Source organism: Oryctolagus cuniculus, chromosome 4 (assembly GCF_964237555.1).
Source record: "Oryctolagus cuniculus chromosome 4, mOryCun1.1, whole genome shotgun sequence".
Lineage (NCBI taxonomy): Eukaryota > Metazoa > Chordata > Mammalia > Lagomorpha > Leporidae > Oryctolagus > Oryctolagus cuniculus.
This window is the reverse complement of record NC_091435.1, coordinates 98,215,812-98,287,900: the sequence shown is the minus strand read 5'-3', so window position 1 is coordinate 98,287,900 and position 72,089 is coordinate 98,215,812. Positions and strand designations below refer to the sequence as shown.

General features: G+C 38.3%; 1 long non-coding RNA gene across 2 annotated transcripts; it reads right to left on the bottom strand.

The window, feature by feature from the left end:
• Positions 1-43,307: 43,307 nt before the first annotated feature.
• LOC127493963 (uncharacterized) lies at positions 43,308-55,609 on the bottom strand. Of its 2 annotated transcripts, XR_007924622.2 has the most exons (6): positions 55,518-55,609; positions 52,735-52,888; positions 50,485-50,721; positions 47,835-47,971; positions 44,253-44,349; positions 43,308-43,638 (listed from the first exon to the last, which is right to left on the bottom strand). It is a non-coding gene; the product is annotated as an uncharacterized lncRNA (long non-coding RNA). The 2 variants fall into 2 exon arrangements; XR_011388042.1 differs by lacking the exon at positions 50,485-50,721.
• Positions 55,610-72,089: the final 16,480 nt, after the last annotated feature.

Here is a 72,089-nt window from a genome sequence, read left to right as displayed (position 1 = left end):
ATGTTACATAGCTAGTAAGAGTTAGAACCCAGACTAGAACCCAGGCAGAAAACTCCAAAACTCATCCACTTAACACAGTGATGAGTCACATCTAGAACAGAGTCCTTGCAGGCCGAAACATTTAGATAGGACCGCACATTTTCTTTTATAATTCTATTTAATGCTATCCACTCATTTATTAGTCAGACTTTTATTGAGGGCCAACCACTGTGGTAACCAAAGAGGTATGGAGATTAGCCTTAGAGCCTAGAGCACCTGTTCTTGTGGCGGTTATGCATTTTGGAGAGGGCGGTAGTGGGGAGGAATCCAGGGGGAACTTATTAAATACCAACTCTGAAAAATGAACAATTTTTTGTGCATTTACAACATTTTTGGACCAGAAGGGCTGTGAACTATAGATTTAGAAGTTGGAGGAGAGGCTGTCATGTCACAAGATAGGACAAAGTGTGTACAGACTTTCAATAACAGTCCTTGAGTAGAGAAAAGGGAAACTTTGGTAACTTCTTGGAGAAATCAGGAAAATAAATCATCATGCTGAAGCTCACCTGTATTGAAACTCACCTACCACCTAAGAGCTCTACAGTTTCATGGCTCAATCTAAAGACAAACATCAATATTTTTTCTCCTTTGATTTTTGTTAGATGATGCATTATTTCTATGATTTCATATTTATCTCTGCCATCCAAAGAACATTGTATATTGCTCTCATCAGTGAATGTTTTATTGTAGTTATTATTTAACTGTGACTGTATATATGTGTGTGTGTATGTGTGAGTGTGTGCTTGTAGATGTGTATGAGATGGAGGGAGTGGGATACAGGGAGGGACTGAGAGAGAGTGGGAGAAACTGAGACTTAGTAAATGTAAACATAAAAATTCAGAGTTCTGACTTTTGATTACCACATAGTTTTAGATCATCTGGGCCTCTTAGATCAGTTAATTAAAGTTTCTGAGCTGTAGTTTCTTCGACTAGACAAGAATGCCTATTTCTTTATGTTATTAGAATAAGATAATGTAAAAATGTCAGTGTTTTATCAAGCACATTTTAAATGCTCAATGAATATTAATTCACTTATGATTCTCTTCCTCCCATATTTTTAAAATGTTATTTGAAAAAGGAATAACATGAGTAAACTTAGTCCACAGGAAAGAAAAGGAAAAATAAAATCATATTCATATAAAACTCCTTGGAGAAATATTTCCTGAAAATTAACTTGTATTTGTGTTTGGATATATGCCTTTTCTGTTAGTATTACTTCAGATGAGGCTACCAGAAATCCTATAATTAAAGTAGGATAATAGTTTGATACCTAAATGTTTTTAATAGGGTAATTTTACTTTGTGCTTTTATTTTCAACACAGCCTTTTTGAAAAACACAGCTCTTTTAATTTTGAGATAATATTTGTAATTTACATTAAGTCAAAGGCTGAGTGCTCCACTAAATAAAGAATTCAATCAATAAAAATTTTTAAAAATTTATAATTCAGTAGGAAAGAAGGCAAGGGATATAAAAAATAAACAAGTTAAAAGATGTCAATTTCACTCATATTCAGTAAATTTTAAAACAGTCACTAATCATTAAAAACATAGTAGTATATAATTCTTTTTTTTTTTTTTTGACAGGCAGAGTGGACAGTGAGAGAGAGAGAGACAGAGAGAAAGGTCTTCCTTTTTGCCGTTGGTTCACCCCCTAATGGTCGCCACTGCCGGCACGCTGCGGCCAGCACACCGTGCTGATCCGAAGCCCGGAGCCAGGTGCTTCTCCTGGTCTCCCATGCGGGTGCAGGGCCCAAGGACTTGGGCCATCCTCCACTGCACTCCCGGGCCACAGCAGAGAGCTGGACTGGAAGAGGAGCAACCGGGACAGAATCCGGCACCCCGACAGGGACTAGAACCTGGTATGCCGGCGCCGCAGGCAGAGCATTAACCTATTGAGCTGTGGCGCTGGCGTATATCATTCTTAATTTATTTGACAAAGATTTAAAACAAAGTCTGACCAAACACTATATTTTCAGGAATACTGATACACACAGATATTTTTCATTTCTCTTTTTTTGTTTTGTTTTGTTTTGTTTTTGAAAAGTAGAGTTCTTGGGGACAGCACTATGGCATAGAAGGTTAAGTCACTGCCTGCAGTGCCAGCATCCCATATGGGCACTGGTTTGAGTCCTGATTGCTCCATTTTCCAATCTAGCTCCCTGGTAATGCTCCTGGGAAGGCAGTAGAAGGTGGCCCAAGTCCTTGGATCCCGGCTACCCACATGGGAGACTTGGAAGAAGCTCCTGGCTCCTGGCCTAGGCCTGGCCTAGCCCATCAAGGCCATTTCGGGAGTGAACTAGCAGATTGAAGATTCTCTCTCTCTCTCTTATCCTCTTCCCCTCTCTATATCTCTGCCTTTCAAATAAATAAAATAAGTCTTTTTTTAAAAAGTGAGAATTCTATAGTGAAATCCTCCTCCTAAGTAGACTTTTAGTTCTCCAGATACGTATAGGATGGAGAAAATGAACCACTGTCCTAGGTGCTGAAGGTGCTGTCTGGACGTAAAACAGTTAACAACCCAAGAGAAAACTAGATACCCACAAATGATAATTTTAACTGTGCACGTGCATACAGACAATAATTGTCCAAAGAATCGTCCATGTCTCTGACAATGGAACTTAAAACTGTATGCCAAAACAGTTCCTAAAATTTCACCTTTAAAAATTAAAGCTAATAAATATGAAACATGTATTAATTGTCAGTAAAATATAAAATACTACAATAATACAAAGGACTACCATTTAATTTCTAGGATGATCCCTCGGAGATCCCCAGAGATTAAACATCCCTTGCTCTTTTAAAAAATTAATAATAAAAATGTTTAATGTGTTTTATAAACACTGGCTTCCAAAGTTACAAAAAATTCAGCTTTTTCCAGATGGCTGATATTTACTGAAAGATGTGAGGAGTGGAAATATGTTATTTGCTTTTATTTACTCAATGTGTCCAAGTCTCTCTATTGGCCAGCAAATCTCTTGCTTCAAGAATCTTGATTATTCGTCACTGGATATTTTAAATGGCAGAAAGCAGGAAGTACCCTTCATTTATAAGGACAGCAGAATGAGGGAGACCCTAGTGCTCAGAGAGAATAATAATGGGTATTCCTCAATATTTTTTTCCATGGCCAAGGCCTAATAGAGATGAATGGATTTATCCTTTGGGAAATGAGGCTGCAGTATGAGAATCGCCAACAGGGTTAGGTATCTTGGGTGGGCCTTGATCACAGAGGCCAGGAATGTCCCATAAGGGCAAATGGAAGATTGAAATGTGTGTCTGATTTTTCCACAGGCTGTAATGGAAAAGGACAAATGACTGCAGTACCATTTGGGAATCAGTGTGTTCCTCGTTCTGTGCAGACATCTAGGGTGTATTGCAAGCGGCGGGCTTCTCTTGCACATCTTGTCTCTTGCTATGTGCTTGCTGAGCCCCTTCCCTCTGTTGCTCCTTTTCTTCCAGCTGCTTCTGTGAACTCTTCCCTGTTGAGTTTCATCCCCCACGACTGCTCAAATGTGATTCCCCTGAGCCTCTCTTCCTCTCCAGCTGCATCTGTTCACCTCCCCTGCTGATCGATCCACTTCTTTAGCCCAGGGACAGCAAGAGGAAATGATTTCAACAGCTAAACAGCTTTTATGCAGAGAGAATATTTAAATATTCTCAGTTTGCATGATTCTCCTTCACCTCATGCTATGATCAGAGGTTAACAGACAGTTTGGGACTTTTCTATGTTGGTAGAAATGGGAAGACTCAAAAACGAAGTCCAAGATCTTGCAAACTCCTTTCCCTCCTTCCAAAAAAGGTAAATTCACATAAGAGAATAGAGATGTTTCTCTTCCTCAGTCTCATTCTTTTTGGTTAGTGGTCCCACTTTCTAACTCCTCCTCAGACTCTAGATAAGACTCCAGGCAAATTAAAAATTGTGATTAATTTTTATCATTTGTAGTGAATGGAATTGAAAAATGGGATTATATTCTAAATGCTTATATCACTTAAAATAATCTTTGATTTTTAAAATACAAAAATTATGTTTTGTATTTTCATAGTGCTATTTGGTAAATATTTTGATTTTTTGAAATAACTCTATCTGCAAAATCTTAAGTTTTGAGATACTGCAAAATAACTTCCAAGCAGAGCTGTTGTGATTATTAAACACAGTGACAACCTAGCACAGTGAGGACCCATAATGCTCAAGAAAGCTAGTCCTTATATATATATACACACACATACATACATACATACATCAGGATATGTAACCTCCCAGCACCTAACACATATTTTTCATTAAATGAATTTACATAGCATCTTACTGCGTTACTATGCCAGTTTATTTATCTGTTTCCTCATTCTTGGAAATTCAAACATTTCCATTTTCCTTTCTATGCCTCTCTCCTCTCCCTTCCTTGCTTTCTTCCTTCCTCTCTTTTCTCCTTTTAAACTTTCCTTTCTGCTTTCATTGCTTCCTTCTGTCCTTCTTCCATCCTTTCTTCCCTTATTTTTTCTTTTATCATTATTCTGAGAGCGATTGAGAACATATTGTGTACATTCTTCTTTATCTTTTTGGAGTTTTCTGTTGTTATATAACCTCCCTGAATAAAATCTCTACAACAAAGGTCTGAGCAATGCCTGTCTAGATTGCTTTTTTCCAAAATTGGATCATACTTTCACAGTAATGTACATTCTTGCAGAAGCCAGGTTCCCTACAGTCCTGCCCACATTTATTTTCTTAGTTATGTTTCTTTTTCCATGTTCAGTAACTTTTCAATGGTGTCTTTTCATGGTCTATTATTCTGTTAGCAAGGCTTATCATTTTTCATTTGATCATTTCATATTTAATTTTTTTACATTTAAACAATCTTCTCATATTACTTATCCAGTGAAATCTGGGTAATTACATATTCCTTTCCAGGTATTACATATTTTGAGTAGTAACTCAACCAGGATACACTAACTGAGTGACCATTTTTTAAATTATAAATTTATGTTTATTGATTTGAAAGGCAGAGAGAAAGCGACAGACAGAAAAAGAACTTCTGTCTTCTGGTTTACTCCCTCAGTGCCCACAACATTCCAGGCCTGGGCTAGTCTGAAGCCAGGGTTGCAGAACTCAATCGGAGTCTCCTATGTGGGTAGCAGGGACCAAAACACTTGAATAATCACCTTTTACCTCCCAGGGTATGCATTAACAGGAAGCTGGAATTGGAAGCAGAGCAAGAACTCAAATTCAGGCACTCTGATATGGGATATAGGTATCCTAAGTGGTGTCTTAACCCCTGCATCAAACACCTGCCTCCTGAGTGACTATTTTGTATGAGGTGTTATTCTAGGGATAATAAGGATGTAGGGATACAGTAACAAATGATGTGGCCCCTGGTTTACAGAGATCTGAGAAGTTTATCTAGTAAAAAGTGATGTGCATAGAAACAAAGTGCATTATAATGGAACAGGTATTGTGATGGAAAACCCTATTGATTCAGTGGAACCCCATTGGAAGTGGAATGATTAATTAAACTAGGGATTAAAGAAAGCTTTTGTCATGAAGGATTATAGAGGAAACTTTTACTAGTTACATTTATCATTTGTTTTCTTTTTGATTCTTTTGGATCTGTGTCTCTTTTGATTGTTACCAGAACGATGCCATTGCTTTCATTTGCCTGTAATTACTATGGGCTTCTATGATTCAGCGTTATATAAAAACCTATGTGGGCATGACACTGCAGCAAGGCACATATTACTATGATGAACTTTGTGAGACCTGAAGTGAAAATACAGTATCATTAATGCTAAGGGACATAGTCTTCTGTGCTTTATTTGCTAGTTTGGATGCCCAATTAGTGATTATGCACAATTCCAACTTTGAAATTTATCTTATATCTACCCATAAAGATCCCCTTATCTGTATGCCTGAATGTCCATGATCCCCATGGGAGAGCCCAACAGGGAATCTAGTGGATTCTAATGTCCCCATCTCTTGTTTCTGAGAGTTCACCAAACTGCACAAACCATGATCTTTTTGGCATCAAAATCTTAGCCTTTTTCAGAACGACAGTAATGCAAGCAACGGTCTTGAATTATGGAGAACAGAGTTTATCTAGTTCTGTTGTCTGCTAGATTTAACAATTCATTTTTTGAGGGTAGACCTATCATAGGTACTCAAGAGCTACTCAGTACTTCATTGGTTGGTTTTTTAGCAAGAGCCCATGTGAAAATGTTCATTATTTTTCTCCTTTGAAGAACCTAACTTTCTTTCCCATCTTTTCGCAAGTGTGAATTTGTTAGTCTATGAGCTGCTTGAGGGCAGGGATTCTGCTCTATTTCTTTGTATCTCATATATTTAGCACATGGTAGGCCCTCAACAAGTGCTTATGGTATGAACGAACCATGCTCCTCCTTGTCTTTGAGTTTGCCCTAGAAGTTGCTCTTAATGTTCAATGATACCAAGCATCTTCACACCAACTCTTGACCCCATTTTGTGTGAGAGAATTGCTTTGACTCCAGGTATTTGTATATCCACTAGAGGGCACTGTTTTGTCAGAGGCTGTTTTAGCCTTTTCTTTAATAACAAGATAGATACCTTAAGAATATGGTCCATTCCCAGCTTCAAGTTTTTAATATTTCTGTTAATGAATGACTCTAAGCTTTCCATCACAGTTATACTTGCAAATATATAATAGTGATGGTAAAAAACAATTGTAGTAAGGTCAGATGCAAGCTAATACTTACTAATTGATATGGCAAATATATAATTAATATTAAAAGGGCATACACTAGAAAAGAACAGTCATATATAAAGGGAATTCCTTTATGTTTACTTATTTTTCTCAGATTTTCTTCTAAATAAAAGTAAAAGGGCAAGTAAAGTTTTGATTAATTCTCAGTTTCAATTTTGCACTTTCACAATAAAAGCATTCTAATTTGACTGAGGAAATTCTAACCTAAACACATTGCGTCCAAATTCCAAAGGTAATCTCAGTGGAAATTTGTTTCGAATGAGAATGGCAGTACCAACTCTGTTGCTATTTTCTTAAAGCTACAAAAGCTGCATTTTATGAAAAGTTTCTTCTCTTCTCCACCACCCCATATCACTTCTAATTCCATAGACGTGTCTTTAGGCAGATTCAAATGAGTGCCTGGGATTTAATGCTGAACAGTTTGCGTTTGCAAATATTTTCAACTTAAATGTGAATCCACACAGGGGACATGTGAGAAGACAAAGCTGCATGCACTGTCAGCAAGCTCCCAAACACATCATTAACCCAGTGGTGACTTGGGAGACCCCACTGAAGTTGTTTTAGGAAGCTGCAAAGAGGGAGAAACCCACAGGGAAGGTATCTCTTCCCAAGTTGAATACCTTACCTCTGAGCTCTGTCATAAAATTGAGGGTGATGATAGGAACCAATAAACTCTGTTAACAGTTGAGGAAAAGAAAAAAAGTAAACAAGAACTCACAGAGTCTTCTCACAAGAATCTTTATGATAATCTGTTTAGTAAACTCTCTTTCCCATTAAGCTTAAAGACTTAAAAAAAAGTGGCCATTTTTTGTGCCAGGCTGCAAAGTCATTTGTGAAGTGTTTAATTATACTTACTCTGATTTAAAATGTAGGCTTAAATATCTGTTGATTTTGTGACAAGCTGTGGATGTTAATTGTCTTGATTGGTTTTATTTTGTATTCCCAAGACAACAGGGTCTGAGTGAACAACTGTGGTTGGGGAAAGTAGCAAAAGAGAAAGAAACATGTATTGCTTAAGTTAGACAGGTGTTACAAGACCAGCTATTCTTGTATAAGAGGCATTAAACCTGGGACAGAGAAATTTGAAAGATCGAGAAAAGAAACCGAGGCCCTCCCTCCCCACCACCAAATTTTATATCCATCAAAAATGGATGATAGATTTTTTCAAGAACTATATTTGAAGTCTTGAGCCTATCTAGCTTCCTGCACAATAATCCCAATATTTGTATATCTATAAATTACACTGTTTCTCTTAAATATTATACTTCTTTCTCCAGAGAGCTTTAAAACTTTTAGCAAGAAGAGATACCATTTCTTTTCACCTATTTGATGTAGCAGATTATTTATGGAGCCAACATGTTGACACACTATAAACTGTTAAAAATGAGGCCTAATAAGGTTAATTGTCATCTGAACCTTCCTCTGTAGGCTGCAATCTGTGGGCTTTGATTGTTTCTCTAGGGGAAACTCGGCCCAGATGGCGAAGTCCTCAAGGCCCTGACCCACAAGAGGCCTGCAGAGATGGAGAACAAGGTGCTTCTCCACAGACTAATTAATTTACTAGTATAGCACCTGTTCCAGAATAGATAGGGCTGGAAGGGGAAGCAGTCCCTGGGCACAGTGGCAAGCTCGCGGGTAAATGGATTTCAGCTGATTATATTAAGCTGATGCTTTGATCATCTAAAGGCGTTAAAATGGAAATATGTTTTTTTCTGCCTGTTGGCTTCCATGAGTGTGATTTGTATTATTATTATCATAAATGTTGGGTAATAGAAAAAGCTGTTTTAGATTTCAGTACGTCTCATTTTAAAAAGCACACAGTGTATTCGCCTATTTCTTTTCCCAGTTTAGAAATGCATGTTGTCATAAAGCTGCACTTTTTAAACAATTCTGCTTTCTTGTTTCCATTTTATTCCAGCCAAATTACTAGCTGGAAATCAAACACCAGCACAGATTCCTTTTAGCTGGAACATTTTATTATGTACTCACACCTTTAATTCAATGTGTGTAATTAGGCTTTAATCAGCTGAACAGTATTTGTGAAAAAAAATCAGACACTTCTTTAAATGAAATTCTGGTAAAGTCATGTTATTAAGCTTTGGTGACTAGTTACTGGCACGAATAAATCCTTGTGTAAACAAGGCTTGGTAGTAAATGGATTTACAATGTGAGTCTTTCTGCACTCAATTTCACTTTATTGCCTCTTTGATTCCCAAAAGGATTAGAGGTAATTTTTTCAGTCCTTTAGATGCCATAAAACTGTTTCCCTTTCCAAATTAACGCTATGATCTTCCATGTAATGTGTTTGGCAAACGTGAGGAATTTAAAAGACCGCTGGTCTTATGTGGCATAGTAAGAGAGATAAGAATACACTGCCTTAGATGTCACGGCCTTACATCATGGTCAGCTTTCACCAAGGTTTGGAAAAGTTTGTGTTTTGCAAATAGAAAAATATACTTGATCATACGGAAGACAGCCTCAAGAATGCTAATGATTATAGCTTTTTGGTATATGGAATGATTTGAATTATTTCTGTTGCCATTACATGCTAAATTCTGACATTGCAACAGCAAAGTGCTATTAACATTGAGATAGGTAAAATCAGGCCCTTCGTTGTTTAGAAGTCTATCACACGGGATATGAAAACAGGCAAATAGAACAAATTCAGCATGTAATCCTGAAAATAAACCTCTGGTTGTTTCCTTACAATCCTTGGAACTATCTGTCCTGTGAAAGAAGTGGAAATTTTCATGGCTATTTTTCCTAGGTTTTCTCCTCCAAAACTTCAAAAGCATCTCTACAATTTCTGTTCTAGTGGGTTTATTTATTTGATACACGTTCTTTTTTAAAAGTAAAAAATGCAAAAATGTATATTATGAAAACAATTCACTGTTTCCACCTCTAACCCTGATTCCTCTCTCCCCTTCCATACCTTGATCAGTTCCTCCTGTGTTCCTCCAGAGGTATTTATATGGTACTTGACAGGAATGAAAGGACATTTGAGATGTTTCCAGGAATATTTTCACATGCAATAGTGCCATTCATACCTCTGGGTCAATAGTACAAATACACCTACAGTATGTATTCCTAGAACTAAAATGACTGGGTCATAGGACACATGCAATTTGAATTTGGATAAATATAGCTAAGCTGTGCTCCAAATATGATTTATGAACATATCTGTTTCCCCACAACTAGGTTTGTTTTTTCCTTCCAAACTGAAAGTTAAATATTGGATCTTATTATTTTAATTTGCATTTCTTTAATTATGACTGAGGTTGAGTATCTTTTCAAATGATTAAAAACCACTTCATTTTCTTTTGATGTGAACAGCCTGTTCATGTCCTTTGCCAGTCTCTCTGTTGGGCCATCAGTGTTATTCTTATGGGGTTGAAGAGCTCTTTATGGAATAAGAAAATCAGCCCTCTGTCTGCCAACATGCAGCATTTGTCATTTCGGTGGCATTTCCCTTCATATCTGTCTCTCATTTACCATGCCCTCTTTTCCTCTTCTTTAATCACTGGCAGTCTGAATTTAGGGTTGCTTAATAACTCCTGGAAACTGGAAATGATAATGTCGTGGGAAAGGGGTTAATTTAGGTGGTTTTGTAACTTTGACTTTTGATGAAGTAGGAGGAGAAGGACTGAAAGGGCAAAATTAAAAAGAGGGTGAGGGGACTTTAGTGATTTGAAAGAGGGGCTTTTACACTGACAAGACCTTGGAAAAAAATAGTGTTTATACAAAAAAAAATGGCAATTTACTTTACCCATAATTTTCTGCTTTTCTTTTGCCATTATTACAGGTATTTGTGTTAGAGTAAGAATTCTCTTTCCAGACGCTTTTGCCATAAAGTCATATTTCTGTACTTTGGACATCACAGTTTGTGATCATGAAATGGAAGTGATTGTAAGGGCACGTATTCAGCACAATGACCTTGATCCTGGATGAAATGGAGAGGAGAGAGAATGAGATAAAGTGAGAGAGAGCGAGAGAGAGAGAGAGCAGAATGACTAACAGTTCTTGTTTAAGCACAAGTGACTTTTTATATTCAGCTCTATAATGATGACAGGGTAAACACAGAGACCAGTTTTAGGTGTAAATGGCTTTATGTCAAAGTAAAACATATTTGTGATGTCCTGAAGTTACCATCATCACTTTTATCTTCAGATTAATGGTTAAAAGCATGAGCTCTGAAATCAAACAGCTTGAGTTCAAATCATAGGTTTTTCAATTCTGCACTGCATGACCTTGGTTAAGTTCTCATCTGTAAAATGGGAAACATGAAAAATTACTTCATAAACTTGTTTTAAGGATAAAATGAGATAATGCATATGTCTGACATAGAGTTAACTCTGTCAATGTCAGTTATAATTAGCTTGACTAATTACCTCAGAGTGCTTGTAAAATATTGTCTGAACTGTGCTGTACTTGACCTGATTGAAAGGGAGTGAATGGGCATCTGTGAAACTCTTGCACATGCACTGAAACATGTTGTACCTCTCATGAACCCACATTTGAATAGAAATTTGAGGGTATCTCTTTCCTCTCTGAAATTCTGATCCAAAGCTGGCAAAAATGTAAAAACCTGGATGTTATCAGATTGAAGTTAGCAGTATCAAGGGTCCTCTTGCACACTTCATTTCTTCTTAGTGTGGACATTAGCTAGCTTCCTGCCCCTCAGTCTACTACATTCACATGTTTGCCCACACTGTTCCTTCTGTTTGAAATATTGCTCCTGCCTTTACCATTCAGGTAGAAATTAGCCTTGTATAGATGTGACTCTGTATGTGTGTGTATATATACTTCCCTTCATAAAAATATATAAAATCTCCTTCTATCTGTCAAGGAAATTGGTAGCTGAATTTTATTCTAAGTCACATCTGCTAATGAGCAAGAATAATGCAAAGGAACACTGCTAAATTGAGTATGGCCATCCAGTATTATAAGAGAGACAAGTGTGTTTATTTATTAGTTTTAAGTGAATGACTTTCAATCACTCCAGTCAACATTTCTGATATGAATATTTTCAGGTTAAATGATTGCCATTGTGTTGGTTAGTTTTGCAAATCAGAACCTATTTGCAGAACACCATCAGGCCAATATATCTTATCATAATATTTGCCAGTTCCACAGGTTTTACAAATTAGTTATTGTGACTATAGTTTTCTATTAACATGAATTTACTGATTAACTAATTTATTTACTTTAGGAGACTTCATTTAGCACAGTGCTAGTGTTCCATTACTAAGAGCCAGTGCATGGATTCTTGGTATTAAAAGAACCATCACTCATAGTATATTTTCCTTTTCTGGATCTCCATGCCTAGAAAGTGCCTGATGGAAATGATTATAAGATAATCATTTAGGAAATTAATTAGTAGCATTTAAGGGCAATATCTTGAATAAAAGCCTACTCAACTGATGAGGGCTTCTTCGTGAGTGACCAGGACCTCATCAGAGGAAGGTCATGGATTGGCAATTTCTATTAACTCCATTTTCCTGCCAGACAAACAAATGAAAAAAATAATCAAACATTGTTTCAATGTACCAAATAGGGAAAAGTTTTAAAAAGAGTAGTCAGTGCTGGAGATTGGAGTGATTTGGGCACCCTCATGAGTGGCTGGTGAAGCTATCTGTTTAACTTTGCTGGAAAGCAATTTGGCAATACATATTGAAAACCTCAACAAGAGCCTCCTGGTAAAATGGTTAATAGAGCATGCATATCTAGCCTCCCCTCTTCAGGTTTCTGTTAAATCACCGATGAAATACAAAATTTGGGAAATGTCAGTATCTGGGCTACGCTGTTTACTTCTTCTATTACCACTGGTGATGATAGCCTGAACCAGAATCCCTGATTAATAATGAAAGTTGGGAAATGGGTGAGGGAAGGAAAAGGAAAAATTAACAAGTACTGTTTCTTATCTAATTCACAAGCTGTTAGATTCTGTTCAGTACAGAGAAAATCATGTGCAAATGTGTGAGTTTTTTGAAGGTAATCCCTTGCAAATTAGAAATGGGATAAATTTTTGCAGACTATTTAAGAAAAGAATATAAGACATGATAAAAATGGTTCACAATATAAAAACATAAAGAGATACAGAATATAATAAAGCAGATGTTGTGTCAAACTTGAATTTGCGGATGTATGTCACATGCACAGTAATATTAACTAAATTTTATAATTTAACTTTTAATTTCAAATGGTCGTTATAAAAGGGGTGGAGATACATACAGCCTGGCAACCAGGCTGGTGAAAGGAATCATTCTGGATGTGCATAGGTGTGGCTGTCACACCTGGTCGACAACTTTGATTGTAAGTAACCCTGGTCACCCAGAATGAACTAGTGGGTTCATACCTTTTGTCTGGAAAGGTTTACAATTAAGGAGTCTCAGTTAATTGTGGTGGAAACTATTACCCCTTTGTGTATGTGCATGTTTCCATCCCAGGAAAATTTTAAGTTAGTTATAGAAAGTGTAAGAGAATAAAAACTGTATTATATAAATTTTTTTGCATTAACAAAGTATCTGTTTATAATTTAGTATTTTATTACTTGAGTGTTGAAATTAACTATGTTTGCTAATGTATCCAAAATAAGTTAATATTGATCTGTTATAGACTTATAACTTAAATTGAAATGTACTAAGTTGTTAATGTGAAATATTATGTGACAGGTTTAATTTTTAAGTTGAACTCTAAGTTTAAACATGACATTTGCAACCAAGATCATTGTATTTACAAATATAAGCATTCAGTTTTCTATTTGTGCATTTGAGAAGTTTAAACTTGTTCATTAAGATCATTGAAGTACTTTAAAAAGAAGCCAAATACATTTAATGTATAAACGATGTTTTAAATGTTTGACAGTGTTAAATTACCTATAATTGGGATTATTACCAAAAAGCCCTTATAAATGTTCCTAAAATCTGCCAAACTTATAGATAAAATTATAAATCTTTTAGGATCAACTTAAAAGGATAAATACATTGTTGGTTTCTAAATTTTGTGCCTTATTTTATTGAATATAAATTTTAAAATAAAAATAATAGACATATCTGTGTTTAAGAGCTACCCTCAAGGATATCAGTAGGTATAACTGATAAAAATAGGATGATAGTATTAGGAAATGTAAAATTCCAAGCATGAAGCATCAGGTGGGACAAAGGAATTCGGTTTCTATTAATAAGATAATTGATGATGAGGAAAAAATAATCATGAACCATTATATGAAAATAACAGTAATAAATATACAAAATACAAAGAAAACAGAAATAGGGAAATAGAAGACTTTATACACTAAAGCAAAAGATGGCTTGAAGCCTTACATTCCCATTTCCTTACCCTGAGTTTTTCTCCTAGGAACTTACTCTAATGATACATAGATGCTCCTTGCATTACAAAAGAGTAAATCCCAATAAACCCATTGTAAGTGGAAAAATATCATAAATGGAAATGTACTTACTTATTACACCTAACCTCTTGAACATCAACAACAACTTAGCAACACAGTACAGTTGCTTGAGTTGTTTACCTTGGGGACTGCAGGCTGACTGCAGGGTTCACTGTCATGGCCCTGCATTGTGAGAGTTCCTTAAGGCCTGTCGCTAGTCTGAGGGGGAAAAAGTCACAATTCTAAGTCTGATTTATACTGAACATGTATCATTTCTGCACCATTGTGAAGTTTGAAAATCATTGAGTCAAAGCATCCTAAGTCAGGGACCATCTGTATCATGAAATATAGGTACTTTGTATGCGAGAATATTCATTGTTAATCATAACAATGAAAAATTATTTAAATGCCAAACATTTGGAAATGATCAAATTAGAGTTCTTAACTGAGATGATTGAATACTTGCAATTACAGTAATATTCCTTCTTCCTGGGGTGTGAGTTCCAAGACCCCTAGTGAATGCCTAAAACTACAGATGGTTCTGAAGCCTATATATACTTATGATCCTATATATAAATACCCATGCTAAAGTTTAATTTATAAATTAGGCAAAGTGAGAATAAACAAAAATAATTCAATAAAAAACAATTATGCTAATATCCTGTAATAAAATTTATGTGAATATAGTCTGTCTCAAAATATCCTGTTGTACTGTACTCACTGTTCTTTCAATCATGTGAGACGATGCTTAAAGCACTTTACATCTTCTCTTTGTCATATCCAAACTGTCAGCATTACTACTCTAGCATTTTGGGGCCAGCAAGTAAAATAAGAGTTTTACAAGTCTTGTATAACAAGATTGTGATACAATGAGTTGATCAGATAACCAAGACAGCTATCCAGTGACTATTGGGCTGGTAGCACACATGGCATGGATACACTGGAGGAAGGCGTGAATCACATCCTGCAAGGGATGGAGCAGGCCAGTGGGAGATTTCATCATGCTGCTCAAGGTGGCACCCAATTTAATACATATGGATCCAGCTCTCTGCATTAGAAAATGTCCTCACCACATTCATTCTCTGCTCAGTGTGTGGTTCCAGGGAGAGGCACTGGCATCACTATCCCAGTTTGCTCCCACCCCATTTTCCTAAGTCCCTCCATCCTCATACCCAGCCACTCCCTCATACTTTTTTTGATCATCCTGCCCATTGTGTTTATGGATTCTTTTGATACTTAACCTAAATTCTAACAGTTTTTCTGAGATGTTTCATTAGTGTGTCTTATTTCCTCAAGGTGCCAACAAACCTTTCGGGACTGGGTAGAATGATGCTTAGTTCTTTCTACCTCTTATCAAGCTTGGCACCATGCATTAAACACACTAGGCACCAAAGACATATTTAGAGAAAATGGCTGGCTAGCTAGCATTCAGTTCTGACACTGATCAGCAATGTTGGAAAAGCAGAGCTTTGTATTCAGGCAGGGCTGGGGTTCAAATCCCACCTCTGCTGATTTCTGTTTAATTTTGTGACTTCATGTAATCCATTTGGGTCTTTAACAACAATTTACTATCGAAGTTATAAGCTTTTACTTTGTTGTATCAGCTCTTTTACTGTTTGAGCTTAGGAAAATTTTTCTGCCTCTTTAAACCTCAGTCTCCTCATTTGTGAAGTCAAGACAGTACCAACGAGCTCATGGGGTCACTAGGAGGTTGGAATAAAATGAAAATAAGAAAGCCCTTAACACAGTGTGGAGCACATGATAAAATTGTGCTCAAAAGATAGCAGTGGTTTTGATATTTAGGAGGACAATGTCAAGACATTGTCCCTGAAGCTACTGCATGGTCTTTCTATGAAAGTCAAGTAAGCTCTTGCATTGAGCAGTGTTTAGTACAATGCTGACTCAGCAAGCGCTGTTGATGACTATCTTAGTCTCATATGCAATGATTTGGTAATGTCTCCCTTGCAGGGTTGTTGATTGGCTTCATTGTGGGATTAGTATAATACAAATGATTAATAGATCATGATTTTTTATCCCTCCGTATTTCTCCTCCCTCAGCCTCTCTACTCTAATGCTAATTCTTCTTGTCTGCTTCATGTCATGGTATTGAACATCTGAAGCACTATTGGTATAGTCTAGTCCTGTCTGAGTGCAGAAATAGTTCATGGTGAAACACTGGTTCCCGTGGACTTCTCTTTGTGTTGTCTCTCAGTGGCATTTACTTCAAAGCATTATGACTGATGTGAAGATTATACTCATGTTGTAGCAGAACCAGAAGTAATAACAATTTGGTAGCTTGCAGAATGAAGTCCAGAGAGGTTCTGTGATTTACCCAAGGCTATGCAGCATGATATCTGTGTATCCTGTGTGTTGTACAGGTCGATGTTGCCTCTCCACTCATGGGTTTGATGATAACCTGTCAAAACCCCCAGAACCCATGTGAGATCTGCACAGTGTCTGACAGAGAGCTGCAAAACCCATCTTAACTCTTGCTGTATCTTTCAGAAAGCACATTTAAGTAAAAGTTCTTTGCTTTTATTTTTTTCTAAAACTCATGTAATTCATTAAAATGGCTATTTAATACAAAGAAAGTAATTAAACAAGAGAGGGAAAGGGAAGCATTTCTTTACTTTTTTTCCCAGTTGCTTTTTGTGCAGGTGGGCTGCTGCAGGAGTCCCCTCTTCCGAAGCCCATCTGGGATGTTAGTTTAGCTCTATTGATGTTTAAGACTCCGTCTTTCATCATAACCACATGCCAAGACAATAAGTAATTGAACCACATGTTTTGCCTTTTTAAAAAGGTGTAATCTCCTTCTGAAGTGTAGAGATGTTTAGCAGGATTTTTCTAATTCATCTGTCATCACACCATGCGGGCTGGGCTCCAAGCCCCGACTGCAATGTCTCTTTATCACCGTCTTTTGATGAACACCTGTTTCTAGCATACAAATATATCTGCTGAGATGCAACATTAAAATAATTTCAACAGTATAGGAATAATTAGGAACCTTGTTTGAAAGGTCCACCTGTTCCAAATATCAAAACATTATAGTTGGTTGCACATACATCCTTTTATCACTATATATTCTTTATACTAGGTATGTATATATTTGATAATAATTCCCCTCTGATTCTCCATTATCTACAAAAAAGAAATATTTTTATTTTCAAGTATTTAACTGTAATTTAAAACAACTAGAATTCTATTTGCATTGAGAGACAAAGAATTTTTTAAAAAAAGGAATTTGCTCCAAAACTTCTTAAGAAACTTTTTAAATGCCCTATTATTTACAGTAGATTATCCCTTTTGTTAAGGACTTGACTTCTTCATACATACAACAGTTATAATGTGAGTCTTATCATTAGTTATCATGGATATTACATTTTAAATAGAAAGATATAGGAATCTCTATAAGGAAAGATTTTTGTTAAAGTTTGATACATTAAAGCATTGAAACCAGTAGACTAAATATGGAGAATTATCACTTTTATAATTAGCATAATGTGACTTTAAGGATTTATCCCTCATGATTACTCCTGGTTTTCTCATGAACTCTGAGCTGGGTGGTTTGAGATTTCAAAGGGGAATTACAGGGTCACTGTAATCTCCCACTTCATGGGGTCCTCAGCAAGAGTGACCCCCTGTTTTGCAATGACAGGAGAGAAATTTCCATTTCTAGGAATTCATATAAAAAAATAAGCCTACACAGATTTTTACAAAAATACCCAGAGTGAGAGATCTTGCTGTACAGCAAGCTGTGTAATGCTTTCCATTTAGCATTACCACACTGGTGTTCACTCCGAGAAGAAGTAACCCATATTTATCCAAACACCCAATAAAGCAAATCCACAGGTGAGAGCCAAGTTAATGTAGAAATGTATTACAATTTATCTTCATTTTCAAAATGTAAAATCTGTAGTGCCAAATTTTGGTTGTTTTTCTGACAATCATGTAAAAAAAATAAATCACTAGCTGCCTGGCCCTTCCATGCAAAGTTGTCCATGAGGCATTATGTGGCTGGTTGCTTTTTAGCTGTCGGGAACATTTTGGGCAGTGGTTATATACACAAGACTAATTACATTAATTAGTCCACACCAACGTGTGAGCAGTAAGCATGTTTTTACAATTAGGATGTAATTTTTTAAAATCCTTTATTGGGTACATTTAGAAACACAGCAGTTTCGGATTTACCATACAATGGAAAAAGGAGTTATCCAAATTGAATAAATGTAAATTTCAGCTTGGGAAAATAAATTAATATATGGCAAATGAAACCTACACTTGTGTCACAAATACACAGTTGCATCAGAATGATTTTTCTAAGCAGGCATATAGATTTTAGCTTTTATGGTCATTAAGATTTAGGAATCTCTAATAACTTTGCTTAATGAAACATCACATTACTTCTAGCAGCTTCTTCTTCTGATGGTAGTGTTAGTGTTAAAATAATACCTCTCACAGATGTCTCCATTCTGTCCAGTACAGCCTGGGAAAGCAGAAGGTGGCCCAAATTCTTGGGCCCCTGCACCCACGTGGGAGACCCGGAAGCAGCTTCGGGCTCCTGGTTTCGGATCAGCCCAGCTCTGGCCATTGTGGCCATTTGGGGGGTGAAACAGCAGGTGGAAAGATTCAGCCAGCCATTGCTGGCTGTAAAAGTGGAGGAGGAGGCATAGTGAGAAATGCGGACAGCATCTAGCAGCTGGAAAAGTGAAGGCAATGATTCTCCCTTGAGAAGTGAAGGAAATGATTCTCTGCTCTGGACAGGAATGTGGCCCTACCACACCACTGAAAACTATAATTTATTATTAGAAAAATAATAAATGTGTGCTGTGTGCAGCCACTATGTTTGTGGTGACTTGTTTTAGTAGAAAGAAGAAACTAACATTTTTTTTTTCTTGCTCCTCAGAGTCTCAGATTCCTCTTTTGTAAGGTGTTAATAACATTTGAATGCTACTTTTTCTAAAAACTAGTAGAATGGTGCATGTGAAATTGCTTTAAAATGATACAAATTTTTTAAATAACATCTGTAAAACTGTTTGAGAGACTGCCAGTATAAGACTCCATTATTTGAAAGTCTTCCCCAAATCCCTATCAATTAAGAATTAGTAAGTAGAGAAGATGGAGTATGTCCAGCTTTGGGAGAAAGCATCTGTGAGGACGTATGCAGGCAGCCAGAGAAAGGGATTGAGTAAATGACCTGGACAGTCTAAAAAGCCAAGAACATAACTGATGTCAACAGGGTAGCAGAGATCCAATGGACAGGAAATTATCTCAGCAGGGCTGAGGAAAGCAAAAACACTGAGACTCATTAAAAGACTAAGCTAGATTGTTTACAGTTAAAAAAATGCTTAAATACTCCTTAAACACTATTTTCTAAAGAAATGGGTAGGCAACTCTTTTTGTTTGGAGGTATTCAGGAGTGAATTATTTTAATTAGAAAAAATAAAAAAAAACATGTTAAATGTCAACTATTTTGTAATGATTAAATAAAAACATGGTTTAACAATAGGATTAAATATTATAATTAACATTATTTGAGAAAAGCTTTTAATATCCCTTGGGCATAAACAGATATATATATACATATATATATATATGGAATATTTTAACAACTATGTAGAAAACCTTATTTTAAAAACTAGAGAGAAATTTATAAATAAAAATATTATCAGTATCTACTTCTGAATGGTGAAATAGCAGTGATATGCATTCCCTTTTCCAATTTGCCTTTTTCCAGTATTTTTAAAGGACATGCATATTTCTTTCTATAATTCCCCTGAAACAGGATAAACTTTAGAAAGTCATACCATGCTTTCAAGAGTATATACATTTTAACTAGGCAAATTTATTCACTTGCCATTTCCAAATTAGTGACCATCTTCTTTTCTCACTAGTAATTTAATCCAATGGCATTTACTGGATAGCTCCTTTGTTTCAGGCATTTTGCTAGGCAGTGTGGAGAAATATAACGGTGAATAAAATATAGTAACTGAGTTTGGGGAAATCTACAAGCTAGTGGGAAGAAAATATAAATAAGTAAACATTACCATAAAGGTTTGAGGTGTAAGACTAGGGACTAACAGGGGCCAGCGAAGTTAGGTACCCCACTGAAGAGGGAGTGGTTGGGTAAGGCCTTTGGAAATGACTGAACATGAACAGAGATTCAGGGAGGATGTGTGGGGTAGATATTTCATGAGTACAGACATAGGAGAAGAGGACAGGGCTTGTATAGAAAACAATGAATATTCCCAGGCAGTAAGTTTTGGGATGGAAACCATAAGAACCTGGGGTGGAAGGAGAGCAAAGAGTTGAAAAGGAAGCTGAAGGACCAGTTATGAAGTGCATAAATCTGGGCATCATCTTTGTCCACTCTTGCCTCATGACACTTATTAACCAAAACAATGATTTAAGGATCAGATTTCTAAGGTATCTCCAAACTGTCTTCCATAGTGGCTTTACAAGTTTGCATTCCCACCAACAGTGGATTAGGGTACTTTTTCCCCCCACATTGTTGCCAGTATTTATTGTTAGTTGATTTCTGTATGAAAGCCATTCTAAAAGGGGTGAAGTGAGACCTCTTTGTGGTTTTGATTTACATTTCCCTGAGGAGAGGCTGGCTTTCAATGCCTTTTTGAACACCTTGTGAAAACAGGCTTCAGTATGGGTGGCCTCTATTGACTACAATGAGATTCCCCCTATGAAAACTGAAAGACTCCATCACATTTGGCTGTAGTACCTCTGCACATCAGCAGGGGACCAATGCAGAGGTTGGATTAGACCCAAGGACAATATTTACAGTCTGTGACTAGTCTGCCTTTTCTGAATTCTAATCGTAATTTTGTTTTTTTTTTTATTTATTTTATTTTATTTTATTTTTTTGACAGGCAGAGTGGACAGTGAGAGAGAGAGACAGAGAGAAAGGTCTTCCTTTTCTGTTGGTTCACCCTCCAATGGCTGCTGTGGCCGGTGCGCTGTGGCCGGCGCACCACGCTGATCCAAAGCAGGAGCCAGGTGCTTCTCCTGGTCTCCCATGGGGTGCAGGGCCCAAGCACTTGGGCCATCCTCCACTGCACTCCCTGGCCACAGCAGAGAGCTGGCCTGGAAGAGGGGCAACCAGGCCAGAATCCGGCACCCCGACCGGGACTAGAACCTAGTGTGCCAGCGCCGCTAGGTGGAGGATTAGCCTATTGAGCCGCGGCGCCGGCCCCGTAATTTTGTTTAATCTTCACAAAAACCAGTATCATTATCAATTCCATATTGTAGATGAGGAGCTGCCCCATTCACACAACTAATCAAGGTGACACTAGGATTTAACTCATATTTGCATGTCATCCAAGCCCATGGTCCCAACACCACACCACAACACCTCCTCTCCCAAATGTCTAGCACGTACACAATCTGCGGGAGTGACAACAATGTTCACCCTTCATATAAAGAAGACAATAAAGTGAGAGAGGGTTGGGTTCTTGTCTACTCAGTTTTAATATATGAACCTTTGCATTTTACAGTTAAACAAGAAGCACTGGGCTTGATTTTAATTCTTAATGAGATCCTAAAATTTTGGCTAGAATAATGTGTCTCACACTTTAATATGCACATGACTAACCTGGGAAGCTTGCTAAAGTGCAGATTCTGTGTCAGCAGGACTGGATGGGACTGGAGAGTATACTTCTATCCATGTTCAGATGATGCGTTTGTTGTAGTTCCACAAGAGACTATAGGATCATTATCCACTTCTAGTTCTGTAAATTTGAGGCAACGTGAAGTGTAGTTATCAGGCACTAAATGCCAGTGAAGACTGTATCATGGAGCAATACGGCGGTCCTTGCACTGCACCAGGAACTTCCCCCGAAGCCACTTTTCACCCTCATGACTGCCCTATGAAATATGTATTCTTGCTTCTGTATTTTTCTAAATGAGGAAACCAAAGCTCATAGTTGTAAAGTTAGTTTGCCTGAGGTTATTAGTTCATAGTGACAGAATCAGAGTAGAAAGCTAGGATTGCCTGACTCCCCACTTCCTGTTTTCTACCTAATGTATTGACAGATCCTTCTCTCACTTTGTGGAGATGTGCATCTTACATCTTATTATAATCAGAGTCCATGATTCATGACTTGTTGCACATCTATTCTGAATCATAAACACAGGTGTAAAGTTAGTCAAGCTGAGTGTAGTCAGCCTTGTTTACTCATTTTACAGGAATCTGGACTTAGAGCCTTTCATTACCCAGAGGGCAGAGAAAGGAGGCTGCTATTGTGATAAAGGTGCCCTGCATTGTTCAAGTTAGGCGAATCCAGGAATGAATTCCATAAGCACTGCAGTATTCTCCGCCTTACATGGCCCCCATTGCATCTTATGTCCTTTATCCAGGAGATGTTTATGGCTTCTTCACTCCTATTGTTGAGCTCTAGGAAGGAGAGGGCTCATCTCAGCACCCCATTTAACAGGCCTAAAGGAAATCAACAAAGGAATGAAAATCTCGGTTGGCATTGTTACCCCATTCCTTCCTTTGGAGACACTGCTGCCTGTGAGTGAGTCCTTTTCCACAGCCTGGACCTTTGGCCCTGTCTCATACACTCTGATTTTTCTCCCGAGGCACAGAGATGAGATCAAGATGACTTCTCCTAGCAGTCGTTCTCAGAATGGTTTCATGGGTCATGAATTAGCTAACCTTGGGAGAATAGACTGAAAGCAAAGCTGTGAGTGTAGAATTAGCTTGGAACTTAAAAGTTCTTAATATTGTATTCATGTGTGCACACATATGTTACTTAAAAGTGTGCCCTTGATATCTAACCTGGGTGTTGTGTCAATGTGTTTGTTTATAAAGAGGCCAGAGAGAGACAAGAAAGGGAAATAAAGTTGAAGGTGGTCACTGCAGGTGGCTACTGATGTGTGACAGTGTGTTCTGTATAGGATCAAATGCTGAATGAAATTGGAGAGGGGGCAGGCAGAAGGAAAGGGGGTAGAAGAAATTCTTGTGAAAGGAGGGTGGAAAGAAGCAACAACTTCCTATTAACCCCTCAAATGATGAGGGATGGGGGAAATGATTATTTTCTTGTGTGTATGTGTGTGTTTAGAAAACTTTTTAAAATAAATATAAATTTTGAAAGTACAACTTTTGGATTATAGTGTTTCTTCCCCCATAACCACCCTCCCACCCCCAAACCATCCCATCTCCCACTCCCTCTCCCATCCCATTCTTCATTAAGATTCATTTTTAATTATCTTTATATACAGAAGATCAACTTAGTAGATACTAAGTAAAGATTTCAACAGTTTGCACCCACACAGACACACAAAGTATAAAGTATTGTCTAAAGACTAGTTTTACTGTTAGAAATGATTATTTTCTAGGAAATAGTATATGGAGAGGCTGGGCAGGTGGTAAATGTATGAAGGAATTTGAAAGAGATGAAGGGAAAGTTATTTCCCTGGAAAAGCAAATAGAATATGGAGGCACAAGAATCAAGATTAAGGAAGTTTTGTTATGAGCAGTCTTGAGGTGTCAAAGTTTTGGACGCATGTGAACAGAGTGCTTCTCGGGGAAACATATTTCTATCTGCTGTGCGTAACTTCCTTTCAAGATCTACTTGTGTGCAGTTTGCATTTTGTTTAGTTGTGATGTCTGAATTAGCATGGAAAACATTTCCATTATAGCCTGGGTAGGATGTGGACAGAAGGTGAGCGTGTTCAATTAATGGGACGGCAAGAACACAGGTAGAGTAAGTTGAGTTTGGAATTTGTTCAGTAGACAGTTTATTTTCTCTGAGAACCCTCTGTTCATTTTAAGGGCACCCATACTCAAAAGTGGGTGCAAAAGTCTCGTGCTCTGGAAAGAGGTCAAGAATAATGATAGCTTTTATGGAGGTCATAGCTGAGCCTTACGAGAAATGATGTGGTCCAGGGCCAAAACGTAGGGAAGGAAGAGAAGATCACTTAATACCTTAAAGAATGTTTACCTTTTTAGATAAACAGAGCAGGAAAAGAAACTAATGATGAGGACAGGGATCAGGAAAAGAATCTGAAATGTACATTGCCATAGGAGCCAAATGAACAAAACTTGTAAGAAGCAAGAACGTGCTTAACCTTACTAAAGCTGAGGGACAGGGTGGGAGGATTAAAAGGGAAGGATGGAAGAGAATGTTTGTGAACACGTTATTCCAGAAAGTATTGAAAGTGTAACGGGTAGGGTAGGGCCAGCGCTGTGGTGCAGTAGGTTAATCCTCCGCCTGCGACGCAGGCATCCCATGTGGGCGCTGGTTCTAGTGCCAGCTGCTCCTCTTCCAATCCAGCTCTCTGCTGTGGCCTGGGAAAGCTGTAGAAGATGGCCCAAGTCCTTGGGCCCCTGCACCCACATGTGAGACCAGGAAGGAGCTCCTGGCTCTTGGCTTCGGATCAGTGCAGCTCCAGCTGTTGCAGCCATTTGGGGAGTGAACCAGCAGATGGAAGACCTTTCTGTCTGTCTCCTTCTCACTGTCTGTAACTCTACCTCTCAAATAAATAAATAAATAAAAATCTTAAAAAAGTGTAAAGGGTACAGAAAGACGCAGGCATTGATAGGTATAAACCCATTCTTGCCCCATAAGGACTGTGAAAGGATCCAGTATCAGCCTTTTAACAGAAAGGAAAGGCTCTTCTGAATTTACACCTAAAAATTTTTAAAAACACACTTAACATTTAGATTTAATAGGGTAAAGGTAAAAGACACAGGCCTGGAAACAAACATCAGAGAGGCAGGGAATTTGTCCTTTTTTTTTTAAGATTTATTTATTTATTTGAAAGCGTTACACAGAGGAGAGGCAGAGAGAGAGAAAGAAAGAGAGAGAGAGAGAGAGAGAGAGAGAGAGATCTTCCATCTGATGGTTCACTCCCCAATTGGCTGCAACGGTCGGAGCTATGTTGATCTGAAGCCAGGAGCCAGGAGCTTCCTCCAGGTCTCCCATGCGGCGTGCAGGAGCCCAAGGACCTGGGCCATCTTCTACTGTTTTCCCAGGCCATAGCAGAGAGCTGGATTGGAAGAGGAACAGCCGGGATTAGAACTGGCGCCCATATGGGATGCCTGCTCTTCAGGCCAGGGTGTTAACCCGCTGCGCTGGCCGGATTTGTCCTTTTGTAACCCCAATTTTACTTTCTTTTTTACTTGTAGAGATGTGACTTTTAAGAATATTTATGATTAAAAAGGTAAAGAATAGAATGAGGATAAGAAGGAGATGAGATACTCTGAAACTGACATTTTTGCTTTTTCTGATCATAGCTAGCCCCGAGTATTATTGAGGGTAAGTCTTCATTTTCTTGACTTTTCTGCCCTCTGAATTAAGGGCTACAGACAGAAAAGTGCTAAACAATGGAAAAATCAGAAGAAGAAACCCCTTTAGGAGTGCCCCTTTCATTTGCTTTATATCCAATCCCCAAACCTACCTAGGCCTTACTGTCTGACAATTCCTGCCCATAAGCACAAACATCTTCACAAACATCTCTCAAAGGGCTGCTGTTTCCTCAGTCCCTTGAAGTTAGGTTTGGCCACGTGACACACTTGGGCCAGTAGAATGTCTAAGTGATTTCCAGACTGAAAGTTTAAGGCTTAGTGTGTGATTTATCCCTCCTCTCCTCCTCTAAACTTTCATGCTATCTGGTAATTCCCCGGAGGGTGACTGCTCTATCAGCCTGATCCTGGAGTGAGGACCACATGGAACCGGATCCCAGAAAGCTACCATAGCCATGTAGCTTGAGAGAGAAACACATTGTAAAGAGCCACTTCCAACAACTTGAAATCATCTTGTGGGCTTAAAAAGGATCCTGATCTCTGTGCCTGAGTCATTCTTGGTAACCTGCCCAGCCGCCAGTCCTGCTACCTGCTGATACCAAACAGCTGTCTGCCTGCTTTTTTTATCATGTAATGCTGCATAATTTGTTGTGAGACTCCTAACTCCTTATGTCATCCCTTTTGTTTTATATTGTATTTATCTGACTCAGCCATCATGAATTACTTGTTACTGTACTCTCCAGAGATTCTCTTCTCTCTGGTAGCCTGGACTACCCAAGCCCTGCATCTGGACTCAGACTAGAAGCATCTGGTCCACTCCAGTGTTCTGTCTTTGCCAGTTTCTATTGAATCAGTGATGTCCAATAATGTCTCTTGATGTGCTGAATCTAAATTATCCTAAATTAATTGAAGGGAGAGTGGGCATTTGGGCTAACAGTTGACACCTGCATTCCACATTGGAATGGCTGGGTTAATTTCCCAGCTCTGACCCCCAATTCCAACTTGCTGGTAATGCAGACCCTTGGAGGTAGTGGTGATGGCTAAAGTAGTTGGGTTGCTGACATCAACAGGGGATATCTGCATTGCATTCCCAGCTCCTTACTTTGGCCCCAGCCACACCTCTTGGGGACATTTGAGGAGTGAAACAGCAGATGGGAACTTCCTCTCTGTGTCTCTCTTGCTTCCCTATGTCTTTTTGCTTCTGAGAGTAGGTTCATGTCATATCTGACATTATAAATATTCCTTGTCTTAGAACAATGTCCTGTAAATACTAAACGAGTAAATAACACACTTGTATCAAATTTAATTAAAATTTTTTTCAACTTAATTCAAATTAGAGAAACAGCCCACTTGTTAATTACATGGACTTCCATTTTGTTTCTATTAAGCCACAAAATAAATAAACAAATTATTCTGCTTTCTATAGATTTTCTTTGTATGTATTTAAACACATTATGTCCCATCATCCTATATATGGGACACTTATAAAAACTTAAATTGAGCAATAAATGTGTTACCTCTGGGAACTTTGCACCTGTGTAAATTTTATTGAAATATGCACAGAATTGAAAACTTGGGATATCATGAATCAAAGTGAGTATCTCATGTGTTTTTAACCCTTTAGTTACTGTGTATGTACTATGCATTAAACATTGCAAAGCCTACAAAGGGAGCACGTTGTAGAAAAGCACAACATTTGTAATTAGAATATTTAGTTCCTCATGGCTTTGCTGTACACTGTACATGTGGTACTTGTAAAATTACTTCAATTCCCTTGCCTATAGAGAAAATAGTAATGCCTCTTCCTGAAGAAAAGGGCAAATATGCCAACACTGTAAATACCTGATAGTAGAACACATGTAGTTTGTATTATAAAATACATTGCATAGGTATAGAACATCATCTTTCACATCTCCCTGTGTAACACATTGAAGCCATGAGTGTACTTTATATTTTTATTCTCAGAAATCCCTAACAGTGCTGAATACATATTAGTCAGTTAATAATTTACTGATTGGCACAAAAATAATGGATTCTTGGGCCCAGCATTGTGGTGTGGTGGGTAAAGCAACTGCCTGCAATGCCAGCATCCAATATTGGTGGTTCATGTTCAGCGGTTCCACTTGTGAACCAGCTCCCTGATAATGGCCTGGGGAAAGCAGTGGAAGATGGCCCACGTGCTTAGAGACACATGGAGACCACGTGGGAGGCCTGGATGAAGCTCCTGGCTTTAGCCTGGCTCATCCCTGGCTGTTGTCTCTACTTGGAGAATAAACCATCAGATGGAAAGTGTATCTCTCTGGCTCCATACCTGATTCCAGCTTCCTACATATGTGCATTCTGGGAGGCAGCAAGTAGCTGAATCCCTTCTGCCAACATGAGAGGCTCAGGCTGAGTTCCTGACCCACCCCAGATGTAACAGGCATCTGGGGAGTGCACCAGCAGCTGTTAGATTTCTCTTTGTGTCTCTGTCTCTCCTAGTCTGTCTCTGTCTCTATCTCTGCCTTTCAAATAAAATAAATAATTTTTTTAAATCTTCAAAGAAAAATATGCACAAAACAATACAGAGTTTAATGATTTATAGATAGCAAACACTGATAACTACCACCTGATTCAGAAGATAAATGTGTTTATCACCATGGAAACTGTGGGTTTTTTCAATCACTATTTCCTGTTGTCCCTCAAAGTACCACTATCTCAGCTATTATGGTACTCAGTTCCTTGTTCTTCCTTATTCCATAATAAGATGCATTCTTCAACACCATCTAGTTAATTTATGTGTACTCTGGCTCTGGCTGACTTACTATTTGTTTGTTTGTTTGTTTGTTTTTTGCTTATGAAATTCATTATCCATGCATAGCATCACAGTAGTCTAGTGATGATTATGCCATAATTTACTAGCATTCTACTGTTGATAGACATTTGTATCATTTCCAGTTTTCAACTATTAATGTTAATACTGCTTTGAACACTTTTACATAGATCTCTTGGAATCTATGAATATATACTCACATTTCTTTGGGGTGTGTAGAAAGAGAAATGAATTATTGTGTTGTAGAATAGGTATATATTCAAGTTTATTAGTTGATGGAAACTGTTTTCGAAGTGGTTATACAAGACTGGTGCTGTGGCGTAGCGTGTAAAGCCGCCACCTGCAGTGCTGACATCCTATACAGGTGCTGATTTGAGTCCTGGCTGCTGCTCTTCCGATCCAGCTCTCTGCTATGGCCTGGGAAAGCAGCAGACGGTGGCCCAAGTGCTATGGGACTCTGCACCCGTGTGGGAGATCCCAAAGAAGCTCCAGGCTCCTGGCTTTGGATCAGCTCAGCTCTGACCATTGCAGCCATTTGGGGAGTGAACTATTGGGTGGAAGACCTCTCTCTCTCTCTCTCTCTCTATCTCTCTTTCTGCCTCTGCCTCTCTGTAACTCTACCTTTCAAATAAATAAATAAATCTTTAAAACAAGTGGTTATACATTATATTAGTTTTTGCTACTACCAACAGAATATGACAGTTTCAGTTGCTCTATGTGCTTTTCAATACTTACCAGTCTTAAAATTTTAATTATTCTTGTGTCTGTGTATAGCAATATCTCATTATGATTTTGATTTATGTGCTCTTATTTCTTAATAAAAGCATCTTTTCATATGCTTATTTTACATGTGTATATTCCCTTTTATAAATTACTTTTTTAATTCTCTTGCCCAATTTCTTCTATTTGGTTAGTTTTTTTCATGTTGATTTTTTTTTTTATGTATTCTGGACACTACTCTTGTTGGTAAAATGCTGGCATCTTTGATCAAACAGAAGGCCTTAATTTTAATGTAATCAAAATTTCCAACTGTTTAAGATAGCTCTTGTTGTCTTCTAAGAAGTCTTTTTCTAAGAAGATTTGTCTAAGATCAGAAAATACACTTCAAAATTATTTTTTCACAACTTTATTGTTTAGCCTGGTATATTTAGATCCACTTGAAAATTAACTTTTAAATAAGCTGTTGGATAAGACTCAAGTTATCCCTTTTTTCCAGCATCACTTGTAGAAAACACAGCTCTTCCTCCACAGCTCTGCAGTATTATACATTTATAAATCCTACCCTAATATTTGAGTTCTACCTGAGATCTCTGTCCTTTTGCTCCAATTTTATATCCCTTAAAACATTACAGTGTGATAATTGTTATTGCTTTGTAATAAGTTAGGATGTCTGGTAAAGTGTGTCTGTTTACCTTATTTTTATTCTTCAATTGTATCTTAACTCTTCTGGGGCTTTCCCCCTCTTTTCATATCAGTTTTAGAATACGCTCAGTGTTGTGCTGGCAAACTGAGACTCTCAATTTTTTTTTAACTTATTTGTAATGTTAGCCAGTTTCCATGGGTTAAATTCTCCCACAATGGCTGGTTTTAAGCTACTAGTGTCTTAATAACCAGCTTGAAAATTCATGAATACTCAGCAATTGTCTTATCCGTTGATCTGAGCTAACGCAAGCCGGCTCCTGCATATCATAAAATAAGCTTATCCAATGTGGCCCATGTACCCTGCCACCACACATAAACACACCATCGTAAGTATTTTAATTTGGATCACAATTAATCTATAAATGCTTGAGGAAAATGGGTAGATTTATAACAGGGTTCATCCAGTCCATGGAAGTGATATATTCTTCATTTAGGGTCTCCTTTAAATTCTCTCAATAGTACTTTTTCAGTTCATTTTTTCTTTCCTCTTTTCTAGTTTTTGTGAAGATCCTGCTTATCTTCTTCAGTTAAATGTATTCCTAGGAATCTTACATTTTGATGATACAAATATATTTGCATATAAAAATATGTAACTTACATATAAATGTGAAATTTTTAAGTTTTGTATCAATGTTTGTGGTTGATATAAAATACATTTTTAGAAAAATGTATTAGCCTGTACCCAGCAACCTTCCAAATGAATTTTAAAATTTACACATTTTTCTTTGTATGCAGTCATATTTTGTGTGTATAATAAGTTTATTTCACTTTTTAAATATATCGCTTTCTATTTCCTGCATTGCTGCATTGTGTTCCTGTACAATGTTGAATGAAATTAATGACTGCTACTGAAAACCATTATGCTTAGTGAAATGAGCCAGTCCCAAAATGATAGATACCATCTGTTCTCCCTGATATGTGGTAATTAATAGAGTATCCAAAATGTAATGTACAGAAGTGAAGTTGACATTTAGGGGCTGGCGCTGTGGCGTAGTGGGTAAAGTCGCCAGCTACAGCTCCAGCATCCCATATAGACACCAGTTTGAGTCCTGGCTGCTCCACTTCTGATCCAGCTCTCTGCTATGGCCTGGGAAAGCAGTAGAGGATTAAAGCTCTTGTCTCGACTGTTGAGGAACCACTTTTTTTGTCCTCATACTATTTGTTGGACTGTTTACTTACTGTTAGGGTTAATCTTTGTATGCTAGTGTAATGGATTATACTTATAATTGTTTTAATACTATTCTAGTCTTAAATTCCTAAACTAGGAAATATATATCACTAGTTTTAGTTTGCTAACAGTTTGTTTAAAATTTTTGCATGTGTAGTCATGAGTATGATTATCTGTAATTTTCCTTTTTCTTAATATCTTTGCTATGCTTTAATATCAAATTTATTTTAGCCTCTTAAAAAAAGGGAGTATGTTCTCCTGTTTCCATTCACTGGAGAAGTTTAGACTTATTTTTGTTACATGTATTGTTAAAATCACTCTTAAATATAAAGAAAAAAACAATATAGGACTATTCCCATTTTATGTTTTTAATATTAGTTTTGTAAAGTCATGAGAAATTTGCGTTACTTTAGCAGTTGCAAATTCATTTTGACAAGAGGTTGTTCATAATATCCTCTTTTAATCTTTTCAGTATCTATAAGATCTGTAGTGATGTCCTCATTTTGTTGCTGATATTGATTTTTTTGTGATTTTGTGATTTCAATTTTATTTCTCAGAGAAGCAGTACCTCATTTATTTACTTACTTTCTATAGAATTTTTTTATTTATTTGACAGGTAGAGTTGTAGACAGTGAGAGAGAGAGAGAGGGAGAAAGGTCTTCCTTCCGTTGGTTCACTCCCCAAATGGCCTTTACGATCAGCACTGTGCTGATCTGAAGCCAGATTTGTTTTATTAATTTGAAAGACAAGAGTTACAGAGAGAGATAGAGACCCAGAGAGAGAGAGAGATCTTCCATCCGCTGGCTCACTCTCAACATGGCCGCAACGGCCAGAGCTGAGCTGATCTGAAGTCAGGAGCCAGTGGCTGGTACTGGAGTTAAAAGCCAGGAGCCTGGATATCGATCCAGGTCTCCCACATAGATGGCAGGGTCCCAGGCATTTGGGCCATCTTCTGCTGCTTTTCAAAGTGCATTAGCAAGCAGCTGGATTGGAAGTGGAGCAGCTAGGATTTGAACCAACGCCGTTATGGGTGCTAGTGTTGCAGGTGGCTGCTTAATCTGCTGTGCCATGATACCAGACCCTATTCTCTATGTATTATTTAATAATTAACAGATGTATGGAAGTTGTATATATGTACAAAGTGCCATGTGATTTTTGATACTTGTATATATTGTTTGATGTCCAATCAGGGTACAAATATCTATCTTCTCAAATATTTAACATTTCTTTATGATAAAAACATCTAAATCCTATCTTCTCAGGACATTAATATTAGCTATAGTCATTCTGTGCAATAGAACCCCAGGATTTCTAACTCATACCTAGGTATAACTTAATGCCCATTAATCAATTTTTCCTACAATCTCTTTCCCTCTTTCCTTCTTAGCCTCTGTTAACTACGATTACACTCTTAACTACTAAGAGATAACATTTTCCTTAAACTCCACATATGCGTGAGATCATATGATACATTTCTTTCTGTGCTTGGCTTGTTTCACTTAAGTTAGTAACCTCCATTTCCATCCATGTTGTTATGAATGAAAAGATTTCATTCCTTTTTTGGATGAATAGTATTCCATTATATAAATGTACCACTATTTTTTATCAATCCATCTGTGTTTGGACATTTAGGTTGTTTAAGTTACCATTTCTTGGCTATTGTGAATAGTGTGGCAATAAACATGGGTCTGCAGTTGTCTCTTGACAGATTGATTTCATTTCCCTTGGAGATAGATAGATAGATAGATAGATAGATAGATAGATAGATATGGACGTGTGTATATACTAATCCTGAAGGATTTCAATTTTTAATTTTTAATTTTTTGAAGATCACTCATACTGTTTTCCTCAATAGCTGTACTAGTTTACATTCCTAGCAGCAATGTGCAAGGATTCTCTTTTCTCCACATCCTCACCAACACTTTTTTCTTTTGGATAATAGCCAAAATAACTGGAGTAAGGCAATAGCTCATTGTGGCTTTGATTTGTATTTCTCTGATGATTAGTGATATTGAGTATTTTTTCATGTACCTGTTGGCCATTTGTATATCTTCATTTGAGAAATGTCTGTTTAGATCAACCACCAATTTTAAATTGGATTTTTAAAAATATATTGTGTTATTTAAGATACTCATGTATTCTGGTCATCAGGTTTCAGATTACTAGTTTATATATGTTAGTTAGGTCATTTAATACTTATGTAACCTCACTATATTCCAGCTGATTTCCTGTGTACTTGTTTTGTTGTATAGAGAAATGTGTTATAATCTTACACCCTAATTGTGGTTTTGTTGATGCTTTATTTTAAAGCTACTTTATTATGTACATAGAAATGTAGAATTGTTTTAAAGTACCATTCTGCTCTTTTGCCTTATATCCTACTTTATCAGATATTAAGGATACACACATTTTATTTTATAAGCCTTTTGATCATTTTATTTCAGTCCCCTTATAGGTGTATATTTTAGGTATGTCACAAGCAGAATATAGTTTTTAATGCACCTGATAATGTTTATCTTATCTTTTATATTGGAAGTCTGTTTATATTTAATGTAATCTGTGATCTATTTTAATTTAAATGTAACATTCTTGTGTGAGATATCTATTTGTCCTGACTGCTTTCCTCTTTTCTCTTTACTTTCTAGCTTCCATTTAGACTGATAATTTATTATTAGTCCATTTTTTTGGAAAAAAAAAAAAGATTTATTTGTTTGAAAGGCAGAGTTACTGATAGAGGGACACACACACACACACACACACACACCACACACACGGAAAGATCTTCCATCTGATGATTCACTCGCCAAATAGCCAGAACAGCAGGACTGGGCCAGACAAAATCCAGAAACCAGGAGCTTCATTCAGGTCTCCCACATGGGTAATAAGGGCCCAAGTACTCAAGTTGTCTCTGCTGCTGTCCCAGGCACATTAGCAACAGTTGTAATGGAAGTGGAGCAGCTGGGACTCAAACTGGCACCTAGTATGAGATGTCAACATTGCAGGGAGCAGCTTAACCCACTACACCACAAAAGCTGTTTCCTCAAAAGCTATTTCTTCTGTAGTTATCGTAGCAATTACATTTATTCTTGACCTGCCAAAATCTAATATTAACTGATTTTTTTTCTTTTTTAAAGATTTATTTATTTATTTAAAGGCAGTGTTACAGAGAGAGAGGGAGAGACAGAGAGATCTTTCATCTGCTGGTTTATTCCCTAAATGGCAGCCAGTGACTGGAGCTACAGAGGCTAAGCCATGCCAGGAGCTTCTTCCAGATTTCCCATGTGGGTCCAAGAGGCTGCTTTCTTGAGTGCATTAACAGGAAACTAGATGGGAAGTGGAGCAGCCAGGACTCAAACTGGTGCCCATATGAAGTTTTGGTATCTCAGGCTGCAACTTTCCCTTTATTCCATAATGCCAGCCCCCTATTAACTGATTCTTTTAAAGTGTACCCGAACAATACAAGTAGATCAGGCATCAGAATAATTTAATCTTGCTTATTCTCATCTTAATTTAAAAAACTTACTTCATTTGTTCTCCAATTTAATATAAACACATTGTTTGGTTTGTATTGTATGTGTAAGTATATTATAGCCCAACAAAATACTATTATGATTCTTTTGCATGGTTAATAATTATTTTGATTTATGCCATTATTTGGCCGTTGTCAACACTGTTCAGAAATAGGATGGACCCTCACCCAAAATCTGGTTTGGATGGCTAGACCAATTGTACCACGTACATATCAAGGCGGGAAGGAAAGGTTTGTTACTTACAAAATGAGGCTGTCTAGGGAAGACAGTGCAGACTTCCCAAGGTGGCCCGAAAATACATTGAGAAATGAGGAAATGGAGATTAGTTATTATGGTGGTTACAAGGTAGGCCTGGGTTGAGAATTCTTCTGTATAATACAGCCTTGAATGTTTTAAATGTCTCACTGGTACCAAAGGAAAAAGCATCTACACTTTACCTGCTCCGCTGTGAAGAGAAAGGGAGTGAAACCTAAAAGCTTTCAGCGGTCAAACATCAAAACCTGGAGTCAGACTCCTTATTACATTAGGGTTACCATTACTCTTCACTTATTCCTACATTCCCAACCTTCCATCCATGATCTTTTTCCTTCTGTCTTACAGATATCCACTTGTATTCATTTTAGTGTGTCTGCCTCTGGGGAACTGTTTAATTTGTTAATCTAAAGACTTTTTTACCATTAATTTCAGAAGATGTAAAATTGATAGTTTCCTTTTACTCTTTGAAGACATAATTTTGCCATTATTGAGGTCCTTTGTTTCTGCTGTGCGGTTAGCTGTCTGATTGCTGCTCCTCCAAGGATAAGGTCTTTCATTGGCTGACTTTCAGGTTTTCTTTTTCCATTTTTAGGTTTTAACAGTTTTGTTATTTAGCATCTTGGTATGCATCTCTTTTTCATTTATCCCTCCTGGGATTTGTATGTCTCCTTCATCTGTAACTTAGGGTCTTTCTCCAGGTTTAGCGAGTGCTCAGCTATTGTCACCTCAACATTTGCTTCATCCAGAGTTTTTTTCTCCTCCTCTTTTTCTTTAGCCCTATTATTTATCTCCTTTCTTTAGAACTTCATTTAAATATTAGATCTTTTTTCTGTATCCTCTGTACCTCTTCCTTCTCTTCTGTATTTCCTGTCATTTCATTTATAGGAGCTTCCCTGTGGGTTATTTCACTTAACTAAGTCTCTCTTTAGCTGTGTATGATCTGTTAGACTCATCCATTGGGCTCTTGATTTCACTTCTTATTCTCAGTTACACAGTATCCATTTTTTTCTCTGCAAAAATTATTAATCCTGTCATTTATCATAGTAAGCAGATTTATTTTAGAGTATTTGTGCCAATTTCTGAAGCCCTTATGGAATAATTTCTATTGTTTGTGGTTTCTGCTACTTTTTGCTCATATTGTCTTGCTCCCTGTGAGGCTATTTTAAAATTAAATGCTGGACATTATGGCTTAAAGATTGTTAAGCTGATCTTCTGTATATTAAGAGAATCGAAAATGAATCTTGATGGGAATGGAAGGGGAGAGGGAGTGGGAAAGGGGAGGGTTGTTGGTGGGAGGGACGGTATGGGGGGGAAGCCATTGTAATCCATAAGTCGTACTTTGGAAATTTATATTCATTAAATAAAAGGTAAAAAAAAAAAAGAAAAAAGAAAAAAAAAAAAGAAAAATAACTTAGTGTCCAAGGCCATGTTATCTTCCTCCAGAAATGGATCTGAGAGCTTACGCCAATCACCTGGAGCACAGCAGCCTGAAATCTCTAGCAATCTGTCATTACTTTATTGCTATTCCTTTTTTTTTAAGATTTATTTTATTTATTTGAAAGGCAGAGTTAGAGAGAGGGGAGGGGAGAGACAGAGATTTTGCATCTGCTGGTTCACTCTCCAAATGGCTGCAGCTGCCAGGGCTGGGTCAGGCCAAAGCCAGGAGCCAGGAGCCAAGAGCTTCATCCAGGCCTCTCACATGGATGCAGGGGCCCAAGATCTTGGTCCTTCCTCCACTCTTTCCCAGGCATATTAGCTGGGAGCTGGATCAGAAAAGGAGCAGCCAGGACTCAAACCAATGCCCATGTGGTATGCCAGCACTGCAGACAATGGCTTAATCCACTATGCCACAGTGCCTGGCCCCTTAGTTCTATTTGTTAAGAGAATTCAAGGCTGAGCTGTGGGGCTGGTGCTGTGGCACAGTGGGTTAGAGCACTGGCCTACAGCGCCAGCATCCCATATGGGTGCCAGTTCGGGCTCCAGCTGCTCCACTTCTGATCCAGCTCTCTGCTATGGCCTGGGAAAGCAGTAGAAGATGGACCAAGTCTTTGGGCTCCTGCACCCCTGTGGAAGGTTCAGAAGAAGCTCCTGGCTCCTGGGTTCAGATCAGCTTAGGTCTGGCCATTGTGGCCATTTGGGGAGTGAACCAGTTAGTGGAAGACTTCTCTCTCTGTGTGTGTCTCCACCTCTCTCTGCAACTCTGTCTTTCAAATAAATACTTTAAAAAAAAAAAAGGCTGAACTGTAAGAACTTGTCTACATCCTGTTTCTCCTATTCCTTTTGATAGATCCCTTTTTGGTATCAGCCCCAAAACAGAAATGTTTATACCTACCTATAACCTTTGAGAGATATTAATATAATTTACTTTTTTATTGTTCTCTTTCTACTTGTTTTGAATATAAATTATGCTATAGTGTATTATACATAGAATACTACATCTTGCATTTTACTTTTGACCAGAGGATTTTTTTCTTAAAGTCTGGGAAGCCAAATGCATTATTCTGACCCTAAGCTGCCTGTTTACTTTGTCACTCTCACTAGGATTTTTTTTTTTTTTTGCTAGAAAGAGCTCTATTATTCAATGTTGAATTAAAGTTATCTAGAGAGTTTATAAACAACCTCCCTGCATTAAACTCATGTTTAATAAAAGGAATCAGTAAGAAAAATACTTAGATTTAAGCCATTTGAAAAGCAAAGTTAGGTTATCTGTTCCTAAATTATATCTTTTGTTTTCATGAGCCAAGTTGTTTTTCTAGGTATGTATCTTATTACTGTGTTCCCTGCCATTTCTCAAAACTGTTTCATCAAAGCCTTGCCCATTTCAGTGGCATATGAATAATCTTGCTATTACGAAATCTATAGACATTGTATGCTAAAGAGTAAAACAGAAAACACAAATGTCCAACAAAGCCAAAATCTAATCATTTGAAAAGCTTAATAAAGCAGATATACTTTTAGGAAGATTCATCAAAAAATGGAGAGGTTTAGATAAATAAAACACAAGAATTGAAAAGAGGATAGAATTATAGATGAAGCATGAATTTGAAAACTAGTAAGAGAATAACATGAAAGACTATTCCAGTAAATTTGGAAACAAGTAGGAAAAAATGGAAATACTTATTTTATCAGAATGGACTCAAAGAGACCATTGATTTACTTTTTGTAATTATTGAAAAATAAATCCTTAAAAAGAAAAGAAACATTGTTTCTCAAGTAACTGCTAATAAACTTGTAAGACAATTCCCATTTTACAGAAAGTTTTCTATAACATTGAAAAACTAGTAAACATTCCTCAATGCGTTTTATGAAGCTGATATACATCTGATAGTAAAACGAATATGATGAAAATGTTACAAAGAAGGTAAATTATAGGCACAATCTCACTGAAATATGCTAAGATCCTAAACAAATTATTTCCACTTTTATGTAAGAAGATAAAAATCCTGGAGTTGGCATGATGGCATAGTGGATTAAGTAGCTGCCTGAGATGCCACCATCCCTTATGAATGCCAATTAGTGTCCACTGCTGACCCAGCTTCCTGCTAATGTGCCTGGGGAAAGCAGCAGAAGATGACCCAAGTGCTTGTGTCTTGGTTGCCATGTGGGAGACCTGAATGAAGATCCTGGCTCCTGACTTCAGCCTGGTCCCGCCCTGGCAGCTGCAGCCATTTGGAGAGTGAACCAGCAGATGGGAGGAGATAAAAATCCATTATCAAGTTTTACGTAAGTATATGAAAATCTCCAGGAATGCATAAAGTTAGTATAATGGAGAAAAAGAAGAAAAAACCTGCAGCAAATATAAATTTTTTTTTGACAGGCAGAGTTAGACAGTGAGAAAGACAGAGAGAAAGGTCTTCCTTCCATTGGTTCACCCCCCAAATGGCTGCTACGGCACACACACTGCATCGATTCGAAGCCAGGAGCCAGGTGCTTCCTCCTGGTCTCCCATGGGGTGCAGGGCCCAAGCACTTGGGCCATCCTCCACTGCACTCCTGGGCCACAGCAGAGAGCTGGCCTGGAAGAGGAGCAACCGGGACAGAGTCCAGCGCCCCGACTGGGACTAAAACCCAGGGTGCTGGCGCTGCAGGCGGGGGATTAGCCTAGTGAGCTGCGGCGCCGGCCAGCAAATATCATTTTTAGTGATGAAATGTTAAGAGTCCTTTAGAATTAGAAACAGGAGAACAATACCCACTGTCAATGCTTCTATTACTCTCCTAGTATTTACATCAGGCAAAAAATCAGACTAGAATAGAAAGTATGACTAGAAAGCAAAGAATAAATATATTCTTATTTGCAGATGATATTACTATTTAATAATCTTTATACAATTAGAAATTGTAATTTAAAAATATACCATTTCATATAACAACACAACTATTATAGTACAATAAAAAGTACATGGACAATTGATTTTCAAGTTGGAAAAAATAGCTTATAAGTTAACTTATATTCCACATCATACGCATAAATAAATTCCAGGTAAACTGTGAACATCATAATAAAAAATAAAACACTAAAATTCTCAGGAGAAAACTTGATAATATCTTTACAACTTTGGTGTATGCAACAATTATTTATTCAAGATATCAAAGGTAGGACCCACCACAGAAGAAAATATTAGTGGACTTGTCTACATTAATATTTAAAACTCCTATTCATCAAAGTTATCATTTCAAAGTGAAAAGTCAAGCCACACATAGCATAATCTATTTAAAATTCACATATCCAATGAATAATATTGAAAATGAGTATTTTTAAATGACTCCTAAAAATCAATGCAAAACTTCAAATAATTCAACAGAAAAAAATGTTCTGAAGAGATATTTGGATATTTCACAGAGGAAGATATATGAATGGTCTATAAACATATACAACATGTGAATAGAGAAATACAAATAAGTTTCAATGAGATTCCCAATTTATTGGCAGTTGTGTTAAAACATGATAAAACCACATATTGTCAAAGGTGTGGGACATTGAGAACTCAAATATTTCCAATGAAGTCTAAATTGATTTAATTGCTATATGAAATAAATCTAGCATTTGTTAATATATTTCAAGATGCATAAACACTATGCCTCAAAATTTTCACTCAAAAATGTTTTTGTGTGTACACTGGAAGACAAACAGAAGCTTTTTAGTGGCATTTATATAAAAATAACCAAAAAATGAAAACTTCTATAATGGATTAATTTTTTGTATTTATACAATTGAATGCTATATAGCAGTGACAAATGAACAGCACTATGCGCAGTAACATGGGTGGAATTCACACATAAAATCTTAAAGTCCAAAAATGAGTAAGCCACAAAATAATATATACTTGCAGTTTTCTTTACATGAGCTCAAAAAGAGGCAAAACAAAGCAAGGCAAGTACATTTTCAGAGATGGTGGCAAATCCTACTGTTTATTCTAAATATTCAGTATCCTTTGTTTAGATTACACTTTCCATTATACTGATGTTAATCTCACCCAGGAGACTGACTTTGGCTAACTGAATGCTAGCAGGTGTGAGACATGTCACTTGTGAGAAGAAGCCTTTAGAGTTATCACACCATTCTGCTATCACTCCTCATTGAGGCTGCTCATCTTCTGGAATTCCAGAAGACAACATAGGACACAAAGGCTAAACCAATCTGCAGTCAATGTAGAGCTATGTAAAATAAGCGAGAAACAATGCTTTATTTTTATAAGCAATTAGTATTAAAGATTATTGCCTTAGGCCAGCACCATGGCTCACTTGCTTAATCCTCTGCCTGCGGCGCTGGCATCCCATTTGGGTGCCAGGTTCTAGTCCTGGTTGCTCCTCTTCCAGGCCAGCTCTCTGCTGTGGCCCAGGAAAGCAGTGCAGGATGGCCCAAGTGCTTGGGCGTCTGCACCTGCAAGGGAGACCAGGAGGAGGCACCTGGCTTCTGGCTTCAGATCGACGCAGTGCCGGCTGTAGCGGCCATTTGGGGAGTGAACCAATGGAAGGAAGACCTTTCTCTCTCTCTCTCTCTGTCACTGTCTATAACTCTACTGTCAAATAAATTTTAAAAAAATTAATGATTAAAGATTATTATTAAAAATTAAAGATTATTGCCTCAAATACTTGTAACCTTAACTCCTAAAATAAGTTCCACTGGTTTTGTTGCAGAGTGGTGGCTAGCACAGAAATTTTTTTGAGAGTGTGAAATACTTAATGAGACTAAAGCTGTGACAACATGAAAACAGATACTATTTGGAATGACCTTGTGAACTTAAGTGGAGAGTTTGGGAAGGAGAATAATACTAGCGTATCTTGCCTGCTATTGGCTACATTTGATGTGATGGCATAGAAAAGAGGTGAGTTCATAGAAAAGTTGACCAATTTTGAAGAAAAGATGAAAATAAAGAAAAGAAGTTGATGACTAAGAGGGCTGGAAGATGAAACTTAATTTCATATCCAAAAGTAAACCTGAGAATTTCTTTAGGTGACAAAGCTGATTAAAACCTTTGGGGAGGCAGAGACCCCAACAAGGTTGTTAGAAGTGAATTACTGGCCGGCGCCGCGGCTCACTAGGCTAATCCTCCGCCTTGCAGCACCGGCACACCGGGTTCTAGTTCCGGTCGGGGCACCGGATTCTGTCCCAGTTGCCCCTCTTCCAGGCCAGCTCTCTGCTGTGGCCAGGGAGTGCAGTGGAGGATGGCCCAAGTGCTTGGGCCCTGCACCCCATGGGAGACCAGGAGAAGTACCTGGCTCCTGCCATCAGATCAGCGCAGTGTGCTGGCTGCAGCGCGCCTGTCACAGGGGCCATTGGAGGGTGAACCAAGGGCAAAGGAAGACCTTTCTCTCTGTCTCTCTCTCTCACTGTCCACTCTGCCTGTCAAAAAAAAAAAAGTGAGTTACTTTTTTTTTTTTTAGAATTAATTATGGTGGCAACTGACAGTGCTTTTCAGGTGCACAAAATGGCTCTAAAGAGTTCTAGATGGTAGATAGGAAAGAGCAAAAGACTTTATGCTTTATAATATGTTCTTTATCTTTTTATTTTTAACTCTTTTATATATATTTTAAATATTAAAAAGGAAAGCTCCACCCCAATAAAGAGTGTAACAGTGTAACTCCTTCACAGAAGTCTGAGAGGCTCAAATATACCTGTTAAAGTCTAGAGAAGAGAAACACAGCAAACAGAATTGTGAGTGGGGCTGTTGGTACAAAAAGATGGAAAAGTTATTTAGAGAATTATACCATGAGAGAGTCATCAAACTAGATTTAAAAAGACCCTGTGTATTCTAAGCCTAACAGCAAAAAGCAAGAAATTCTCAGCCCCCTTTGGACCATATTCTCTAGTGCTTTTTAGATGTGGACCAATGAGGATAATGAAAAGTGAGAACTTCCCAGAGGGTGGAGCCAAAAGTTACCTATAACTATGGACTGGAGAGCTAGTCAGAGAATAGAATGAACCTAATCAAGAGGTGTTTCTCCTGCCCACAGTAGAGGGCCCTCACAACATTTGCCAAATAGGATTTCCAAATTGAGAGGTTAGGGTGGCAGGTTTAGTTTTAGTTCATTGGCCTCCAAATGAAGAGTAGCTATACCCATACCTGGTGATAAAGCTATCACAAAACCCTGGACCATGAATACCATTCTGCAATTGATACATCATTTGAGTTGTTTTCCTTGAGAAAGAGTGGGAAATGAATTCTTGTGCCCAAGAAAGCAGATCATAGTCAATTTATTATTGTACCCCAACTATTCACAATTATTGCTTAAAAGGGGGATTATACACCCCTGCCATTTGCTGGCTGTCTTTAGTGCCCGTCCCATTACAGAACTTCTCCACTGATAACAGGTTTGACCAAGGAAACATGAAGGAACTGATATGTGCCACTTCCCAGCATGAGTTTTAAGAGGCATTGCATAGTGCTGCCCTAGTTCTTTTTCTTTTGTAGTGAAAGTGAGACAGGTGAAATAGGGTTCCCCCTTTAGCCTGAGCCCTGGTGTGAAGGCATGGAGCAGAGGCCAAGCTGACCCACAGAAACGCAGCCAATCTGCACCTGATATGTACTTGAGGGGAAAAAAAATCAACATTTCTTGATTTAGGTTATTATCATAGCTTAAATTAGCAAAAGCACACAGATTGAAATTGAAAGACAAGGGAATTTTAAACACACAATTTGAAATAGCTGTTACCATTAACAGGGGAGGCAGGAGGACATAGGAAGGAGCACCTGGGGCACTGCTTAAATTCAGTGACGTGCATGGTTACTCATTTACCATTCTGTTATATTGTGTGTGTGAGTGTGTGTATTTATGGTGTGTACACATGGGCAGTTTGTGGAAAACATTGAGTTAAAGTAAGTTTGCTTTGGTGGAAAAAAATTGAATCCAGGAATAGTTTTTCATAATATGCATTTTCATGATCTTCTTGAAGACCCCTTGTATGCATAGATTTCAAATTTTTTCTATCAAAATAAACATATATTTCAATTTAGTTTTCCACAGAGTCTTTGAAGTCCCCTTTTTTATATGCATACATTTGTATATGCCATATAAATATACTTTATGTACACAAATATATTGCTTATTAACAAAAATTTCATGTTTAAAAAGTGAGAGAAGTATATTAAATCTATGAAATAAACAAAACTCATACTTTGTTTGGCCTGTGCTTCTTCCAAAAACCACACTAACATGACAGTAAAGGGACTAAAACAATATAAAGACAGGGAAAACGTAAGAGGAGAAATCACAGCATAACTTTAATCTAGCAGATCAGAGAAAGCTGAAACCAAGACTGGCAGCTTGGGTAGCCCAGGCTCAATATGATCCATATCAGTGACTCTTGAATAGCTAGGGAATCGTAGGTACAGCGACCCTCTGAAGATGGATATTCAGTTAATACTGAAAACAGGAGAGCTGAAATCCTCACTCTCAGTTGGCTCCCTAGCCCTGGATCCTGTCCTCCACTCCAAGCGGCTGAGTTACGGCTCCTTCCCTACCCTGACGAAGACTGGAGGTTTCATTCTAAAGATGTTGAGCTCCACGCAACAGGCAAAGTGGATCATAGAGACATCGTTCTGAAAAACATGGAGATCAAATAACAATCCACAGTGAAAAACGTTCTTCCAGTTTTTAATGTATTCAATGTCAAAATTACTCTGAAAGGATACACAGCTGATGCTATAAAGAAATGAAAGTGACTATCCTTCTAGGACTTACACAAATCCTAAAATGTGACTATATGGGGAAGTCCCAATTCATTAATTCATTCAAAAAATGTATTTATTGAGTGACTATTATATGACAAGAACTGCCCTATGCAGAGAAGTTAGAAGACATTATACCCTGTTCTCTCAAGAGGCGAGTGTTGAAGGAGATGGAAAGATATTAAACAAACCCACAAATAATTAATAATGATTATAGTAGTTAGTCCATTGGTGACTAAGAATTCTGGTAAATATCTTATATGAAGTAAAATATTTGACAACTGTGGTGGCACAGATATCAACCCATCAGGATGGTCACCAAACCTGGACAAACTATTGAGCCATTCCAGTGCCACCCAGCTAACTAATACTGCTGAATATAATAATAGCCTCCTGCTCAAAGTTTAGTTGTTCCAGTTTCATTATTAAAAATGGCAAAATGAAAAGAAGGCTCTTGGGGAGCAAACTTGTCTAAAAGGCCATACCTGTGATGCTGAAAACAGCTGACTTACACTGCTACTCTTGAGGTCAGGCAACATGTCATTCTTTTTAAACTCAATACACTCGACCGAGTTTCCACACCTGTTGGGGTGGGTGCATGTGAATAAGAAACAGTAGAAATAATCATCAACCCTGGATTGTTAGAAGACTGAGCGACTGAGCACTCCTACAATGCTCATTGTATTTTACATGATGTTAAAATTATTATTTTAGAGGGTAGAGATCAGCAATCAGCAAAATGTCAAATGCAGCTTTTTGAGATGACAACATTGAGAACTGAAGCTAATACAGTTGTTCTCTCCCCCACTCCACCCCACCCCTTAACTGCAGGATACAGGGTCTTACATTTGGATTATGGAAGTGAGAAAGGGTAGGGGTCATATAGAGGGTCTAAAGAAATCACCTACAGAGTAGAGGTTGAAAAAGAGTCCTCTCTTTTTTTTGAATTCTTCGAGAGTATCCATCTTGGACAAAGCAGCCTTTTTCTTTCCTTACTCTGCTCTTTCTGCCTCCCTCATGCTCATTCTCTCTCCTAACCCCCCATTCCAAACTTCAAGGTGACCTCCTCCTTGTGGTGGGTAAATGATGTATGAGAGGGACCACCCGGCTGGGCCCTACCACGCTGCAAGTGCCTCCCGGTCCGGTAGGGTTCAGGAAGGCCCCCCCCATTTGAAACGCTTTGTATTTTTTGTTACAATTGTTCTCCCAGCACTGGATGAAAAACATGGCCTGAACAATAGAGCTGTGTGAGATTTAAAATATCTGAATGCATAATAATTTCACCCAGCTTTCAGAAAAAACTAAAAAGTAAATAACAAAAACCACTCCTCAGAATGTGTGAACCTAAATTTTCGGTCACTTTGGAAGCATTTTCTTCTTTTTCTGGTTTTTCATTATCTAGGCCACTTGGCAATAAAACAGCATTTAATTATACATAAACGTGAGAACTCTGGTGAGAGAATACGGGTTGTGATCTAGTCAGAACTAGTCTGAGGCCAGGAATTGTTCATCTTCCATGCTGTTGTTCTGATCTGCTTTTTCCCTGTGTATTTTGTGCCTTTATTTTCCCCCTGCAGTTTTTCTCAACTTTTCTCTGCTTTCTTTTTTCAGTAGATGATCTTCATTTTCTGTTTCCCTTCATTATTTTCCCTTTTAAAAGTCCCACCTTTTCCAAGATATAAGCAGTTCCCTCGCAGGGTGGGGGTGGGGGGACAAAAATCTATTTCGTTCAAGAAATAATTACCCAAAATTGGAGTGCATTTTTCAGCAATGAAAATTGTAGTCATATTAATGAGATCACATTTTACAGGAAGGTACTTTTAGGGAGAGTGTGACAAAACCCACTCCATCTGAGGCAGAAGTTTCTCCTGGAACGGCATTACAATGACTTCATATGAATAAAATTTATCCTATGAATCTGTTGCTCTTTACAGATTTTTGAGAAAGTACCCTGTTCCTCCTGTCAGTGGCAGGCAGAATCTTTTTAATTCTTTCTCCAATAATATTGCAGTACTCCAGTACTCATTTTAAAGATAGATGGATTTTTTTCTCTCTCTCATAAAGAAGAACATTGTGGGGGAAAAAACGCTGGATGTGATTTCAAAAAATGTCAAAATATGTCAAACGCAGATACCACTCAAGGGTTTCATTAACTGAAGCTTTGGTGATAAGTGTCATCTTGTCAAAGACCCACCCATCTCTTCCAATACATTACCAAATGTACTAATTTCCTTGCCGAGCTTGATGTTTATTGTATAGCTGAAATTGAAAATGGTCGGTAATGGAGTGAGCTTCAATCCAAGACCAATTCTGAATCTAAATTACTTGCTTCTTTCAATAGCATCGACAGAGGAGAGCTTTATGCACCTTGTACCTAATCAACCCTTACTGTGACCCTAAATTCAGCAGTCTTCAGAGATTAATAATAAAATCCTCAGTTCAAACAATTATTTGCCCTGAACAAGTTGCCCATTTCTTATGCTGAGAATGAAAGAATGTGACATTATTTTTTAAAAGCTCTGCATGTTGTGGCCCACCATTTATTTTTGATCTCTGACCCCCCCTATGCAGCCTGATTGCAAATCCCACGTGCTCACGTGAGCTTTTTTGGGGGTAGAGGGTGGAGGGTGGGGGGTGAGGGGGAGGGGGGAGGGGGGAGTTGTGAGATTTCTTTGTTAGCATTTTAACATGCCTGTTCTCATTTCATATCCCCTCACAGTTGTGGCTTTTCTTAAAGTAAACAAGACACAATCTATTAATATATATTCATAAAGTTTTTAGTATAGAGCTCTACTGACCATGAAAAGCATGGTCTAGTTCTGGCTTTGTGTCAAACTATTCAGTCTCTAGAAAATAAAAACAAACTCTGAAAATTAAGTACATTTTTACTTTCTCAAAGATTGAATTCAAAGGATATTTTGAGATTCAAGCCATAAATGATCTTTAATGAAATGTTGTTACTCCATTCCATTTGACAATGTAACTTATAGCCATTGAGTGTAATAATCTGAGCAATATCAGATTCTTTCACTCATTTTTACAGTGACAATCATTTATATTCAATACCAGAGTGTTTTTAAAAAATTGGTAGTTTCTTGTTTTCAAGTTCATTGTGTCCAACTTGTATTCATTATGTAATGATGTAAAAGCTCAATCTCTGTTCTTCATAATATTAAGGAGTTGAGGGAGATCCCTGAAACAAAATAGAAAAGGAAATACTTGGAAATCCTAAACAGTGTTTTTCTTTCTTCATCAAGGGTCAATCCTGTGTCCAGGAGCCATTGGGGGAGGGAAGAGACCCATGTTGGCTCGCTGCCCTAGAAACTGTCTGACACGGTCAACATTTCCTCTGGCTATCTGCTTTTGGGGGGAAACTCTCCCTAAGGACTGCCCTTTTTGACAGAATGAAAGTCTCGAGAAGATTCTTCTGCCTTTTGAATGCACTTTTTATGCCCAACAGCAATAATGGCCATCTAAGTATTGATTATATAATATGTCTGCTGAGGTGGCAACTACATTATTGTTGCAAGAGGCAGAGAGAATGAAAAACTAGGTTATCTATGAACTCTCTCAGCCATTGAGCATTTCTTCCAGCAGGGTCAATATACGAAGCTACATTTAAACCTTATTTTACTTTATTCTGTGATTTCAATTGATGGCTAATACAATGAGATGGCCAGTGTGTTCCAAGTTCTTTCAAAACAGCCTTGTGTTTACCATGGAATGGGCACAATTAGTTCATCAACACAAGGTAGAAATAGCCTTATAGAGGTCTGCTACAAGAAGAAGGACAGGAGTTGCCCAGGATGTTACCTTATTATAGTACCCACATGCTAATTAGCAGCAGTGAATTGGTTAAGTAGACACTGAACCACAGTTAGGGCATAATCCAATACTTTCTCTTTCATCCAAAAAAAAATACAATAGATAATACATAGTAAGTCCACTGTGTATAGTCACAGCAATAAGGGCACTGAGCTTTTATTATAAACTGAATTACATCCCCTGTATGGAGACACTAGACAGCCTATCATGTATTAAGAATTCAACTGAGATCACAAGCTTACCTCACCTAAACCTTCTGTGATGTGACGAGAATGACTTTTGGTTACTGTACATCAAAGAGGGTCTAGCAGGCTAAACAGTGATTGATCCATTCTCCTCTTTCAAGTCCTCTCTTCAAAAATAGCTTTAAAGCAATCATCTAATAAGTGTCAGAATAGAAGATAGAAAATGTTAGTACAAGCACTGGGCATATGTCTACACTAGCTACATTTTCTGCAAGATGTTCAATGACTGAACAAGGTCTTTAGAGTAAATGCTGTCATCTCATAAGAGGCAAATATCAAGTGGGCTGAATTGATATGGAAAGAATGCAGATATTTCAAGTGATCTAAGGCAACATACTATGATTTGCTTGACTAGCAGAAAATTCTGTTAGGAAAATTTTGGAATAATTTTATTCATATACAAAATCTGTTATGGAATTAGCTTCTTACCTATATATACAGAACCAATATTATTTTTTACAATAATTGACAAAAAATGCCTTTATTAAGTTTTCTTATAGGATGAAAACTGAGTTAAAAGGACCAACTATGTGAGTGACATGTATGGTGATCACAAATTGTTCCCAAATATTCTGATTCTCTCCTTCCTGCTTCCTTTGAAGTCAGATCGAGTCAAATGACTTACTTTGGATAATCAAATATAAGCCAAGTGACCTATATCACTTGTGGGTAGAAAAAGTAAGAACTAGTGGAAGATTCACCACCTCCTTCCACCCCTAGTGGAAGATTCGCCACCTCCTTGCTTCCCTGTCTTCATGACGGTGGTACATGTATCAAGATGGAACATCCTTCAGCACAGGTCTCTGAATCACTTTATGTCCCTGCTGAACTGCACTGTATGTGTAGCATGAACAAGAAATAATCCTAGGCCGGCGCCGCGGCTCACTAGGCTAATCCTCCGCCTAGCGGCGCCGGCACACCGGGTTCTAGTCCCGGTTGGGGTGCCGGATTCTGTCCCGGTTGCCCCTCTTCCAGCCAGCTCTCTGCTGTGGCCAGGGAGTGCAGTGGAGGATGGCCCAGATGCTTGGGCCCTGCACCCCATGGGAGACCAGGAAAAGCACCTGGCTCCTGGCTCCTGCCATTGGATCAGCGCGGTGCGCCGGCCGCAGCGCGCCGGCCGCGGCGGCCATTGGAGGGTGAACCAACGGCAAAGGAAGACCTTTCTCTCTGTCTCTCTCTCTCACTGTCCACTCTGCCTGTCAAAAAAAAAAAAAAAAAAAAAAAAAAAGAAATAATCCTGCATTGTGTTAAAACCCTGACATTTTTGGAGCTGTTTGTTATCATACCATAACCTCCATTTATCTAGGCAGCAAACATTTACTGAGTACATACTATGTACCAGAGTAGAAAATAACAAATAATTGTTGACTGTGATTTGATGTGTTACCCTTTGTTACCTCTTTGTTAAATCTCTTTATAGAGGTTTAACATGCTGCTTTAATCAGGACAAGCTGATCTAAGATTAGTGATGTTTCAACATTTCTTTTAATGAATGACAGAGTTTCAGAGGACAGTCTATTGTATTAAAAATAGATTTTTTCCAAAAATTTGTAAGATTTCTTGTATTAACCGAAAATCTGCTATTCTTAACTCATGCCAGCTGTATCTCAACCACATCAGGTACTGTCAGGTATGTGCTTTAGGCTCAGGCCATGCCCTTCACCTTGAACACTCTTCTCAGCCCTTACTCCTCAAAGACCAGTTCTTTGAAGTGTCTTCACTTCCAAGAATATTTCCTCTGCCTCTGTGCATTAGGTTACATACCTGTGTTAGCACTTACTTCAGTTTGCTTTACACTATGATTGTTTACATGATATAATTTCTTGCTTGAAGACTGACACCCCCCCCAAATGTGCGTACATTCATTGTGAGAAAAGATGTTGTTTTATTCTACTTTATGTGTGTAGTCTGACTCCTCCCGATGCCCCCACAACAATAGATATGAAATATCTGTTTGGATACATTTCTTAAAACATGTAGTTCCCAGTTTTGAATATTGAAAAAACAAAGAAATCTTTTCAGCTCTAAGAAGGAAGGTTTGCAAAGCTGATACTTTTGGCTACTCTTGAGGGAATTCGTTCTCTGTTGGCCAGGGACCAAAGCCTGCCTCCTGAACACCCATCACACTTAGCTAATTTACATTCTCCCCAGGGACCAGGACAGAAAGACAAAAGAGGAAGGAAGTAGGCATTTCAGAAGAGTAACCCACCCACAAAGAACCAGTTGAAAGGGCGGAATGAGGAGGGGAGGACAGAGTCAGTGCTTTAAAAAATCACCAAAATAGTGTAGAATTTAAATTCCATTTCATTACCCATTTTCCCATCACCATATCAATAACTCTCTTGACTTTATGTGTCTCTAGTCTGACTCCTCTCAACGCCCCCCACAACAATGGATAGGAAATATCTGTTTGGATGGACTAGTATGATGCTCAAAGCTTGCTGCCAGACAAGACTGTATAAAAGCCAGGGTAAGAATAGCAGCCAGTGGTCCTAGTAGTGGCATTAACCAAGTAAAGAGAGGATTTTATAGAGGAGAGGAAATGAAGGAGTCTCTGGACCATTGGATGGGTGTGGTTTTACCTGGCCTGATTGGTTATAACATAACAACAACACTGTTAAGGTCAGTCTGGTCTGTAGTACCATACCCGTTAGTGAGGTGATTTGACTTTGGAGACCTTGAATGGAGTAAGCGGAGGTCTCAGTGGACCTAGTGACCTCCTCTGCTAACTGTTGGAGTTGTTTTGGAGTGTTGGTTGAGATAACATTGTGGCCCAAAGCTGTTCTTGAGATCACTACCGAGGAGAGAGAGGCTGTGAAGCTGATCCCACCAAGACTGGGAGAAAGGCTGCTCATCTCTTGCTCATCTCTTGTTGGAGGTAGAGCTGTTGATATATATAAGAGTAGAGCTATGATTACAAGGGAATGAGGCCCCAAGTGGGCTAGACAGGGTCTAGAACATAGGACAGTCATTATTGGAGGACCTAAGAAAGGTGCTGTCTAAACCACAAATAAGTTTTCTGATTGAGAGGCCAATAGAAATTGACAGAGGGGATTGATAATAATTAGGTGGGTTTAAGGCCTTGCCAGCTATGAGGCCCAGACTTATCTGTCTCTTCACACGGGGTCCATCATAAGAGAGGTGTGAACCTCCTTGGGGAAGGCCTGGGAGAGGAGCTGGCCAGGTAAAGGCAGGTGGCAACTCTAACAGGAAATTTACAGTTCTATCTGCAATCTTGCTGACCCTATTTGGCCTGTCCCCTCAGCAGCAGTGGTTACTTGGGAAGCTAGGCCAAGTGAAGGGCTTTTCAGTGTGGAGCCAACAAGATCTGTGGCTCTGACCTACCTGGGTGTCCTTCAACTCCAGAGCAGTTTGATTTCTAGTGATCCAATTCTTGACTGGCAGAGCTGACTTCTGCTAAAGCCCCGGCTTTCCACGTCAAAAGCCACTGTAGTGGACTGGCCCGTTAGGTCTCCTTGATGGCAGATCACTGTATAGAGCAGCCATTAATTGGCCTGCCACCTACCTTTACATTTGTTTTGCTGCCTAGCTTTCTCTTCCTCCTGGGTTTTATTAAAGCAGACTAGAGGAAACCTTTAAGAGGATGTAAGTTAAGGGGGGGGGGGGGGGTCTCAAGTCCCACCTCTAATCTTTGGTGGCCTAAACTAGAAATCTATAGTCACAGGCATGTTCTGATAGTGTTTTTTTCTGTGAGGTGGACAATCCCCATGAGGAAAGCTATGTTTTCACTTTAAAACTTTCTCTCCCTTCATTTGGTCTGAAAGGGAGGCTTTGCCCATTTACTGTGCCAATGGCAAAGTAAATCAAGCTGTGAAATCATAATTTAAGCTCTTGTTTTGGTTATGCTGTTATTACAGAAAAATGTTAGCCATCCATTTTATGAAGCCTAAAGATCAAACAGAACATGGTACATCGTAGAGAGTCCTTCAACATCGAGTCAGTTTCCCACCTCAAAAAGAATAGAGAAATGAGGGAGCAAGTCAGGTTTCCCAGATCGCTTACTGACAATAACAATATCAAATGAAAACGGCAAGCAATTTCAGCTGTTAAATAACAACTTATGAAATCATATATCAGAAGGTCCAATGCCTTCTTTTTTTTTAACTTTTATTTAATGAATATAAATTTCCAAAGTACAGCTTATGGATCACAATGGCTTCCCCCCATAACGTCCCTCCCACCCGCTACCCTCCCCTTTCCCACTCCCTCTCCCCTTCCATTCACATCAAGATTCATTTTCAATTTTCTTTATATACAGAAGATCAGTTTAGCATACATTAAGTAAAGATTTCAACAGTTTGCTCCCACACAGAAACATAAAGTGAAAAATATTGTTTGAGTACTCGTTATAGCATTAAATCTCAATGTACAGCACACTAAGGACAAAGATCCTACATGAGGAGTAAGTGCACAATGACTCCTGTGGTTGACTTAACAAATTGACACTCTTGTTTATGGCATCAGTAATCACCCTAGGCTCTTGTCATGAGCTGCCAAGGCTATGGAAGCCCCCTGAGTTCACCGACTCTGATCATATTTAGACAAGGCCATGGTCAAAGTGGAAGTTCTTTCCTCCCTTCAGAGAAAGGTACCTCCTTCTTTGATGACCCATTCTTTCCACTGGGATCTCACTCGTGGAGATCTTTCATTTAGGTTTTTTTGTTTGTTTGTTTGTTTTCTTTTTGTTTTTTTTTTTTTTTTTCCCCCAGAGTGTCTTGGCTTTCCATGGGCTTTTCAGCCGTAAAACAGAGTTCTTAATAAAAATTTCTTCATATAGACATACAATCTGTATACGTGTATAACATAACACGTATAGATAGAACAATAAAGCTGTTTCAGTAATAGCTTCTTAAAATCTTTAACTTTTTTAACTTACCAACTGATTAGAATTACTTTCTGCTCTTAGTAACCTTGATTAACCATACTTTCTCTAAGTTGGAACTTGTAGTGCATTATTGGCTTCATCTGCATACAGAGCCATCCCAAAGTCCTGAATGCAATAGAGTTCACTGGAAAAAGCCCTTGAGAACCTATAGGAGGACAGTTAAACACAGAACCAACAATGTTTAGTTTTATAAGCAGCAAATCTGATATGCAAAACTGTGGATAACAAAAGACTTTAAATAGCCATCTTTTAAAATTATAAATTCATTAGCCAACAAGATACACTTGCTTAATCCCTGCAGTATTTTTGAAAGCACCTATAGGATTTTATAAAACATTTAACTCTTTTAGGCCTCTGGGCCTTTCTTATAACCATCATGTCAGATAACAACATGAAATCATTAGACTTTTTTATCTTTTAGAGATTTGTATCAGTAGCATTTTACATTATCATAACTTAAAATTTAACACCACTTCGTATCTTGACAGTTCCTTTAATGTAATCCAAATAGCCTGATTAGTTGGTACCTCTACAAGATGAGAGACATATATCCTTTGATATTTCCAGTGGCCCAACTGGAAATATCAAAGTGCAGAGAATTTGGAACTTTGATATTTTTCAGAATGCCTGTCAAGGATGCCAAGGAGGTTTAAAATATCCAGTAGAAACAGAATCCCTTAACATCATGACATAATATAGACCAGATTTGTTCAATTACAAAGCGATTACTCAAATGTTTTAGAATAAGCATATACTTAAACCATGATTCTTCATAGAAACTCAGCTGTTTTAAACCATCAGAACTTAATAGAGACATTAAGAGAATATAATAAACTACAGAACACAAAATTGGTGCCTCTTTGGTCATTCCAAAAGTCAGAAATAAAATCTCAAATTTAAGAGCCAGTGCATGGAATCATATCTCATGATTTGGAACAGTTTTAATGGAGTCAGAACTAGGGAAGAGAGAATAGCTTACTGAAGCTGGCAAGAAAACTGACAGTCACCAATTAGACAAAGCTATCAAAAGGAGATGATGCAGTTTTCAAACAGATTTGTAAGATGATTTCAAAATATTATAAAAATCTTATTGCTTTAACAGAGGATCAGATTCTATTTTTATGTCAAATAATAGCTTTTGCTTTCCACCTGCTGACTTCCTTGATTTACATTTTGAAGTAACCCTTTAGAAAAATCCAAATTAAGACATTTTCTAAATAAGGTAACATATCAAATTTCAACCTTAGCTACTTTCAAGCTGTATTGAATCATTTTCACATAGACAATTTATGAAAACATGATAGCAAACTCAAGTAGTTTTTCTATAGAATATAAGGTGTTAAGAGTACCAACATTTACATTTAGACACATTTATCTCATTTGACTTTACCCAATTAACATTTAGCAGTTACACCTGGATGACTGAAGATGCTGGTATTCTATCATACCTCTACCTGAATTACGGTCAAAATTACATTCATATAAAACTCTAGCTATAAATCAATGACATTAAGCCAGAGACTGCAAAATCCACTTTAGGGGCTATAAGGAGTACTGATTACCCATTGCTATATAATCAGAAACCTGTTAAAACAAATTGCAAAAGAAATTTGGTAAGTTACAAAGCAATATTTTTAAAGGCAGTGATCTTCCTAGATTCAAAAGAGAGAAAATCCTTTAAACCTGGTATCCAGTTACAGTTGAACCAAATTCTCATGCATGAGATTGTTATCTACCAAAGACACCTTTTTAGGTTTTAATTGAATTTGGGTCTAGTTTTCCTTTTACCAAAAGAACACCTTAGGCCAATGATGCCTGAGTCAACAGTTAGCAACTTGGGACTGCCTCTGAGTCAAAAGTTCAGGCAGGTTCTGTACTGGTCCCAAAGATGACTGTGGGACAGGGGCTGATGTGTCAGGGACAAGAAGTCCACCGAGATAGTTTACAATTATGTTAGGTTTAATGGGAGAGGGCATCCACCAGAGCAGATGGGCACCCTCCAGAGATTCCTAAGGAGGAGAATCTGATAGGTGACAGAATAAGGGGCAATTAGGGAAAAGGAGATATGTCTGGATATGTCTGGAAATAGTAATTAATCCAGTGAGCGGGCTGGTTTGAAGGGCCACTCTAGGAAATTCTTGCTAATAGGACCAGGAAATCTGGATTTTGTAGGAATTGAGGAGACCTGATGAGATATGGAAGCATTGCTCCAGGCTGTGCCCATTCTCACCAACAAATTACTCTCCAAGGAAGGAAGGAAGACAAGTATGCAGTTTTCGGCTGACATGTAATAGGCTCAAGAGCCATAAAAAAATCTGATTATCCTGTGTGGCTTGCTCATGATAAAACAAAAGAGCCATCAGAAGGGTAGGATAGGTGACTTGAGAGCTCAGTAGGATGCTATTCTTATGGTAATATTGGAACTGGAGGGGGAGGGGTGAAGAGCTGTTGAAGAACAAGGGCCAGAGGGTGATGGCATGGAGATGGCTGGTTCCCAAACTTGCCTTTGCTTCTCTGGGAGGAGAGTGTTAGAGAGGATCATAGGTAGGGCAGGGGGAGTAGATTTTGGACAGGGGCTGCTTCTGAGATAAGGTTGAAATTCCTGGGCAGGAGGAAAAGGTACCTCGAGCAAGACTATGAGAGCTGGAGCAGCAAACATAGAAGAAAGGGTTTTGGTTTTGGAAGTTAAGAGAACTTGACCTGGAGAAACTTTAGAGCTGCAATAGGAGAAAGCTTAGATATAGGACATTTTTTCCACTCTCCTGATTACTCACAGAATTGATAAAGATCTTGAACAGTGTCAGGGTCAAACGTGGACTGCTTGTAGAGGTAGTAGATGACCAAGAGGAGGGTTGGATGGAATGCGATGGAGAAGTTCCCATGGCGACTCATAGAGTTGGATTGGCGGATATTGAACATCCCTAAGATCGCTGCCATCTGACAGGTTATGGGAACAGAGGTGGGATTGTCACCCATGCACTCACTGGAGCCCAGGGCTTAGCCTGTATAAGGTGAAACGGGGGACTGAGTCATCACCCACACCCACTGTTGCCCAGACACAGAGTCCGTGGATGAACGAGGCTATAGGGGTTGTGGTGCCTGGTATTAGGACTTCAGGGCAAAGTCGAGTAGAACCATAACCCATAGAAAGTCGCACTGAGAGGATCCTCCACCCAACTCATCTTACCTCAGGAATTTGAGAGGCCGGTGTCTGGATGAAAATAAGAGAGCATTCAGTGGCATGAATGTGTTTTGTGGCTGGCTTAAATCCAAGATCCTGAAGCAGCTCAGGTCCCTGGGGGACAGTAAGGTTGACAGAAGAGCCTGGATCCAAGTCAAAGCACCAATGTAAGGCCACCATCAAACACACCAAACACACAGTTAGAAGAAAGGTTTGGCTGGCGCCATGGCTCACTAGGCTAATCCTCTGCCTTTGGCGCCGGCACACTGGGTTCTAGTCCCGGTCGGGGCACCGGATTCTGTCCCGGTTGCCCCTCTTCCAGTCCAGCTCTCTGCTGTGGCCCAGGAGTGCAGTGGAGGATGGTCCAGGTGCTTGGGCCTTGCACCTGCATGGGAGACCAAGAGGGGCACCTGGCTCCTTCCTGGCTTTGGATCAGCGCGGTGTGCTGGCTGCAGTGTGCTGGCCGCAGTGGCCATTGGAGGGTAAACTAATGGTAAAGGAAGACCTTTCTCTCTGTCTCTCTGTCTCTCTGTCTCTCTGTCTCTCTGTCTCTCTGTCTCTCTCTCTCTCATTGTCCACTCTGCTTGTCAAAAAAAAAAAAAAAAAAAAAAGAAGAAGAAGAAGAAAAGAAAGGTTTATTGTCAGGTGGGCTTCCTGTTGGGCCATCTGGTCACCTGGCTTCCAGCAATGGCAGCTGGGGCTAGAGCTGGGGCTAGAGCCTAGGATGGTGTCCAGGATGTAAACCATGCTGCAGACAAGACCATGCCGTTTTACTAACATAATCAGCCACATGCTGTTTTATTTAGCACTTAATCTATTTCTAGCCCTTCATTATCCTGAAAGACAGTAAGAAAACATACTTTGTTTTTAAATAGATGGAAGATTGAATGCTCACTCTCCCACAAACATGCCTTAAAAACATCTTAGAATGTTACTTTTTAGTTTGGTCTCCTAATTTTGTAAAAGAGAATTGATTACACCTATATAAAATTGTAATTATAAGCATTGGCAAGAGAGAATTGTAGAGACAGGCATTAGGTACAGTAGGTTAACTTCTACTTGGGACCTCTGCATCCCAAAGGCCTGCAATCAAATCCCATTTCTGCTTAAGAGCCGGCTTCCTATTAATGTGCCTAGGAAGCAGCCCAAGTGTTGGGGTTTCTGCCACCCATGTGGGAGACTGGAATGAAGTTCTTGGTTCCTGGTTCAGTCCTAGCTGTTGCAGGCATTTGGTTAGCGAATCAGTACATTAAAGATACTCTCTCTGTGTGTCACTCTGCTTTTCAAATAAATAAATAAAAAATCTAGTGGCTTGGTTGGCCACTAGAATATCAGTACATGTGACACAAGCAGAAGCTTGATAGCTACTTACATGTTGGGGCTTGTTCTCTTGAAACTCTTTGACCCTGTAAGAAGTACAACTAGAGCCAGTCCCTTAATAATGAACAACCTCTTTGAGAGAGATGAACAGTGGTCCAAGATGTCCCACTAAGCCTCACCCTTGCCATCCTTCTGGCTGAGTACAGCTGCGTGACTGTGGCCAGGCAAAGCTAACGGAATACCTGTCACAATAGTAATAAATTTGAATGCATTGTTGTTTTAAGCCATCATGTTTCAGAGTAGTTTGCCATACAGCAGTAGATAATTGATGCGGTACCTTTTATCTCCAAAATATTTAGCAATTGTAGTTCTATAAAAACTTCATTTTTGTTGTAAACCCACATTCCTTTGCAGATACTGGCTATTGTGCCGATAATGCCTTTCCCCTTGTCTATTACTCTTTGTATTCCAGTGTATGCAGCATGGGACGGCATATAGTAAGTGTTCAACAAAAGATGAATAAATACATTGAAAGAGTCAAAACATGTCACAAGAGGTGGACATTTGGCCAACTGATTGGGACACCTGCATTTCACATCTGAGTACCAGGTTCAATTTCTGACTCCAGCTTCTGGCTAAGGTAGAAGCTGACAGGCAGTGGTGTTGGCTCAAGTAGTTGAGTTCCTGCCACCCATGTGGGAGATACGGGTTGAGTTTCCAGATCCCAGCTTCAGCCTTCTGTCTGAATCAACAGGTGGGATTTTCTCTTTCTCTCTCTCTAAAATGAATAAGAAAAAAAAATATATTTTAAAAATGCCAAAAAACACCTCCAAAAGTATACACTAAATCTAACACTGTTCTGATTAGAATTTTAAATAGAAATGCATGTATTTTATTGCTTTTATGAAGGAAAATAATGGCTTCTATGCAACACACGTTATCAAAGCTACTAAAGAAAATGTCTTAGCTAAAAAAGATATTTAGAAAACTTAAACAGTTCTTATACTTACTAAATTATCAACTGAAAAATTATAATATGCACTGTTATCAAAGGTGCTGTAAAGTAAGACTTATATAATGCTGGTGCTTAGGAAAATCAGGATGAAATTTGGGAGATGAATCCTGATACACGTAATAAGAACCATAAAAAATTTTACTTTGATCTATTAATTCCATTTCTGCCAACCTAACCCACAAAAATAGTTCAAAATATAGAAAAATAAGCACAAAAACATTGAATAAGGCATTATTTATTTTTAAAAAGTGGAACTAAGCTAAAATCCAATAAATGGTAATTTGGCTCAATCAGTTATGAACCATTCATTCATACTGCACTTTAAACAAACAGCTATGACAGCCATCATGGAACATATAAAAAAATAAATATTGAGAGACAAAAATAAGGATACATAATTGTATGCATCCAATGATCACAATAGTATAAAAGAATAAATATAAATATAATTACAGGGACTTAGGGATCATTTCCCCCTGATTTTATATATTATTATTATATAATTTAAATACAATTTTTAAGACAAAAATATGTGTAGAAGTATATAAAGTTATAATATTGTTAAAACAGTTTTGATGCTGATTTTCAATGATTCTCTACTGAGACTGAGTTTTTGCAGTAATTGCTGTAACATGAAAGAACTCAAGAATCATGGTATTCCACCATCTGATTTAGCATTTCTTTATTTAGTATTGCACTTTGCAGGGCTTTTTTCCTAAGATTTTATTTATTTATTCGAGAGGTAGAGTTACAGACAGAGAGAGGGAGAGACAGAGAGAAAGGTCTTCCATCTGCTGGTTCACTCCTGAATTGGCTGCAGTGGCTGGAGCTGGGCCAGTCTGAAGCCAGGAGCCAGAAGTTTCTTCTAGGCCTTGCATGTGGGTGCAGGGACCCAAGTACTTGGGCCATCTTCCACTGCTTTCCCAAGCCATGCACAGAGAGCTGGATCAGAAGAGGAGCAAGCTGGAACATGAACCCGCGCCCATATTGTATGCTGACGCCGCAGGCAGAGGCTTAGCCTACTATGCCACAGCGCTAGCCCCAAGGTGTTTTATGCATCACTGTTTCTTAAAGAAATTTTTTTCTTAATTTTGTAAATATTATTAATACTCATGCATGAGCTGTTTGCATGAGGAAATAGCTATCTATATTGAGAACAATTCCTTGTGAAGGTGGCAGATGCTCTAGTTCAGGATGGATTTACATATTGCATTAAAAGAACTACAGCATGGACAAGGATTTCATTGTAGTCTCAGACATATCCCACCCTCCTTCCACCCCCTTAAATCACTGGAACAAGACCTATGCCAAGTTCCCAATGACTTTAACTCTTCCTGAAGTTTGGAAGATCTCCAAAATCTCTTGCCCTTAGGACTTTCACAAGTTCTAATCACATTTCCAAATGTATTTCTACTAGCATGATTTGCTTTCATCTCAAATACAATAGACCTAAAATGACCTCAACTGACTCTTCTAACTGCTATGTTTCTTACATCAGCACCCATGTTATGAGTCATTTAATTGGAAGTCAGAAAACTATTGATGTATCTCTCTTCTTCCATAAATATGTCTTTCTTGATAATAATTCTGGGCTCAAAGCTCTTCTCTTTGCTTTTCCATCTTCCATGTATACTTAGGTTTATCACTAATATCATCCATGACGTGTTAAATAACAAGATGTCCTTATTGGAAGCCAATAATATTCTACCTGTGTCTCTTCCTAGAGATTGAAGTCCACTGATATCTGAATATGTATAGAATACCAGTTGTTCATGCAACTTCCTAGGACACTATAAACTTCGCATACATTTCTAACCACCAACCTGGGAAAATTCAGCTGTAACGTTAGAAGTTCTTCATAATTCAGAGCCAACCTAGTTTTTCTAGAGTCATCCTTTTAGTGATGCCTCACTGTAGAATTTCAAGGATACTCTACACATGATGAAGTAATTTCCAGGATGCAACCATATAACACAGTGTCAATGATGCTCCTTGGAGTTGTGCCACATAGAGCTCTATAACTCTATTCTCCATACCAGCCAGAGAAACCTTATTCTTTGAAAAATGCCCTTTTAACCTCTGTGTTTTTGGACTATGTTTGCCTAGCCAGTCTTGTCCACTTAATACACAGCACAAACCCCTTCTCTAGGAAAACTTTCATGTTTCCCCAGGCCTTTTCCTTTTTCTTGGTATCACTCTAATTGCATTTGTTATGCTCATGTTTGAGATGTGTCAGAATCGTTCAGGAATGTTATTTGTTTGTTTATTTATTTTTATATTCAGAGTAAAATAATTTATATGTGGCTCAGTAACATTCTTAACTAATGTATGGTGATAGAAATAAGAAAACTGTTTGTGTAGGAAGATTGACTGGAAAGAGGTAAAGGGGAACTTTTTTTTTTCACCAGCTTTGTTGAGATACACTTGAAAACTAAAGATTGTATATATTTAAAGTGTACATCATGGTGTTTTGATAAATGCATATTGTGAAATGATTAGCATAATCAGGCTAATTATCACATGTATCACTACACAGTTATGATTTTTTTTGTTGGATTGAGAATACTTGATATCGACTCTCAACAAATTTCAAGTACACAATACAGTATTATTAATCACAGTTAATAATGCCATACATTAGGTCTCCAGAATTTAATCATTCCCCGTAACTGAGCCTTTGTACACTTTGACCCTTTCCCTCGCCCCTTGGTGCAGACAGCTACCATTCTACTCACTGCTTTTCTGAGTTTGACTATTGAAGGATCCACATATAAGTGAGATCACCACTATGACTGGCTTATTTCACTTGGCATAGTGTCCTGTAACTTCATCTGTGTTTTATAAAATGCAAGATTTCCTTCTTATTTGAAATCAATAATATGCCATTGTGTAAGTTAAGTATACCACTTTTTGCTGTCTGTTCACTCACTGATGGACCCTTAGTTTGTTTACATTATCATCACTATTTTGAATAACGTTTCAATGAACTTGGGTGTGCAGATATCTCTTAAACATACTGAGTTCATAATCAGTAGTGGAATTATTGGATCATATAGTCATTCTATTTTTAATCATTTGAGGAACATTCAGTTTTCCATGATTGTTATCTATTATCATTTTAGATTTTTGAAATTTATTTTTCTACTTATACAGTAAAATGAGAGAAAGACAGAGATAGAGCGCTGTCATTGTCTGGTTCACTCAAGTGCTAACACTAGCCAGGACTGGGCCACACCAAATCTGGGAGATGGCAACTCATTCCAGGTCTTCTACATGGGTGGCAGTGATCCAACTACTTTAACCATCATTTGCTGCCTCCCGGGATGTATATTGGCAGGAGGCTGGAAGAGAGAGAGAAGCCAAGACTTAAACCCAGGCACTCTGATAATGGGATGCAGGGATTCCAACCAGCACCTTAATTACTAGACCAAATATCTACCTTATTATTTTTAAAAAATAGTCATCCTAAGTTACCTCATTGTAGTTATGGCTTGCATTTCCCTGATGATTAGTCATGTTCACATGTCTTCTTTTGAGAAATGTCCACTTAGGTCTTTTGCTCATCTTTTAATTTATTTGTAGGTGCTTTCCTATTGAATTGAGTATTTTATGTGTTTTAAATATTGGCCCATTATCACATTTATGGCTTGAAAATGCATTTTCCTATTTTCATAGATTACCTTTTCCTTCTGTGAATTGTTTGCTGTGCTGAACTGTTTTAGTATCCCATAGTACCTATATGTCTATTTTTGCATGTGTTGCCTATACTTTTGGTGTTATATCCAAAAAATTATTTTCACGTAAGTGTCAGGAAAGTTTTCTCTAAATTTTATTTCATTCATTTTATACTTTTGGGTCTTGTGTTTAAGTCTTTAATCCATTTTGAGTTGATTTTTTAATATGGTGTGATATAAAAGTTCAGTTTCATTCTTCTGCATGTAGATATCTAATTTTCCAAATACCATTTATTGAAGAGACTACTCCTTATGTATTTTGTGTTTTGGTGTCCTTCTCAAATGCCAATTAACCATATATGCATTGAGTTACTTCTGGGTTCTCTGTTCTTCTCCACTGGTCTATATATCTATTTATAAACCATTATACTACTGATTACTGTAGCTATTAATAAATTTTGACATGAAGTATGGTGCTTCTAACATTGTTCTTACTCAAGATTATTTTGGCAATTTAAGATCTAGTGTAGTTCCACGTGAATTTTATACTTTTTTTTTTGTATTTTCATTAAAATGATATTGGTATCTTGATAGAAATTGCATTGAATGTGTAGATAGCTTTGGGTAGTGTGTTTGAAGTAATGCTGGCCTCATAGAAGGAATTTGGAAGAACTCCCTCCTCTTCTATTTTGTTTAAAAAATAATTTAAGAAGAAGGATTGGTATTGTTCCTCCAAATGTTTGGAAGAATTCAACAGTGAAGCCAACTGATCCTGAGCTTTTCTTTGATGGGAGAGTTTTATTAGTGATTCTATATCATTATTTGTTATAGTCTGTTTATATATTCATAAGTTGATAGAATATATAGAAAAGAGTGTATATATTTAAGAACTTGTTCATTTCTTCAAGATTATAGATTTAGTTGCTGTATAGTTGTTCATAGTAACCTCTAAAAAAGAAAGAAAAATGTATTGTTTGCAGCTATTTGGGAAGTTCTGTAGATGACTGTTCATTCCAATTGATCTACAGTGTAATTTAACTCTGCTGTTTCTTTGTTGATTTTCTGTCTAGGTGATCTGTCCATTTCTGAAAGGGGATTGTTAAAATCCTCTACTATTATTGTATTGAAGTCTATCTCTCCCATTAGGTTTATTATTAATTAATATTAATAATACATTAATATTTGCTTTATATATTTGGGTCCTCCAGTATTGGGTTCATAAACATTTACAAATGTTAGTTCCTCTAGTTGTACTAAACCTTTTATCATTATATAATGACTTTTTAATACTTTTGATTTAAAATCTATTCCATATTGTACAAGTATGTATGGTCCTTCTTTCCTTTTGGTTCCATTTTCTTGGGATATCTTGCTCTATTCCTTTGCTTTTAGTCTCTGTGTATCCTTAGAGATGAGATGAGTTTTTTTATAAGCAGCATATAGTTGGAATTTTAAAAAAAATTATTTATTTATTGTAAGTCAGAGTTACAGAGAGAGAGGGAGAGAGAGAGCACCAGAGAGAGCTCTTCCATTTCCTGGTTCACTCCCCAGATGGCTGCAATGGCCAAGATTGGGCCAGGCTGAAGCCAGAAACCTTATACAGATCTCACACATGGGTAGCAGGGGTCCAAACACTTGGACTATCTTCTGCTGCTTTCCCTAGGCCATTAGCAGGGAGCTAGATCAAAAGTGCAGCATCTGGAACACGAACTGGTGCCCATATTGGATGTCAGCATTGCAGGTAGAGGCTTCACCCTGCACTCCAGAAGTCAGATGTTGGGACCTGCATTTTAATCCATTCTGTCACTTTGTGTCTTTTCACTGGAGAATTTAGTCCATTAGCATTTAAGGTAATTATTGCTAGGTAAGATCTTACTGCCACCATTTTGATACTTGTTTTCTATATTTATTGTAGTTCCTTTCTTTCTTTGTCCCTAAATAATAATCTTCATTTGTAGTTGAGTGATTTTTCTCTAGTGCTGTACTTTGATTCCTCACTTAATATTTTGGTATATCTGTGTATCAAAGATTACCGTGAGGCTGCTAAAATCTTCTTTCGACTACAACAAGATATCTTGAAGTGATAACAACTTAGCATTGATTACAAAAATAGGTAGAGAGGGACAAACAAAAATTAAAGAAATCTTGATAAAGCACTTTACATTTGTGCTCCATTCCTATGCATATTTTGAATTTTTGATGTTACATTTGACCTTTTTCTGTGTTGCCTACTTCTTAACATATTAGTGTGGTAATTACCATTTTGTTTAGTATTCACAGTAAAGACATAAGTGATTTATATACAATGTTTACAATATTGTACCATTGCAAATTTGTTAGAATAGTTACTCTTAGCACTGAGTTTTCTACTTTCCAATATTTTCCTCTTCTTGTTAATCCCTTTAACATTTCTTGTGACATAGGTCTGGTGGTAATAAATCCTCTCAGTTTTTGTTTGTCTGGTAATCTCTTTATACCTCCCTCATATCTGAAGGAGAGCTTTGCTTCGTACAGTATTCTTAGCTATCATTTTTTTTCCCTTCAGTACCATAAGAGTCTCACCTCACTTCCTCCTGGCCTATAAGATTTCTGTTGAGAAGTTTGCAGTCAAACAAATTGGGACCCCTTCATGTGTTGTTAGCTTCTTTTCTCTTGCAGCTTTGAGAATCCTCTATTTATTTTAACCTTGGAGAGCTTGACTATAGTATGTCTTGGGATAGACTTGGTTGTCTTGGGTCTGACTGATGACCTTTGTCCTTCCTGTACCTGGCACATTATAACTTTCTCTACATTTGGGAAATTTTCTGTTATTATCCTTTGAATGTGTTTTCTACTCCTTTGACATTCTCGGGCCCCTTTAAATTCTCAGTAATGCAAATATTTGTTCTTTTCATGCTATCCCATTATTTTCTGTAATCTTTCTTCATTCCTCTTGATTCTTGTCTCTTTTTTCTCCAACTGTGTATTTTCAAATAGCTTATCTTCAAGCTCACTGATTTTCTTTCTTCTGTTTGATCTATTCTGCTATTGATACCTTCTACCATGTTTTTAATTTCACTTAGTGTCTTTTCAATTGAAGAATTTCTGCTTGATTTTGCTTAATTACCTGATCTTGCTATCAAATGTTGAATCATTTCTTTGTGCTCTCTTGGATTTCATTGAGTTTACTTAGAATAGCTATTTTGACATCTTCATCTGAGCATTTGGAAATTTCAGTTTTTAGATTGCTGGGTTTTGGTGCTTTATTTGTTCTTTAGGTGAGGTCTTGGTTCCCTGGAAGTTCCTGATATTTGTTGGAGTATGATGTTATCTGTGCAGTGAAAGATTAGTTTTTGCAATTGGGTTTAATTTATGGCTGTGCTTCTGGAAATTCTAAGCAGTCTATTCTGCTGCTGAGGTAGGCTATGATATGTCTGCTGATGCTGTGGGCTCACTGTCCAATGCTGCACCTATCAGCCTCTGGTGATGCTGTATGAGGTATAAACTATTCAACCAGGACCGTGGAGTTTCACTAGGCTCTGAAGCAGGTCCACAGGCTCTGTCTGCAGACAGTGGCATGGGAACACAGATTATTAGTATCTGCTCAATGCTGGGTTTTATCAGCTTGGCAATGAGTTCCAAACAGTCCTCTGATTTTGCTGTCTGCCCAAGGTGGTAGGAAGAGTGGTAGAGATAATCCCTCAGCTTCTCAGGCATACCCTAGATGGATTACAACTGAGGCCCTGTGCAGTCTTGTAGATGGCTTTCGAGAGTTGATGGTGCTATATGCTGAGGCAAGACTGCCTCACCAGGGTGTAGGTCTCCACTTGATATTGGGCCACAACTAAAGATTCCAACCACAGGCTCTAATCTAGGGATAGAAACCTTTAGGACGTGTTCAGCGTCATGCTTTTTCAACTCAGCACTAATTTCCAATATGCAGTCCCTTGGCCCCTTGTTGTTGCTCAAGGTTAGAGAAGGGAGCCCTCTCGCTGTACAGATTGGCCCTAGTCAGGTCACATGTGCCTGGGCCCTGTGGGGAGCAACTCGGACTAGACTAAGTTACTGGAATTAAGACTTATTCTATGCATCTGCTCTCCCACAATATGGCGCTGGGAGAGGAGGAAACAGCTTCTACGCAGCTGCCTCTTGCCAACTTGAGTGATGACCTCCAGGAGCTGATCCTGCTCCTGATTGGAGGAGAGCAGCGTACTCGGCGTGTGGGCAGCTGAGTTGGGATTGGCGGAAGAGGACTATAAAGGAGGAGAGAGACAACATGCACCAGGAACATCTAAGGGGAACATCTATCTGAAGGAACACCTGTGCAGCCCCCGAGAGAGCCGGCCGGCGGTGTGCCGCTCCCCCGCGGAAGTGGGGAAGGTGGCAGGGGGAACCGCCCTTCCACAGAGGTGGAAGGGACGGTAGCCAACCCGGGAAGAACCAGCAGCAAACCCGGGGAGGGCCGAGCAGACGAAAGAACAGCACAGGGTCCCGTGTCGTTCCTCCGCGAAGAGGGGGAGCGACAGGCCCCATAAAGTCGTGAAAGTACTCTATAAGCCCTCACAATGCTGGCAGTGACACGTGTCATAGTAAGTTTGACCCAACAGAGTGCATGTGTTCATCTGATGCTGGGCAAGTCTAGAGGTTCAGTCTGTGAGCACTAGCTGGATGGTAGAGGCCTTTGGACTTTAGCAGGTGCTGAGCCTCAATATGGTAGGCCCTGCTTTAAACTCCCAAGTTCCCTCTCCAGTTGTCTTCACATAGATAGAATTTTGCTTTTTGCTGGTGCTTGGTGGAAGGGTGGAAGAAACCTCCTGGCAGTGGAAGCTCCAAATATTCACTCCACAGATAATGGCACTGCCCAGCCCAGCTGAACTTCTTCAGTGAACCTTGTACTGGGATTCAGTTCGCTCTTCTTCTCCCAAGCAGGAACAATCTCTCCATGCCACACACTCCTTGGACCTGTTTGAATATATCATACCATTATTTCCTGACCTTCCAGATTTCTCCCAAGGAATTTGCTTGTAGTCTCACAGAGGTTCCCTTTAATGAAGGAGTCACTTTTCTCTTGTGGCTTTCATAGCTTTTTGCTTTGGCTTCTGATAATTTATAACACATCTTGTTGTTATCTTCTTGGGGTATATCTTGTTAGAGGTCTCTGAGCTCATGGATCTGTATGTCCATATGCCTCCCAAAAAAAACTTTGGGAACATTTTAGCTAGTATTTCTTTAAATAAGGTTTCTGATTCTCTCTCCTCAGTCTGGAAGGTCTATAATATATTATTGTTTTACATGAGTGTGCCGCAAAAATCCTGTATTCATTCTTTTTGCTTTTTCACCCTGAATAGATAAATTAATGTGATCTGCCTTTGAGTTTGCAGAGCCTTTCTTCTGCTTCACCAAGCCAGCTGTTGCAATTCTCTATTGTGTTTTTCACATCATTCATTATATTTGTCAACTCTAGAAGTTTTGTTTGGTATGTTTTTATGATTTCTATCTTTGTGGAATTTCTAGCTTTGCTCATGTTTTATTTTCCTGATTTCACTGATATGTCTGTTTTCTTTAGTAATCTTCCTTAAAAATAAATTTCTTGTCAAAAAAATCATAGATCTCTATCTCTTTAGGGTTAGTAACTGGAATTTTATTAGTTTTCCTTTTGTGGTGTTACATTTGTCTGATTCTCTATGAACTATTTAATTTTGTATTGATTTCTGTGCATTTGAAGTATGAAACACCACTTTACAAATTGGTTTCTGCAAGTATAAACCTTTCCCTGACGGTTCATAAACTGATAGGTTCCAGGATTGCAGTCAAGCAGGTCTGGAGATGGTTTATGTGGTTGCTGCTGAGTCCTCAGGAGGATCTGTTATTGTCAGGCCTGTTATGGGACCACAGTCAGGTGTGAGTCCCTAGGGGACAGGAATGATACAAGATAGAACTGCCTCTGGGACCATAGTCAAGCAGGACCGGATCCAGGAAGTTTTTTTCCAGAGCTGTTTTTTGTTCCATAGTTAAATCTGAAGATGCAGATCTGTTAAGAAGGAAATGGATATGTGTGTCTTCCACTAGTCCCCCCAAAAGGTTTCTGCTACATTTCTAAGAAGGCAACACTACCTTTGGTCTGTGGTAAAATGAGGCTAGAGCCAGATCACAGGGATGCTTCAGGGTCCCAGTTGAATTCAAATTTGGCAAACCTGTCACCAGAGATGCAAACTGGCATGGCTTTCATCATATCCCTAGATAGTCAGGACTTCCTCCAGATTATAGTGGGATAAGGCTAAAGCCATGTCACAGAGCTTCTTTAGAATCTATTGTCAAGCCAGATTTGAGAGACCTTTTATAATGGGCATAGCTTAGCCTGTTTCTTGCTGGGTCCTTGGGCAGGCAGGATTGCTGTTGGACAACAGCAGAGTAAGACCAAACACTAGACCAAGTCACAGTCTTCTTTAGGGTCTATAGCTGGCACTTTGGAGACCTCCTACCAATGGCATGGACACATGTTGCTGGGTCCTTTGATAGGCAAGACTAACTAGGTGTAGAGTAGAGCAGAGGACAGATCACAAGGCCACTTCAGGAATCATAGTTAGGCCAGGGGTTGTAAGGCCTGATACTGTGAGTATGCAGGGTGTACCTTTTACTGAATCCTTGGTTGGCAGGACTGGCATTAGGACTGAGGTAGAGTTGGACCAGAGCTGAGTCAGGTCCTCTTCTGAATTCACAGTTGAGTCCAAGGTCAGCAAATTTGTATCTTGGGGTACAGACAGGCATAACTCCTTTTGAGTCCATTGGCAGATGGGGATGATTGCAGGATGAACTATAGCCAAGCAAGAGATAGAGGTAAGTCCATAGTGAAATGGAATGGTTTTCATCAGGATTTTCATTTATTTCTTATTCTTCTTAGGCCTTGCACTGCCATGTGGATAAGTACTTTTCAATTCACTACTATATATCCTACTGAATATGAGTAAACCTTTGTAAATGCATACAAAGTGTTAGGGGAGCATGGTTGTTAGGATTTTAAAATATTCTAGAGATTGTTTCTATCAATGCTCCACCTTTCTGTTACCTACAGTCATTCCCAGGGTAAGTACTGTTTTTACTCACTATACTCCTGATACCAATTATATAGAGTGGTTTTCACACCAAGAACCAGCTTTCCAATTCTGAGCACCAATTAGATGTCTGATGATCCAATTCAATTCTGACATAACTACCCAGATTTAGTGTCAGGCTCCATAGACTTAAGGACTCAGTTCCACAGTTCTGCCCTCTCTTCAGACACCAGACAAATCATAGGTTTATCTATATTTCTTATCAATGGATTATGAATTGGGGGTTCTCACAACATCCTCCTCAGATTTTATTATTTGCTAGGGCAGCTCACAGAACTCATGACAGTACTTTACTTACTATTATTGGTTTATTGTAAAGGATATAAATTGGCAACAAGTTGAAGAGATATGTCAAACTCAATCTTGAAGCACCCCCAGTACAGGAGCCTCTGTCACTGCAGAGCTTGGTGCACCACCCTCTTGGAACATGAATGTGTTCATGAACCCAGAAGCTCTCCAAACCCCATAATTTAGGAGCATTTATGGGAACTTCATTGTATAGGCATGATTGATTAAGTCATTGGTGAACTCAATCTCTAGCTTCTCTCCTCTTCCTGCTTGACTGAATGTTCCATCTAATCATGCCTTAGTTGACCAATAGTATGAATTGCCCATTAGAGTAACAGACCTTATTGACTGTTCTACACTGTGCTGAAGGCACATGACACCATTGTCTAATTGTCTATATCAAGAGTTGTGCATGGAGGAAATAAAACTTTTGTAGTGAACCTTAGATGGAATAGAAACATGCTTCCACCAAGGAGTAATCAAGGTGATCCAGATTGATGTTTTGTTCTGTGTGTGATGTCATTAAGAATACAGCTAAGTTTTTTTAAAAAAATTGTTAAGCCTATATATTTAATGTTTCATCATCATAAACCTTCTAGGCAATAGAAATAGAATGTTTTTATTGTTAACATAGAAATTTTGATTCAATCAAAAATTGTGCTCCTGAGAGCATCCTGGAAATATATTGTGGGTTAGGATTTCCAAAGACATATGAATGTCTCCCTAAATGACTAGTTCACTGAGGTATGCCTTTTTCATTTGAGGACTGCCACAAGAAACTGCTTCCTGAACATTGCATGAGACAGCTGGTAATTCCCACTATTATTCACTGCAGAGGTAGTGGAGACCATTGTCCTAGGGAGAGGTGGCCTATGAAGATCTCCAAATATGCCTCCATAAAATTGAAACATTCATACCTTCTGGCAAATTGCATAAATTTTCCCACTTCTGTACCTGGTCAGGGGACATTCAGAATCTTCTTATGTCTCTTTGCCACTTGCCCAACTACCTCTTAAAATTAAAGATCTGGCTCAACAGTTGGCAGTTCTCATAAAACTCATCCCTGCCAAATCACTCCTACTCATGAGAAAATCCATAGAGCATATTTTTCTTTCGTGAATTCAACATTAAATGGAGACCAGGAAGTTAGAAAATTGTTGGAAATAGATTAGTTAATGTTGGAAATAGAGAAGTTAATGTGTTATCTTTGGATTTATTCATGTTCCAGGGTATCTTTCCCACAAAGGATCAGTGTCCCAAGGGGGTTTATGCAGTGATCTTGGATAATGCATAGATTATGTTTAAATTATAATTATTGTTTGCTCTTAACATTTACTGTCTAATCATAGTAAATAGTCTTCATTTTCTAATCATGGGAATAATATAGACTTTTTTTAACAAGTAAATATGTTTGAGTAAAAAGGAAAACAAATAGAGTTAATAAAAATTATTTAAATAATAACACAGGTAATTTATAGATATGCCAAAGGAGAGATACCCCCAAATAAAAAACCATAAAATAGATCCTCAGAATTCATAGATATGAGAATCATTAAAGAAATATGTGAAAAGCTAAAATTCAGAAAGTTTCTTTTAGGAAAAATAAATCTAGAAATAGATGCTGAAGGAACTTGGCAAGGTTTTTAAGATTTATTTATTTATTTATTTGAAAGGCAAAGTTGCAGAGAGACAGAGGCGGGGGGGTGGGGGTCTTCCATCCTCTGGTTCACTCCCCAGATGGCTGCAAGGGCTGGAGCTTTGCCAAACTGAAGCCAGTGGCCAGGAGCTTCTTCTGGGTCTCCCACATGGATGCAGGAGCCCAAACACTTGGGCCATCTTCCACTGTTTTCCCAGGCCATAGCAGAGAGCTGGATCAGAAGTGGAGCAGCCAGGACTCGAACTGGCACCCACATGGAATGCTGGCGCTGCAGGCGGTAGCTTCACCTACTAGGCCACAGTGCCAGCCCCTCTGATAGAGTTTAAACGTATTCCTCCTCAGAAACCCATCACAGGGCCCTGAGAGGGAATGATTCCCTTCATCTTCTCTCTGTGTAGTAGTGGAAGTGTGAACTAACTATGGTCTAAAATTATAAAGCTAGTTTCTCAGAAAAAAAAGCATTATTTTTTATGAATAAAAGTGTATGTACCGTTCAGCCTTGTCATCTTACCACTTCTCAGATTAGTAATCAGAATCCTGTCATCTTTTTATAAAGTGCTGATAAATAATTAAGTATCTTTGTAGATAGCTTGCAAAAAAAAAAAAAAAAAAAGATTCTCCTTCAGAAAAACCAAGATCTGGCTGAACAGGTCTGGATGGGGAGGGCTGGCTAGCTGTATCTCTGGGGACTCCATATTTACAAGGACTGTAAGAGATCTCCATGAAGCAGGGGAGGCAGAGCAGGAATGACTTCATAGCCTGCTACATGGCACATACCCTCCACTCTCTCAACTCCCACTTCTGCTTCTTTGTACTCCAGAGCCTCCAAGCAACAGATCACCTGGGAAATAGCATCACGTATGAGAAAAGCCCATCAGACAACCTAGGTTTGAATTCTGGCACTTGTGAGATGTGACACCCTCAGCATGTCACTTAACCTCTCCAAATTTCCCCATCAGTAAAATGAGACTCATAACATCTTATCTTGACAGCACTTGTAAAGAGGACTTAAGATAAAGAATGGAAAGTTCCTTGGATATGTGATAGAAATCATTTTATTGTTATTGTCATAAGAAGGAAAGGTTTAATGTTGTAACAATAAGAGCTTGGATCCCTCTAA